The sequence below is a fragment of the Neofelis nebulosa genome, chromosome 7 (assembly GCF_028018385.1).
Source record: "Neofelis nebulosa isolate mNeoNeb1 chromosome 7, mNeoNeb1.pri, whole genome shotgun sequence".
Classification (NCBI taxonomy): Eukaryota; Metazoa; Chordata; class Mammalia; order Carnivora; family Felidae; genus Neofelis; species Neofelis nebulosa.
Genome location: NC_080788.1, coordinates 23,902,329 through 23,974,417, shown reverse-complemented (window position 1 = coordinate 23,974,417; position 72,089 = coordinate 23,902,329). Strand labels below are relative to the sequence as shown.

Genomic DNA, 72,089 nt, shown 5'->3' with positions numbered 1-72,089 from the left:
AAGACATTATGTAGAATTTTATTTGGGAAGGTTTTATAAAATGTCAGAGGCTTAAGGTTTTCACTAAATACAATGTCATAAACTCTCAGTACTGTTATTTAGCATAGTGTTGGAAGGCTCAGCCTCAGAAATCAGACAACACAGAGAAATAAAAGGATATCCAAATTGGCAAGGAGGAAGTTAAAGTTTCATTCTTCACAGACAACATGATACTCTATGTGGAAAGCCCAAAGACTCCACCAAAAAAAACTCCTGGAACTGATACATGAATTCAGCAAATTCTCGGGACATAAAATCAATGTACAGAAATTTGTTGCATTTCTGTACACCAATAATGAAGCAGCAGAAAGAGAAATAAAGGAATTAATTGCATTCACAATTCCACCAAAACCCATAAAATACCTTTAAATAAACCTAGCCAAAGAGGTGAAAAGTCTATATACTGAAAACTATAGAAAACTTATGAAAGAAATTGAAGAAGACACAAAGAAATAAAAAATAATTCCATGCTCATGGATTGGAAGAATGGATGTTGCTAAAATGCTGATACTACCCAAAGAAATCTTCATATTCAATGCAATCCCTATCAAAAATAACACCAACATTCTTCACAGAGCTAGAACAAAAATCCTGAAATTTGTATGAACCACAAAAGACCCCTAATAGCCAAAGCAATCCCAAAAAAGAAAACCAAATCTGAGGCATCACAGTTCCATACTTCAAGCTGTACAAAGCTGTAATCATCAAGACAGTAGGATACTGGCACAAAAAAGACACGTAGACAAATGGAACAGAATAGAGAACCCAGAAAAGGACCCACAAATGTATGGCCAACTCATCTTTGACGAAGCAGGAAAGAATATCCAATGGAAGAAAGACAGTCTCTTCAGCAAGTGGTGTTGGGCAAACTGGACAGCGACATGCAGAAAAATGAACCTGGACCACTTTCTTACACCATACACAAAAATAACTCAAAATGGATGAAAGACCTAAATGCGAGACAGAAAACCATCAAAAACCCTAGAGGAGAAAGCAGGCAGCAACCTCTTTGGACTCAGCCACAGCACCTTCCTACTTGACATGTTTCCAGATGCAAGGGAAACAAAAGCAAAAATGAACTATTGGGACCTCATCAAGATGAAAACCTTATGCACAGTGAAGGAAACAATCAGCAAAACTAAAAGGCAACTGATAGAATGGGAAAAGATATCTGCAAATGACATATCAGATAGAAGGTTAGTATCCAGAATCTATAAAGAACTTATCAAACTCAATACCTAAAAAACAAATAATTCAGTGAAGAAATGGGCAAAGTCATGACTTTTCCAAAGAAGACATCCAGGTGGTTAACAGACACATGAAAAAATGTTCATCACTCCTCATTAGGGATAAATACAAATCAAAACCACAATGAGATACCACCTCACACCTGTCAGAATGGCTACAATTAACAACTCAGGCAGCAAAAGATGTTGGCAAGGATGAGGAGAAAGGGGAACCCTTTTGCAATGCTGTTGGGAATCCAAACTGGTGCAGTCACTCTGGAAAATAGTATGGAAGTTTCTTAAAAAATAAAAATATAACTACTCAACAACTCAGCAATTGCACTACTAGGTATTTATCCAAAAGATACAAGAGTGCTGTTTCAAAGCGACACATGCACCCCAATGTTTATAGCAGCACTATCTACAATAGCCAAATTATGGAAAGAGGTCAAATGTCCATTGACTCATGAATTAAGAAGATGTGGTATATATATTCAATGAAATGTTACTTGGTGATCAAAAAGAATGAAATCTTGCCATTTGCAATAATGTGGATCGAACTAGAGTGCATTATGCTAAGCAAAATAAGTCGGTCAGAGAAAGAAAAATATCATATGATTTTACTTATATATGGAATTGAAGATACAAAACAGATAAACATAGGGAAGGAAAACAAAAATAATATAAAAACAGAGAGGGAGACAAACGCTTAAATACAGAGAACAAACCAGGGTTGCTGGTAAAGTGTTGGGTGTGGGGGAGGGCTAAAGGCATGAGGGGCATTAAGGAGGACATTGGCTGGGATGAGCACTGGGTGTTACATGTAAGTGATGAATCACTAAATTCTATTCCTGAAAAAAAAATGAAAAAAATACAATCCCATAAACAAACCATACATAGTTATCAATTTAACCAAATCAACAATTAAAAGGTTTCAGAAAATCAAATATCTTCTCCCATTCTGTAGGTTGCCTTTTAGTTTTGTTGATTGTTTCCTTTAGTGTGCAGAAGATTTTTACGTTAAGTCCAAAAGCTTATTTCTCCTTTTGTTTCCCTTGCCTCAGAAGACATATGTAGAAAAAAGTTGCTATGGCTGATGTCGAAGAGGTTACTGTCTGTGTTCTCCTCTAGGATGTTTATGATTTCAGGTCTCACTTGAAGTCTTTTATCCATTATGGATTTATTTTTGTGTATGGTATAAGGAAGTGGTCCAGTTTTATTCTTTTGTATGTTGCTGTCTGGTTTTCCCAACACCATTTTTTAAAGACTGTCTTTTTCTCATTGGATATTCTTTCTTGCTTTGTTAAAGAAAATTGACCACATTGTTGTGGGCTTATTTCTGGGTTTTCTATTCTGTTCCATTAAACTATGTGTCAATTTTTGTGCCAGTACCATACTGTTTTCATCACTATAGCCTTGTAATATTACCTGAAGTCCAAAATTGTGATGCTGCCAGCTTTGCTTTGCTTTTAAAGACTGCTTTGGCTATTCACGGTCTTTTGTGGTTCCAAAGTTTAGGATTGTTTATTTTAGCTCTGTAAAAAATGCTGTTGGTTTTTTGATAGGGATTGCATTAAATTTGTATATTTCTTTGGGTAGTATTGATAATTTAACAATATTTGTTCTTCCTATCTATGATCATGGAAAGTATTTCCATTTATTTCTGTCATCTTTAATTTCTTTCATCAGCGTTTTTTGGTTTTTCAGACAATAGGTCTTTCACTTCTTTGGTTAGTTTTATTCCAAGATTTCTTATATTTTTGTGCAATTGTAAATGGAACTGATTCCTTAATTTCTCTTTCTGCTTCTCCATTATTGGTGTAGAGAAATGAAACTGGTTTTTGTACGTTTATTTTGTATACTGTGACTGTATTGAATTTGTGAATCAGTTCTAGGAGTTTTTGGGTGAAATCTTTTGGGTTTTCTATAAAGAATCATGTCATCTGCAAATAGTGAAGATTTTACTTCTTGCTTGCCAATTTGAATGCCTTTTGTTGTTTGATTGCTGTAAGTAGGACTTCCAGCACTGTGTTAAATAATAATGCTGAGAGTGGATATCTCTGTCTTGTTTCTGACCATAGAGGAAAAGCTCTCAGTCTTTAGATAGTTTTTAATATTGAGCTCTTTTAATATTGAAAGGACTTGGTTTTCTTATGTAATTTATCATTGCATAAAGAGAACATATGAAGCACAGGAGTGAGCCTATTTTAAGGCTCAACATCTTGTTTTCTCAGGCATAATAATTTTAAAATGGATTTTTTAAAAATAAATTCTTTAGAGTATACCAATAATCTAAGAAAACTTTGTTTTTGTAGTAAAGAAGGAGAATCAAATTCTAATTGTGCACATTTTACTTTTCTAAGTCTAATCTGAAAAATCTTATACATAAATTCATCCCAATTTTAGGAAGCTTTGTCCACACAAAGTAAGATTTCTTTTATACAATCCTTGTCCACAGTTCTTATACAATTTTTTTTCTTATATCCATTTCTTTTTTAAAGTGTTTACTTATTTATTTTGAGAGAGAGAGAGAAATAGAAAGACAGAGAGAATTCCAAGCAGGCTCCATGCTGTCAGCAAAGAGCCCAATATAGGGCTCAATTTCATGAACTATTGACATTATGACCTGAGCCAAAACCAAGAATCTAACACTTAACCAACTGAGCCACCAGTGCACCCCACCATTCAGTTTTGTCTTACTCATCCTCTTTCTCACTCCAGAACAATGACTCATTTTACGTTTAGGACAAAATTACACCTTTTCCCTTAAAATACATTATTCAGACATTCCTTATCAAAAATATACCTTAATTTTCCCAGATGAGATTTATTTTCTTCCATTCTCTTATTCACTTGGGTGTGTGTGTGTGTGTGTGTGTGTGTGTGTATGTGTGTATCAGAATTTTAGTCAAAAGTCTATTTTATTTTACAGAGAAAAATAGGAAATGAGCACATGTTAACACTCTGGCACATACCATCATTCTGTAGCAAATTTATAAATACATCTTATGTTTTCTAAAAGTATGTGCCTTTTTCATGGTAGAATTTATCATGTGTAAAAACAGACCCAAATATATCTAGCTTCTGTATACCACAAAAAAACTAGATGGCAAAGTAAACTTACATTCAGCAATTAATGTCTCAATATTTTATTTGGAAATGATCTTGAAATACAATGTTTATCCATTCTTTCCCTGAACAGTATAGCTTCAAGGTTTCAAGTTTCCAAAAAAATGTTTGTGAAACTATTTTTAAGCATACATATAATAAAACATATTATAAAATACATAAAACATTATGAAATATAATTATTTTAAAATTTATTTATAAATTTATGAGTTGACTTGAGCATTAAGACCTGAAACTATAAAACTTCCTGTAGGGTAAGTTTCTGATAAGTTTTTTGTTTGTTTGTTCATTTGTTTGTTTGTTTGTTTGTTTTAAGGCAAGTGCCTGACCTAAGGTTTTCATTGTTGAGGCATCCACTTTATGGTTTTCTTGAATAAACACATTGCCAGCTAAATTACTAGATATAGAGATACCCACTCAAAAGTGTTTTCTTAGTTTTAGAGATATCTGGTTGGCTAGATAACTGATAATTAGGCTGTTTTTCCCTGTATGCCTTTTGATTCCCACTCTTATGTTTTAAATTCACCAATAAAGAGTAAACCCATGAAACACTAGCTCCCCACCCTTAAGCCCATTCAAAGAAAAACCCCAGGTGACACTTTCTATTTATGACCTAGCTACACAGTCCCAGGCATGCTATGTACCTCTTAGAACTTGTAAGTAATAAATCTTGTCTTTCAAAGATTCCTGATGGTTATTGCTGAACATTCTTGCCAGCAACAAGAACCACAAGGGCCATTCCAACCACGACATTGATTATTGACATACTGAGATAGGCACAAAATATTTGCTGTAGTCAGTGTGATTGCATAATTTTCCTTGCAATTAACTGAGGGGAATTCCCTTTATCTGCTACTGGCTTACTAACACCGTTTGGGAAATCAACACTGCTTACTGCAGGTCTATCACACTGTTGTTTGCTTTGGTATATTGTCTTTGTCATGTGTTGCCTGTAGTATATCCATCCCAAAATGTCACTGTTGCCATAAGTCAATAATCCCTCCAGCATAGGATGATCAAGGCCATAATATATAGACAATTAGACCACAGATTACAAGATAATACCTTAATTAACAATTACATGAGGATTCTCCACATGAGGCTAAGCAAAGCAAAGAAGAGTAAATTGCAAGGCTATTGTCCTTGCTCAAGGAAATGCTCTGGTCTAAAGTCAGGAGGAAAGGACATCTCTATATGTAAGAACAAAAGACCTCCATATGTGACCAGTGAGTTGGTGGCTCATGTCTGAACTACATGTCCTAACCTGGATGGGTGAAATAGCTTTACAACAGAAAACCAAGGGCACTATAAAAGGGAAATACAACAGAGGACTCTGGTCTCTGTGTCACTTCTCTACTCACTAGTGCCTCTCTTTATCTTCCGACCTGTAGTAATATTATGGATGCAAAACATGGCACAACATTACTAAGAAAAATACTGAAAAAAGATGTCTTGCACACATGTTCCAGTAAATCTTAAGAAACCTGAGGAGGCACACCAGCATTTTGGTATCTGCAAAACACTTACAGAAGTTTCCAGGGTGTTGTTAGTGTCACAACATACCAACATGCAAAGATTCTGGAATTATTCTCCAGAGGGTCAGGGGCTTTCCCCAAAGATGCTGTGTGTATTGCACTAGTAGGAACATACTCCAATTCTGAAAAGATTGATTGAATTATGTTGGAAATAAAGCTGTCACCTACAAAGAGGACTTACAGGAATGCCATCAAAAATATTTCTGGTAACAATACATAAGATTAGGGTAGCAGGATAAAATAAGAAAGTAGAAACTGAGATCAGAAAGTATACCTTAATTGAAATTCAGACCTTTTAAAAATATTTTGTGCAGCAGAATGGAGAGAAGAGAGTTGATTGGTTATTGTGGTTTGTTTTGTGTGTGTGTGTGTGTGTGTGTGTTTTGGTTTTTGTTTTGCTTTTTATTCAGTATAATTAACAGACAATGTTATATTATTTTAAGGTGTACAATATAATGATTCCACTATTCTATACATTTCTGACTGCTCATGAAAATAAGTGTGTTCTTAATTCCCTTTATTTCACCCATTCCCCCCCACATCCCTTCTGACAAACACTGGTTTGTTCTCTGTATTTGTGAGTCTTAAAAAAAATATTCTCTTTTCTTTGTTTGCTTTTTAAAAAAAAATTCTCCTATAAGTGAAATCATATGGTATTTGTCTTTCTCTGAGTGATTTATTTCACTTAACATTATAACCTCTGTGACTATACTTGATGCTGCAAATGGCAGGATTCGTTTTTTATGACTGAGCAATATTCTAAGGCATATGTATTCCATGTATTCATTATCCATTCATCTATCAGGAGACACTTGGGCTGCTAATATATGGTGGCTATTATAAACAATGCTGCAATAAACATAGGGGCATATATGTCTTTTGAACTAGTGTTTTCATTTTATTTGTGTAAATACCCAGCTGTGGAATTACTGGATATTTTTAATTCTTTTTAGGAAACGTCCATACTGTTTTCCACAGTGGCTGTGCATTCCCACAAACACTGTACAGGTTTATTTTTCTCCCCTCCACATTTTCACCAAACTTTGTTATTTCTTGCGGTTTTTATTTTAGCTATTCTGACAGGTGTCAAGTGATATCTAATTGTGATTTTGATTTGCATGTACCTGATATTAGTAAGCTTGAGGATTTTTTCATGTGACTATTGGCCCTCTGTATATCTTTTTTTTTTCAATATATGAAATTTATTGTCAAATTGGTTTCCATACAACACCCAGTGCTCATCCCAAAAGGTGCCCTCCTCAATACACATCACCCACCCTCCCCTCCCTCCCACCCCCCATCAACCCTCAGTTTGTTCTCAGTTTTTAACAGTCTCTTATGCTTTGGCTCTCTCCCACTCTAACCTCTTTTTTTTTTCTTCCCCTCCCCCATGGGTTTCTGTTAAGTTTCTCAGGATCCACATAAGAGTGAAACCATATGGTATCTGTCTTTCTCTGTATGGCTTATTTCACTCAGCATCACACTCTCCAGTTCCATCCACGTTGCTACAAAAGGCCATATTTCATTTTTTCTCATTGCCACGTAGTATTCCATTGTGTATATAAACCACAATTTCTTTATCCATTCATCAGTTGATGGACATTTAGGCTCTTTCCATAATTTGGCTATTGTTGAGAGTGCTGCTATAAACATTGGGGTACAAGTGCCCCTATGCATCAGTACTCCTGTATCCCTTGGGTAAATTCCTAGCAGTGCTATTGCTGGGTCATATGGTAGGTCTATTTTTAATTTTCTGAGGAACCTCCACACTGCTTTCCAGAGCGGCTGCACCAATTTGCATTCCCACCAACAGTGCAAGAGGGTTCCCATTTCTCCACATCCTCTCCAGCATCTATAGTCTCCTGATTTCTTCATGTTGGCCACTCTGACTGGCGTGAGGTGATATCTGAGTGTGGTTTTGATTTGTATTTCCCTGATAAGGAGCGACGTTGAACATCTTTTCATGTGCCTGTTGGCCATCTGGATGTCTTCTTTAGAGAAGAGTCAGATCTGCTGCTGGAGGTTTGGCTCCACAGAAGCACAGAGTTGGGTGTTTGCCCGGAGCAAGCAAGTTCCCTGGCAGGAACTGGTTCCCTTTGGGATTTTGGCTGGGGTATGGGCGAGGGAGATGGCGCTGGCGAGAGCCTTTGTTCCCCGCCAAGCTGAGCTCTGTCGTTTGGTGGCTCAGCAACTCTCCCTCCCTTTGTCTTCTAGCCTTCCCGCTTTCCGAGCAGAGCTGTTAACTTATGACCTCCCAAACGCTAAGTCGTGCTTGCTGTTGGAACACACTCCGTCCGGCCCCTCCGTTTTTGCCAGCCAGACTCGGGGGCTCTGCTTGGCCGGCAGGCTGCCCCTCCGCCCCGGCTCCCTCCTGCCAGTCCGTGGAGTGCGCACCACCTCAACGCCCTTCCTACCCTCTTCCATGGGCCTCTCATCTGCGCTTGGCTCTGGAGACTCCGTTCTGCTAATCCTCTGGCGGTTTTCTGGGTTATTTAGGCAGGTGTAGGTGGAATCTAAGTGATCAGCAGGACGCCTGGTGAGCCCAACGTCCTCCTACCCCACCATCTTCCTCTGTATATCTTCTTTGGAAAAATGTATATTTTAGGTCTTCCCATCTTTTAATTGAAATATTTGTATTTTTTTCAGTGTTGAATTGTATAAATTCTTTATATTTTTTGGATATTAACCCCTGTTAAGTCCCAAGTTTTAATTTTGCTTTTGGTACCCTTAACAGAGGAAATATGTTAGAAATATATTTCTACAGCTAATGTTAAAGAGATGGTTCTCTTCCAGGTATTTTATGCTTACATACTCACACATAGGTTTTTAACCCATTTTTAGTTGATTATTGTGTATGGTGTAAGAAAGTGGGACCATTCATTCTTTTGCATGTAGTGGTCCACTTTTCCCATGAATATTTGTTAAGGAGATGGTCTTTTCCACATTGTATATTATTGCCTCCTTTGTCATAAATTATTTGACTATATAAGCATGTGATTATTTATGGCCTCTCAAGTCTGTTCTATTTATCTATGTGTCTATTTTTGAGCTAGTACCATACTGTTTGGATTACTATAGCTTTGTAGTATACCTTGACATTTGGAATTGTGATACATCCAGCTTTGTTCTTTTTTCATTGTTTTGACTATTTGTGGTCTATGGCTGTTCCATACAAATTTTAAAATTATTTGTTCTAGTTCTGGTAAAAATGCTGTTGGTATCTTGACACGGATTACATTGAATCTGTAGATTGTTTTGGGTTGTATGGACATTTTAACAATTTTGGTTCTTTGAATCCATGAGCATGGAATATCTTTCTATTTGTTTGTGTCATCTTCAATTTTTTTATCAGTATTATATATTTTCTTTTTTTTTTTTTTTTTAATTTTTTTTTTCAACGTTTTTTATTTATTTTTGGGACAGAGAGAGACAGAGCATGAACGGGGGACGGGCAGAGAGAGGGGGAGACACAGAATCGGAAACAGGCTCCAGGCTCCGAGCCATCAGCCCAGAGCCTGACGCGGGGCTCGAACTCACGGACCGCGAGATCGTGACCTGGCTGAAGTCGGACGCTTAACCGACTGCGCCACCCAGGCGCCCCTATATATTTTCAAGAGTACAGGCCAAGCACTTCATTGATTAGATTTATTCTTAGGTACTTTATTATTTTTGGTGCAATTGTAAGTGGAATTGTTTTCTTAATTTATCTGTTTTGTTATTAGTGTATATAAATGCAACCATTTTCTCTATATAAATTTTGTATCCTGTGACTTCACCAAACTCATATATTAGTTCTAGCAGTTTTTTGTTGGAGTGATTAGAGTTATCTGTATACAATATCATGTCATCTTCATATAGTGAAAGTTTAACTCTTTCTTTACCAATTTGGATGCATTTTATTTCTTTTTCTTGTTTGATTTCTATGGCCAGGACTACCAGTACTATGTTGAATAGATGTGGTAACAGTGGACATCTGTGTCTTGTGACTGATCTTAAAGGAAAAGCTCTCTGTTTTTTCACCATTGGCTATGATGTTAGCTGTGGGTTTTTCATATATGGCCCTTAATATGTTGAGGTATGTTCCCTCTAACCTTACTTTGTTGAGAGTTTTTACAATGAATAAATATACTTTGCCAAAGGCTTTTTCTACATCCGTTGAGATTATCATGTCGTTTTTATCCTTTCTTTTGTTAATGTGATGTATCATATTGATTGATTTGCAAATGTGGGAACACTCTTGCATTCCTGGATTAAATCTTGATTCTGGTGAATGATTTTTTTTTCAGTGTACTATTGAATATGGTTTGCTATTATTTTGTTAAAGATTTTTGCATCTATGGTCATCAGAGGTATTGGCTTGCCTTGTTTTGTTTATTTTTTAATGGATTTGTAGTAACTTTATCTGGCTTTCTATCAGGGTGAATAAAGTTTGAATGCTTTCCTTCCCCATCAGTTTTTTGGAATAGTTTAAGAAGAATTCACCTGTGAACCATCTGGCCATGGACTTTTGGTTTTTTGGGGGAGATTTTTTTTATTATGGATTCCATTTCATTGCTAGTAGCCAATCTGTTTTGATTTTTTTATTCCTGACTCAGTTTGGGAATGTCCTATGTTTCTAGGAATTTATCTACTTCTATATTGCCCCACTTGTTGGCATATAATTTTTCATAATATTCTCTTATAATCCTTTGTATTTCCGTGGTGGAGGTGGTTATTTCTCCTCTTTCATTTCTGATTCTATTCATTTGATTCTTCTTTCTTTTTCTGATGAGTCTGTCTAAAGGTTTATAATTTTTGTTGATCTTTTCAAAGAATTATTTCCTTCTTTTTTCTTTTCTTTTTTAGTCTCTATTTCATTTATTTTTGTTCTAATATTTATTATTTCCTTTCTTCTATTGGCCTTGAGCTTTGTATTCCATTTCCAGTTCCTTTAAGTTAACTTTAAGTGGTTAATTTGAGGTTTTTCTTGTTTCATGAGGCAGGCCCATATTGTTATGATCTTCCCTCTTAGAACAACTTTTTTTGGATTCTAAAGACTGGACTATAGTGTTTTAATTTTCATTTGTCTCCATGTATTTTTTAATTTCATCTTTGATATCTGACTCATTCATTGTTTAGTAGCATGTTATTTAACATTCATTTATTTGTGTTCTTTCTCGACATTTTCTTGTGTTTGAGTTTTAGTTTCATAGTGTGTCAGTTTGAAAAAATGCATGGTATGATTTCAATTTTTTTTTTTAATTTGTTGAGACTTGTTTTGTGGCCTAATATACAATCTATTGTGGAGATTGTTCTTTGTGCACTTGACAAAAACATGTATTCTGTTGATTTAGGATAGAACATTCTGAATATATCTGATAAATCCACATGGTCCAGTGTGTCATTCAAAGCCATTGTTTCCTTGATGATTCTCTATTTGGATGATCTGCCCATTGGTGTAGGTAGGGTGTTAAAGTTACTTACTATTATTGTATTATCATCAATTAGTTCCTTTATGTTTATAATTAATTTAATATTAAACTAATATCATTAATTGTTTATTATTAACTATTTTATGTCTTTGTGTGCTCCCATACTGGGTGCATTAATATTAATATTGTTATATCTTCTTTATTATATAGTCTCCTTATTTCTTTCTTGTCCCAGGCTTTGTTTTCTTTAAAAGAAAAATTAAATGTTTATTTATTTTTGAGAGAGAGACACACACAGAATGTGCGTGGGGGAGGGACAGAGAGAGAGAGGGAGACACAGAATCTGAAGTAGGCTTCAGGCTCTGAGCTGTCAACACAGAGCCTAATGTGGGGCTCAAACCCATGAACAATGAGATCATGACCTGAGCTGAGGTCGGATGCTTCACCGACTGAGATACCCAGGCACCCCCAAGGCTTTGTTTTAAAGTCTATTTTACCTGATATAAGTATTGCTACCGTAGAGGCTCTCTTTTGACATCCATTTACATGATAAATGTTTCTACATTTCCTCACTGTCAGTATACAGGTGACTTTAAGTCTGAAATAAGTGTCTTATAGGTAACACATAGATTGGTCTCGTGTTTTTCGCCAGCTTGTTTTCCTTTATATTTTGATTGGAACATTTAGTCCATTTACATACAAAGTAATTATGATTAATTTTTTATAATTTATTGTCAAGTGAGCTAACATACAGTGAATGCAGTGTGCTCTTGGCAGGAGTAGATTCCCATGGTTCATCGCTTACACACAACACCCAGTGTTCATCCCAACAAGTGTCCTTCTCAGTGCCCATCACCCATTTCCCCCTCTTCCTTACCCCCCTCCATTAACCCTCAGCTTGTTCTCTGTATTTAAGAATCTTTTATGGTTTGCCTCCCTGTCTGTAACTATTTTTTCCCCTTCCCTTCTCCCAGGTCTTCTATTAAGTCTCTCAAATTCCACCTATGAGTGAAAATATATGATATATGTCTTTCTCTGACTGACTTATTTCACTTAGCATAATACCTTTCAGTTCCATCCATGTTGTTGCAAATGGCAAGATTTCATTCTTTCTCATTACCAAGTAGTATCCTTTGTATATATAAACCACATTTTCTTTATCCATTTATCAGCTGTTGGATATTTGGGCTCTTTCCATGGTTTGGCTATTGTTGAAACACTGGGGGTACATGTACCCCTAAGAATCAGCACTCCTGTATCCTTTGGATAAATTCCTAGTAGTGTTATTGCTGGGTCATATGGTAGTTTTATTTTTAATTTTTTGAGGAACCTCCACACTGTTTTCCAGGGAAGCTGCACCAGTTTGCATTCCCACCAACAGTGCAAGACGGTATTTCTCCATATCCTTGCCAGCATCTGTTATTGCCTGAGTTGTTAATTTTAGCCACTCTGACTGGTATGAGGTGGTATCCAGTGTGGTTTTGTGAGTGCTTTTTAACATCTTTTTATGTGTCTGTTAGCCATCTGGATGTCTTCTTAGGAAAAATGTCTATTCATGTCCTCTGCCCATTTCTTAACTAGATTGCTTGTTTTTTGGGTGTTGAGTTTAATAAGTTCCTTATAGATTTTTTATACTAACCCTTTATCCAATGTGTCATTTGCAAATATCTTCTCCCATTCTGAAAGTTGCCTATTAATTTTGTTGTTTCCTTTGCTATGCAAAAGTTTTATTATTATTATTTTTTAATATTGATAAGGGCCCCAGAAGTTCATTTTTGCTTTTTTTCCCCTTGCCTCCAGACACATGTCTAGCAAGAAGTTGCTGTGGTAGAGGTCACCCAATGTTTTTGAATGCCTTCCTCCACATTAAATTGAAGTAGACCTGGCATTTCCATTTTGTTCAAAGTGAACCATCTTTTAACCCATGTTTCTGCCAACCATCACAACAAACTGATTGAGCCCCTTCATAACTCCTCACACTGCAACATAAAATTAGAATCTGCCTCAAAAAAAGGAAAAATAAAAAAATAGTATCTGTCCCATAATTTATGTCCCCAATATTCATAAATTAAGCTGATCAAACTTTATGTACCTTTCATTGACATCCCACACTTTTAATATCCATTCCTACACATATTCTCCAGATTCTGGTTGTGTAAATTAGAAAACATAAGTAGATCTTTTAGAATACAGCACACCTTCTAATGAGTTACACTTTGTGCCTTACCTTTATTTTTTTTTTTAATTTTAAAACATTTAAAATTTTTATTTATTTATTTATCTTGAGAGAGAGCAGGGGAGGGACAGAGAGAAAGGGGAGAGAGAGAGAGAGAGAGAGAGAGAGAGAGAGAGAATCCCAAGCAGGTTCCACATTGTCAGAGCAGAGCCCAAGGTGGGACTTGAACTCATGAACTGTGAGATCATGACCTGTGCTCAAGCCAAGAGTCAGACACTTAACTGACTGAGCCACCCAGGCACCCTGTACTTCATTTTTAGATGCCTGTTGGGATTTGAGTCTAATCATAGATAGCTTCAGGGGACACCATTAGTATTTTCTCAGGCAATGATGGTAATACTTTCAGACAGAGGTAAAAATGCTGATATCACCCTGAGTAGGGAGGTTACCATTGGAAAAAGGACGCTGCCGCCAATTTTGTAGACACAATCACTTCCACTGGAGGTTGCAAGACCACTTCCACTAGCAAAGCAGACTTATGACATTTCAGGGGCTTGATATCCCTTCCTTCATCAAGTTCTGCTCATATATCTCATCCTAATTTATAGGATGCTACTCCTTTACAACTTTGACAATGCTTTAACAGTAGACATCATAAGAGTCAGTTGTACATATTTTGAAATTAATCTCATCATACTTTGATTTTTTTTTTCAGTTTCAGCCCTGATAGGTGATTCACCTCTTCCTCAGGGCACCCCATAAAGTTCTTAGTCATTGACACAATGCTTGGTCTGAGAATTCAAATTCTTGAGCTCATCCTTTCTCCCACCACCTTGCCCGGTAACATTAGGAGAAACCAACCAATGTCATTATTTTCTCAAGTTTTCCAAAAATGTTTAAAAGGATTATAACATAGTTACTTAACTCTTTGCTTCATCCAAATAGTGATAATAAATATTTAAGGCAGGTATTTTTCATATTTATAACAGTTCATACCTTGTATGAATAGTGCTCCATTTACTAATGGAAACGGAGTCCTTAGCATCTTTAAATTTAAAAAGCAATTCCAGAAACCCCAGAACCAAATCTATGTTAGTCTTAGTTATCCTGAAAAATAGAACTCATAGAACATAGATAAATAAGTGATGATAGATACTAGGTAGATAGATATATAGATTATAGATAGATAGTAGGTAGATACATAATGAGATATAGAGATATACAGAGAGATATGGAGATATATTAAAGTAATTGAATCAATGACATAAGCCCTATCCTTTATGACCTGCCAATTATAGAATTAGGAAAATCGGTGATATAATTCAGTCTGAGTCTGAAAGCATAAGAACCATGGGGGTCTATGGGTCATCTCCTAGTCCCCAGATAAAGCTTTGAGAATGAGAGAATCTTGGTGTAAAAACCAGAGTTCAAAGGCCCCAAAACCAGGTGCTCTGATGTCCAAGGCAGTAAAAAATGGACATCATAGTTCCATGGCAGAATAATGAATTTTTCCTTTCTTTGCCTTTTTGTTACCTTTGTGGACATCTATTCCAATTGGGTGCTACCTGCTTACATGGATGAGGATAAACGTCTACACAGTCTATTAAACTATATGTTAATCTTTTCTAGACACATCCTCATAAGAACACTAAGAAATGTTTTAGCAAATATTTGGACTTAACCTTAACCCAATCAAGTTGACACATAGAATTAATCATCACAACGCCAAACCTCATCACCTTGACACCTATACTCATTGCCTTAAACCATAATCTTCAAATAAAGACAAGAATGAATTCATAATTCCACCTAACATGATAGAAATTTCTTGCATACTACTGAAAACAATTCCCTCTCTTCCCCAGAAGAATAAGTTAAGTCCTTGAGTGATGTTTATTATTCTTTTAGATACTCTTATTTTTTTTTAATGTTTATTTATTTTTGAGACAGAGAGAGACAGAGCATGAACGGGGGAGGAGAAGAGAGAGAGGGAGACACAGAATCGGAAGCAGGCTCCAGGCTCTGAGCCATCAGCCCAGAGCCCGACGCGGGACTCAAACTCAGGGACCGCGAGATCGTGACCTGGGCTGAAGTCGGACGCCTAACCGACTGAGCCACCCAGGCGCCCCTAAATACTCTTAAATACTTAGATAATATTAGATACCATTAAAGTAGTATGATGTAAAATTAACAATGTTTAAATACAATTATATAAATTCAGGATATCTTGTGTCATATGATAAAAGAATAAGAGATGATACAAAACAAAGACATTTGTTTAATATATGTGTATATACACACAAACATATTCATAACAAAAGGTAGATGATATCTGTTACCACCATCTGCTACTACCCATTCTGTATTCCATTTGTCTAAGCAAGCAACATTTTCATATTTCTTCTTCACCTGGTGAGGTAACCCAAACATTCATTACTGAAGAGTCTGGGACATTGCTAGTCCTACTTGGATTTGGTAGTTATATTTTCCCATTGACCTTTATCATGACACATAGTAATACTAAAAGACACCTTAAAGGACATTCTATATTCCACACATAATCTTCCTTACCTCCATTTTTGGAGCAGTTGTCCAACTTCCCCTTGGTCATGATATAGATAGATAGATAGATAGATAGATAGATAGATGATAGATAGATAGATAGATATTGATAGATCCACTAAACTCTATCAGGCCACCTTGCTTGTTCCTGATGTATTCAGAACTGAACTACAGTTCAGTACTGTTACTACACTGTACTACACTGTTTCTACAGTACTATTCATAACTGTTTCTATGCTGAGACATACTTTCCCTTACTGCAATAGTCCTGAATAAAATCTCTTTTGACTTCTTATACTGTTTGTTTGCAGTTACAATGCTACAACTCAAATAGATCAGATTCACTATTTGAATCCTTCACCCAGGACCCTAAGTGTGCACCTTCAAAGGCTTTGTCTCCACTCATTTCTTACTATCAGGGATCCATTGGTGGGCCCATCTTCTAAACCACGGGTACAGAAAAATGTCTCTTGAATCTGTTAGGGGAAGATATAGATTTGAATATACTCTAGAGGATAGGTTAGAGTCCCAGTAAAAGAGAGTCTGGGTTAGAGTGCAAGAGTTTTTTGTAAAAAGCTGAGTTGGAGTCCTAAGCAAGCAGAAGCCAAGAGTCCCATAATTCTCCGTTCACAACTATAAAGATTCTATAAACTAGGTAGCATATCAGTGGACTGAAACCTCCTTCTTGAACCCCTGCTGAATCTGTGCTCCAGCACTTCTGTTTGCTTCTTTTTTGTTGGCATGATTTTATGAAAGATAATTGGGAACATCAGTGGCCTCTTTGGGAAACATAAGATATTCTCAAAAAGGCTATTTGAAAGCCTCTTTTTTTCCCCCACCACTTTTGCTGATCCTTCTTCCTCTTACTTCCTTGGTATTTCCTTTCGGTTCCCTTGAATCTTTTGATATATCCCTTTCTAAACCTTACCTACTCTATCCATCTGCCCATCCTGCAGATTTTTCACTTCCCAGTGTAGCCCCTCAGTTCTTTATAGTCAATTGAACATTATCCCTCTTACCCTTTATTGATGGTTTTCAAGGGACTATAAGATCCCAAAAACAACCATCCCAGCCTCCACCAGATTACATGTTAGGGCAGAAGAAAAGGTTAACAGTCTCTTACAAATACTGGTAAACAGGTAACCCTAACTTGTTCCATTGGACAAAAATACAATTCAGATAAAAATAAAAAGTGGAGATATACTAGTGAGACTGTATTACTATGTTTTACTGAATCAAAGCTAAAATTTTGCCATGGAAGCTATGTCTATTTTCTATGTCTGTATGTATGTATTGTATACTTGTATGTTATGTATATGTTACATTATCTACCTGCAGATGACAAAGTTTCCTTTACATGAGGAAATCTTTGTTGTAAATAAAGCTAATTTTTAAACTGTTGGGAAGTAAAAATAGGCATGACATCAGAATTGCCAGCATTAAATATAATGCACACAATTTTTTTCTGACTAGTTTTAAAACTCAAATTTGTTATCTCTACTAGATGTTTAAGACTACGAAACTAAAAATCCAACATATGGACAAAATGTACACTCTAAAATGAGCTGCTTAACACATGTCAAGCACAATAGTAAATTACAAAAAAAAGAGAAGAAAAATGGTAAGAATCATATAATTTATTTAAGTCCTTTGCTACTGTAAATTTTTTATTATAGCTAAATATGTCAACAAGAAAATAAGATTATGATTATATTTGGATTATCATAATCAATTTGAACATAATTGTTTAAGAATAAGTGAATTTAATATGTACAAGTGGGATGAAATTTTATAAATAAAAATTTCAACATTGATTATGCTTTATAAATATGTATACTTGAAAACAGTCCCATAAATAATTTTATCAACTTTAAGCTTTAAAGTCTATACTAAGTTAAGATAGATAAGGGATATTAATCAAATATCAATATCATTTCCAAATAAGATAAAGTATTTTAATATCATTGCTGAGTATATTTTATCACTTTTAGCATATTGTTTTTATATGGTATAGTGAAGTTAAATGTATTTGAGTCTTTCTTTAAACATGAGGTATTGTACTATTGGGGTGCCTGGGTGGCTCAGTTGGTTAAGCATCTGACTCTTGATTTTGGCTCAGGTCATGATCTCACAGTTCATGAGATCAAGCCCCATGGAGGGCCCTGTGCTGTCAGTGTGGAGCCTGCTTGGGATCTTCTCTCTTCTCCTCACTCTCTCTCTCTCTCTCTCTCAAAATAGATAAATAAACTTAAAAAAAAAACATGATGTATTGTACTACTAAAAAGGCATAAGGACACCTGGGTGGCTCAGTCAATTGAGTATCCAAATATTGATTTTAGCTCAGGTCATGATCCTGGGGTCATGGATCAAGCCATGCTGAGAATGGACCCTGCTTGGGATTCTCTTTCCCTCTGCTCCTCTTGCCTGCTCACATTCTCTCTCTCAACAAACAAACAAACTCCTAAATCAAAAACAAACAAACAAAAATGCTTCCAGAAAATTACAGAATAACTATTAATAGATTTGTTACAAACCTGATCCCAGGTTTGGGATTGAGCCATGTGTTGGGCTCCATGCTGATGGCACAGAGCCTGTTTGGGATTTTCTCTCTCCTTCTCTGCCCGTCCCTCACTCATGTGCTCTCTTTTTTTTCCTCTCTAAAACAAAATAAATCTTAAAAACAATTAATAATTTGTGTGCTTCATGTTGCTTTTATCAGGTCTTTGTTTACTTCAAAATACAGAGTATTGTCAATAGAAAATAACTAGATTTTTTACAAGTGTGTAAATTCCTATCTGTATCTGTAATTTTGTTTTTCAACTGGGTAAAATGGTAAGTACTGTACTACAGTGATCCTATTTGTTAAGTGTTCAAACCATTTAATTTTTTGATAACTTGACAAAATCAAGTTGTAAGAGTCTTTTTGAACTCAATCTAACATTGGGATTGTCCAGAGACTCCCTGGGAAGTGTCAAAAAGTAGGTTTCTCAACTTGTGAAAGGTGATGATAAACTAATTAGATTTGTCTGGAATTTTAAATTACATGGGAAACATTGTCAAATACTAAGTGATGATAAGCCATCATAGGTTATATGTGTGTAGATATATTTCACTAATATAGGTATATGGGAATTATAAGAAGTTCACAGTAATTTATAATTATGTTCATTATCTAGTTATTTTAAAATTGTATATGCTACAAGAATATCTACTTCCTTTACCAAATGACTTCTCATAAGACTTTAACTATGGCCATTTAAAGTCATTTGTCGGGGCGCCTGGGTGGCGCAGTCGGTTAAGCGTCCGACTTCAGCCAGGTCACGATCTCGCGGTCCGTGAGTTCGAGCCCCGCGTCAGGCTCTGGGCTGATGGCTCGGAGCCTGGAGCCTGTTTCCGATTCTGTGTCTCCCTCTCTCTCTGCCCCTCCCCCGTTCATGCTGTGTCTCTCTCTGTCCAAAAATAAATAAAAAACGTTGAAAAAAAATTTAAAAAAATAAAGTCATTTGTAATTCACAGATAGTTATTATTTGACATTGATTCTTTTCTAAATGTGTTTACAATCAGGCATGAATGCTCCATAATGGCATCATTTGAAGAACTTTTAGTATGTCCTTCTTGACGAAGTAAATATATTTTGCCTATAATTTTCCAATTTTTGATTGTAGGAGCATTTTGTAATAGCATATTGGTAAAACAAAGCTATTCCAATATTGAAAATATTTCTAGAAGCAATGCATTTATAGATTCATGAAACTGTTTACTCAATATCAAACAAAAGAAAAAATAAAACCACGTGGCTGAAGAACTGAAGAGAATTATAATTTCTTATTCATTTTTCTTTGAAATGTTGTTTTTAATCTTTTTTTCCCCAGAATTCAAGGAGAGTGTATTTTTTAAGCTAGGTGTAATTTACAGCAATTTGTGAAGTACACTTCAGTGACCTGAGATAGAACAGTTACTATTATCTCTACATGATCACTCCCAAATTAAAAAAAAGAAAAAAAGAAAAGAAAAGAAAAGAACACAATAAACTCTCAAGTATTCCTGTATTTATAATGATTTAGTTATCTTAATAAGTTAGATAAGAAGCTGTGAGAGAAGAATATAAAAAGGGAAAAAGACAATCTCTTCAACAATTGGTGTTGGGAAACTGAATAGTCATAAGCAAAAGAATAAAACTAGACCAATTGCTTTCACCATACACAAAAATAAACTCAAAATGGAATAAAGACAAAAATGTGAGCTCTGAAAAAATAAAAATCCTTAAAGAGAGCACAGACAGTAATGTTTCTGGGATCAGCTGTAGCGACTTTTTTTTTTTTTTTTTAGATATATCTGTGGGAAACAGAACAGCACAATGACCACAGGCGCATATTCATTCAGGCTCCAAGATCCCTGAGAAAACTCGAGATCATAAGGTTAAAAATACCCTGAAAGGATTTGAGTGAACTTGGGAAATGTGGTCTGTTCTTTAGTACACAGATAGGGACGTTTTGCTTAAAGGAAGTCAGCTGTATAAAGCACAGTGCATTCACTCCCTTCTTTGTCTTTGCCTCTATTGTCATGATTCTTATCGGAACATATGTGTCTGCAAGACTGCTCTCCTACACACAACGTACGTAAGATAGCTGAATCAGATGTACATTGTGGACATATTTTGCTAAGTTTCTGTTATTAATCATTGCTGATCTGTGTTTTCCTGAAAACGTATATAAGAAGATGTACAATAAACCTCGGTACCTCGGGCTGTTGGCTCGGGGTCCCCTGTGCCTCGCTATTCTGTCCTTTTTCTCAGTTCCTTCGCCGCCCCGGGTTCACAGCCCATTGAAGTGGGAAAGTGGTGCCCGAACAGGGACCTGAAGCCCCCTCTGAGTAGTGATAGGCAAGCGTTTGGAACTCTACAGAAGGCGGTAAGTAGGAAACTTGTTTACAGGGTAATGGTGCAATCACAGCCAAAATTTTCCAGTTTTACTGCTCTAATATATAATTTTCTAAAAGAATATGGAGCAAAAGTCACTAAGCATAGCATTGAAAAATGTTTAGGAACTGATAAAATACAATCCTTCGTTCTCCGAAGAGGGTTCTTTGCATAAAGTCACGTGGATTTGGGTTAAGAATGTTATGAAAGCCATGCGGCAAGCGGAGACTATCTCCCTTGACTTCTGGCCTATACGGGCTCTAATAAGAGTTGTTATTAATACTATGGACACTGGGGATAAACCTTCTCCTGCTGAGATTGCTAAAGAAACGGCTGTCTGTCTCCATACTTATGAGTTAGATGATGAAACCTGACAAAAGTTTAAAACCGAAAGTAAAAGAATTTTTGTCGCGGCTCAATCCTGACCTTTATCCATGGCTCCGCCACCACAAAATGAGTCAGAGGAGGATTATCCCCCTCCCTGAATACCGGAGCTATCTTCATCTAGGCATTCACGACTCCCTATTTCTTCCATGGAGAGGGAACTCTGGTGTCAAGGAGGGAGTGACTTGTTTATGGTTTTCCCTATAAACAACTCAAGCCGCTGGGCCAGACAATGAAGGCTTAGACTTAAATACTTTAAGATAGTTAAAAAAGGCATGCCATTTGTACGGACCTACTGCTTCCCTATACGATAGAAATTCTGAAGGCATGGGTGGCTTCAGGAGAATGGATACCTTATGATTGGTATGTGGTGCCATGAGCATGTCTTAAACCCCAAGATCTTTTACAATGGAAAATGTGGCTGACAGATGCAGCATACTTGAAATCTTCAGCTAATAGAGCCAATCCCCCTATGCAACATATTTCTTTTGAAATACTCACGGGAACTGGTATTTTCTCAGGTGTATGAGAACAGTTGGTGAATACACCGCCAGGCGCTATTCCTCAAATTTCTAAAATCTCTTTAGCGGCTTGGGAAAAATTAACCCCTTCAGGAGAAGTAGGACAAAGCTATATAAAAATTATACAGGGACTCACAGAGTCTTACACTGAATTTATTTCTAGGCTTAAGCAGACTATTGAACGACAGGTTGGCAGTAAAACTGCTAGAGAGAATTTACGGAAACAACTTGCCTTTGAAAATGCTAATGAAGATTGTCAAGCTGCTATCAGACCACATAGGGAATCCTTAAATTTACTTGATTATCTCTGGCTTTGTAGGAACATTGGCATGCTTACCCATTAAGCTCCAATTACTTCATTACAACTGATGGCTTTGCAAAAACAGAAAGTAAATGTTAGAACTGTGGGAAATTAGATCATGTAAGAAAGGAATGCCACAAGGTTCCACCACAGAAAATGATTACTCCTATTGCTTCTGCTCCTAGCCTCTGTCCTTGTTGTGGCAAGGGCAAACATTGGGCTAAAGAATATAAATCTAAATTTGATAAACAAGGTAACCCACTGTCCCCTCAGTCGGGAAACGGGATATGCCACTCCCCGCCCCCCACCCTGAACAACAAGGGGGGGATCAGCTTCCTGCTGCCCACACAAACCCTCCATGTTATCACTCAGTCCACGCCACTTGGGGAAGTGCCACTGTAGATTTGACCACTCCACTTACTGTAAATTTACATCCTGGCCTTGGGCCACAAAAAATCCCTACCAGTAACTATGATCCACTCCCGCAAGGGACAGTAGTACTCATCTTGGGTAGACCAAGCCTAAATCTTGAGGGAATTCAAATGTTAACAGGAATAATTTATTCCGATTATGAAGGAGAAATAATGGTTGTTGTTCAAACCCGTGTGCCTTGGACCTTTAAGAGCGGTGATAGAATTGCCCAGTTTTTGTTACCTTATATTCCAGTTGGAGCTTCACAAGAAATCAGGAAAGGTGGGTTTGGGAGTCCTGACCCCTCATGGTGAAATGGGCCTCATTATTAACTGAGACTGACTGCCTCTCCATGACTCTTAAAATTCAAGGCAAATCATTCTCTAGGTTAGTAGACTCTGGAGCTGATATTTTGGTAATCTCCTCTTGATACTGGCCTACACAGGCTACCATCCTAGCCTACACAGGCTACCACTGGTTCTGTAAAAGGAATAGGCTTTGTAACAGCAGAAGAAATCCGTCAAAGTAGTCTTCTCCTTAAATTGGAAGGTGTTATTCAACAATTTATTTTTTATTTTATTTTATTTTATTTTATTTATTATTTTTTTTAAATTTACATCCAAATTAGCATATAGTTCAACAATGATTTCAGGAGTAGATTCCTTAGTGCCCCTTACCCATTTAGCCCATGCCCCCTCCCACACCTGCTCCACTAACCCTCTGTTTGTTCTCCATATTTATGAGTCTCTTATGTTTTGTCCCCCAACCTGTTTTTATATTACTTTTGTTTCCCTTCCCTTATGTTCATCTGTTTTGTCTCTTAAAGTTTTCATATGAGTGAGGTCATATGATTTTGTCTTTCTCTGACTGACTAATTTCACTTAGCATAATACCCTCCAGTTCCATCCACATAGTTGCAAATGGAAAAAATTCATTATTTTTGATTAATGAGTAATATCCCATTGTATATACATACCACATCTTCTTTATCCATTCATCCCTCAATGGACATTTGGGCTCTTTCCATACTTTGGCTATTGTGGATAGTGTTGCTATAAACATTGGGGTGCATGTGTCCCTTCGAAACAGCATATCTATATCCCTTGGATAAATACCTAGCAGTGCAATTGCTGGGTATTTTTAGTTTTTTGAGGAACCTCCATACTGTTTTCCAGAATGGCTGCACCAGCTTGCATTCCCACCAACAATGCAAAAGAGATCCTCTTTGTCCGCATCCTAGCCAACATCTGTTGTTGCCTGTGTTGTTCATGTTAGCCATTCTGAAAGGTGCCAGGTGGTATCTCATTGTGGTTTTGATTTGTATTTCCCTGGTGATGAGTGATGTGGAGCATTTTTTCATGTGTCAGTTGGCTATCTGGATGTCTTCTTTGGAGAAATGTCTGTTAATGTCGTCTGCCCATTTCTTCACTGTATTATTTGTTTTTTGGGTGTTGAGTTTGATAAGTTCTTTATAGATTTTGGATACTAACCCTTTATCTGATATGTCGTTTGCACATATCTTCTCCCATTCTGTCAGTTGCCTTTTAGTTTGGCTGATTGTTTCCTTCACTGTGTAGAAGCTTTTTATTTTGATAAGGTCAAAGTAGTTCATTTTTGTTTTTGTTTTCCTTGCTTCTGGAGACATGTTGACTAAGTTGCCGTGGTCAAGATCAAAGAAGTTTTTGCCTTTCTCCTCGAGGATTTTGATGGCTTCCTGTCTTACATTTAGGTTTTTCATCCATTTTGAGTTTATTTTTGTGTATGGCTTAATAAAGTGGTCCAAGTTCATTCTTCTGCATATCTCTGTCCAGTTTTCCCAGCACCATTTGCTGAAGAGACTGTCTTAATTCCATTGTCAAAGATTAGTTGGGCATACATTTGTGGGTCCATTTCTGGGTTCTCTATTCTGTTCCATTGTTCTGAGTGTCTGTTCTTGTGCCAGTACCATACTGTGTTGATGATTATAGCTTTGTAGTATAGCTGGAAGTCTGGGATTGTGATGTCTCCTGCTTTGGTTTTCTTTTTCAGGATTGCTTTGGTTATTCAGGGTCTTTTCTGGTTCCATACAAATTTTAGGATTATTTGTTCTAACTCTGTGAAGAATGCTGGTGTTACTTTGATAGGGATCGCGTTGAATGTGTAGATTGGTTTGGGTAGTATCTATGTTTTGACAATATTTGTTCTTCCTATCCAGGATCATGGAATCTTTTCCCATTTTTTTGTGTCTTCTTCAACTTATTTCATAAGCTTTCTATAGTTTTCAGTGTATAGATTTTTAAAAATTCTTTGGGTAGATTTATTTCTAGGTATCTTATGGTTTTTGGTGCAATTGTAAATGGGATCTATTCCTTGATTTCTCTTTCTGTTGCTTCATTGTTTGTGTATAGGAATGCAACCAATTTCTGTGCATTGATTTTATATTCTGCAACTTTGCTGAATTTGTGAATAAGTTCTAGCAGTTTTTTGGTGGAATCTTTTGGGTTTCCATATAGAGTATCATGTCATCTGCAAAGAGTGAATGTTTGACCTCCTCCTGGCCAATTTGGATGTGTTTTTTTTTTTTATTTCTTTGTGTTGTCTGATTGCAGAGGCTAAGACTTCCAATACTATGTTGAATAACAGTGGCAAGAGTGGACATCCCTGTCTTGTTCCTGACCTTAAGGGGAAAGCTCTGTTTTTTCCCATTGAGGATGATATTAGTGATGGGTCATTCATATATGGCTTTTATGATCTCAAGGTATGCTCCTTCTATCCCTATTTTCTTGAGGGTTTTTATCAAGAAAGGGTGCTGTATTTTGTCAAATGCTTTCTCTGCATCTATTGAGAGGATCATATGGTTCTTGTCCTTTCTTTTATTGATGTGATGAATCACATTAATTGTTTTGTGGATATTGAACCAGCCCTGCATCCCAAGTATTATTCCCACTTGGTCGTGGTGAATAATTTTTTTAATGTATTGTTGGAGCTGGTTGGCTAATATCTTGCTGAGGATTTTTGCATCCATGTTCATCAAGGTAATTGGTCTATAGTTCTTTCTAGTGGGGTCTCTGTCTGGTTTTGGAATCAAGGTAACACTGGCTTCATAGAAAGAGTTTGGAAGTTTTCCTTCCATTTCTATTTTTTGGTACAGCTTCAAGAGAATAGGTGTTAACTCTTCCTTAAATGTTTGGTAGAATTCCCCTGGAAAGCCATCTGGCCCTGGACTCTTGTTTTTTTGAGAGATTTTTGATTACTAATTCAATTTCCTTACTGGCTATGGGTCTGTTCAAATTTTCTATTTCTTCCTGTTTCAGTTTTGGTAGTGTAAATGTTTCTAGGAATTTGTCCATTTCTTCCAGATTGCCCATTTTATTGACATATAATTGCTCATAATATTCTCTTATTATTGTTTTTATTTCTGCCGTGTTGGTTGTGATCTCTCCTCTTTCATTCTTGATTTTATTTATTTGGGTACTTTCCTTTTGCTTTTTGATCAACCTGGCTAGCAGTTTATCAATTTTGTTAATTCTTTCAAAGAACCAGCTTCTGGTTTCTTTGATCTGTTCTACTGTGTTTTTTGGTTTTGATAGCATTAATTTCTGCTCTAATTTTTATTCTTTCATGCCTTCTGCTGGTTTTTGGGTTTCATTTGCTGTTCTTTTTCCAGCTCTTTAAGGCATAAGGTTAGGTTGTGTATTTGAGATCTTTCTTCATTCTTTAGGAAGGCCTGGATTGCTATATACTTTCCTCTTATCACCACCTTTGCTGCATCCCAGAGGTTCTGGGTTGTGGTGTTACCATTTTCATTGGCTTCCATACACTTTTTAATTTCCTCTTTAACTTCTTGGTTAGCCCATTCATTCTTTAGTAGGATGTTCTTCAGTTTCCAAGTAATTGTTATCTTTCCAAATTTCTTCTTGCAATTGATTTCGAGTTTCATAACAGTGTGGTCTGAAAATATGCACGGTATGATATTGATGTTTTTGTACTTGTTGAGGGCTGATTTGTGTCCTAGTATGTGTTCTATTCTGGAGAACATTCCATGTGCACTGGAGAAGAATGTATATTCTACTGCTTTAGGATGAAATGTTCTGAATATATCTGTTAAGTCCATCTGGTCCAGTGTGGTCAAAGCCATTGTTTCCTTGTTGATTTTTTTATTAGATGATCTGTCCATTGCTGTCAGTGAGGTGTTGAAGTCTCCTACTATTATGGTATTACTATCGATGAGTTTCTTTATGTTTGTGATTAATTGATTTATATATTTGGGCATTTCCACGTTTGGCACATAAATGTTTCAAATTATTAGGTCTTTGTGGATAGACCCCTTGATTATGATATAATGCCCTTCTGCATCTCTTGATACAGTCTTTATTTTAAAGTCTAGATTGTCTGATATAAGTATGGCTACTCCAGCTTTCTTTTGTTGACGATTAGAATGATAGATGCTTCTCCATCCCCTTACGTTCAATCTGAAGGTGTCTTTAGGTCTAAAGTGGGTCTCTTGTAAGCAGTATATAGATGGATCTTGTTTTCTTATCCATTCTGTTATGCTGTGTCTTTTGATTGGAGGATTGAGTCCATTGACATTTAGAGTGAGTACTGAAAGATATGAATTTAGTGCCATTATGTTGCTTGTAGTGTTGGTGTTTTTTGGTGGTGTTCTCTGGTCCCTTCTAATCTTTGTTGTCTTTGGTATTTGTTTGTTTATTTATTTATTTATTTATTTATTTTCATCTTTTCTCCCCTCAGAGTCTTCCTTAAAATTTCTTGCAGGGCTGGTTTAGTGGTCACTATCTCCTTTACTGTTTGTTTGTCTGGGAAACCTTTTATCTCTCCTATTTTGAATGACAACCTTGCTGGATAAAGAATTTCTGGCTGCATATTTTTCTTATTGAGCACATTTAATATATCCTGCCACTCCTTTCTGGTCTGCCAAGTTTCTGTGGATAGGTCTGTTGCAAACGTGATGTGTCTTCCCTTGTAGGTTAAGGACTTTTTTTTTCTCTTGCTGCTTTCATGATTCTCTCCTTGGCTGAGTATTTTGTGAATTTTCCTTGTTGATGGTTGGTTTTTGCTGAATCTACTGGGAGTCCTCTGTGCTTCCTGGATTTTGATGCCTGTGTCTTTCCCCAGGTTAGGAAAGTTTTCCACTATGATTTGCTCACATAACCCTTCTATCCCTATCTCTCTCTCTTCCTCTTCTGGGATCCCTATGATTCTGATGTTGTTCATTTTTAATGAGTCACTGATTTCTCTAATTCTTAAATTGTGCTCTTTTGCCTTAATCTCCTTTTTTTTTCTGCTTCATCACTCTCCAGAAGTTTGTCCTCTATATCACTGATTCTCTGTTCTGCTTCATCCATCCTTGCCACTGCGGCATCCATCCATGATTGCAGCTCAGTTATAGCATTTTTTTATTTCATCTTGACTAGTTCTTCTTTTATCTCTGCAGAAAGGGATTCTAATCGATTTTCAGCTCCAGCTAGTATTCTTATTATTGTGATTCTTAATTCTGTGTCAGACATCTTCATTCTATCTGTGTTGGTTAAGTCCCTAGCTGTTGTTACTTCCTGCTCTTTCTTTTGGGGTGAATTCCTTCATTTTGTCATTTTGAAGGGAGAAGAGTAATTAATAAGTTAGAAAAAATTAAAATGAAAAAAAATATTAAAATTAAAAAATTAAACACATACACACAAATCGAATAAATGATGTTATATCCTAGGTGGGTTTTGGTTTGGGTGTTGAAAGTGGTTTGATAGATTAGAGAAAAAAAGGGGGGAAAAAGGAAATTGTTTAAGAATTTGAAAAAATTAATATACTGAAGTAGACTAAAATTAAATGATGGAAGTAAAATGGAATTTGAAAAAAAATACACAAAAGTAAAGAACATAGTAGATAAAAATGAAAGAAAAATATTTTAATAAAAATTAAATATAAAAATGAATTTTTCTCTTTCTGTATTCAGGAAAAAGAAAAGAAGTGAAAAAGAGAGAAAAAAAGAAAGAAAGAAAGAAAATTGAATAGTTGGACCTGCTAACAGATTGAAATACACTGAAATTACTTCATTTTCCCCTAGAAGTCAGACTATGAAGTGCTTTATAGTCCATAAACTAAGCAGATGGTGAGACTTGTGTTCTTGAAAAGCGAGGTTGGCCCAGTTGGGTGGGGCTTCGTGTAATGGCTCTGTTCCCCACTAGATGGCACTGCTAGCCTATTGGGGTGGAGTGTTGTGGCACTCGTAGGTGCATATGACCATGCACGACAGCGGTGAAAAATGGCATCACCCAGCTACCCAGTCTCTAGTATCAGAACTCTGTTCTCCCTGATCAGCAATTGCACACCTGCCCTTTGTCTTCAGCTTTTGTCTGCTCCCTGCTTTTTCACTGTCTGTGACCAAGCCCCAGTAGTACTTCTCTCCAGAGTTTTGTCTCAGATGTGGCTGTTTTCCCCAGCCCATTGCTTCTGAGGGACTGCAGCTTTGACCCATTCTGACCCTCTGCGGATGGTTTCACCAAGCAATGGCCAAATGCTGGCTGCACCCAGGTAAGTTTGCAGGACCATACTGCTGCCATATTGCTGCCAAAGCCCAGAGACTGTGGCTGGGTGCCAGCGTGGCCCAGAAACAGTTCGCAAGATAGTGTAGCAGCAGCATTTCAGGAATTATGGAAAATCACAACACACATCTGGCACCAAGCTTCACCCTTAATGACCTTGTTCTAGCACCAGCAAATGTGGCCATTCTCTGGGGTCTGTTGGGACCAGGTGGCCTCAACAGGCTGTACCAAATGTCCTCCCAGCAGTGGAACCACTTTTCCCCAGGTGGCCCAAGAACCTCCTGGACCCCACTCTGCTCCTGGGGATTTGCCCTTCCCACCAGAGCACTGACAGGTATTGAGCTGCAGAGTTGCAACCTCTGCATTCCCCTTGTTTACAGTCTTAATGGAATTTTAACCCTCTGCTTTCTCCTTTCTCCCTTTTTAGTTTAGTCCTTGTAGCTGTTTCCAATTTTCCACTTTCTCTCCAGCTACTTTTGGGGAGTGGTGCTTTTCCCGTATTTCTCCCCCCACCCCATCTCTGTCCTCTCTCTGCTCACAAAAGCAGCTCCCTGTCCACCATGGCTTCTCTCTCCCCAAGTTCACCTCTCCACTCCATGTACCTTCTTAGTTCTGTGGTTCAGGTTGTGCAGATTGTTGTGTTAATCCTCAGATCAGTTTTCTAGGTGTGCAGGATGATTTAATGTTGGTCTGGCTGTATTTCATGGATGCGAGACACCAAAAAAAACCTTCCATGCTGTTCCGCCATCTTGGCGCCCTTCTCAACCTTTTATTTTAAACACCCCATCAACCTCTGGGGGAGAGACTTGTTACAACAATCGGGAGCAGAATTGGTTATCCCTCCCAGTGGCTCTGCCAAACATATCATGACCAAAATGGGTTACAGGGAGGGACAAAGCCTAGGTAAACACCATCAAGGCATTAGAGAGGCAATTGTTGCGCAGGGCCAACTTCACAGAGCAGGACTAGGATATCCTTTCCCTTAGGGGCCATTGAGGAGTATAAGCCTGCTCCCATTAAAATTACATGGAAAACAACTAGTCCTCTATGGAATCCTCAATGGCCCCTTTAATCTGAAAAAATTGAGGTCTTAAAACAAATAATTCAAGAACAGTTGTTGGCAGGACATATGGAGCCTTCCCAGTCCCCCTGGAATTCTCCTGTATTTGTCATTAAGAAAAAAAAATCAGGAAAATGGAGCCTTTTCACAGATCTCAGAAATGTTAACACCATCATGGAACCTTTAGGTGCCTTGCCATCAGGCTTGCCCATGCCCATGGTGATTCCAAAACAATGGCCTCTAATAATTATTGATTTAAAGGATTGTTTTTATACTATTGCAATACATCCTTATGATAAGGAAAACTTTGTGTTCTCCATTCCCAGTCCAAATAATAAAGAACCCATGAGATGATATCATTGGACAGTCCTCCACCAAGGTATGATTAATTCTCCTACTATGTGTCAATACTTCGTTGGCCAGGTTCTGCAACCAGTGATATCTTCAGGCTTACATAATTCGTTATATGGATGGTATATTAATAGCCACACAAACTGAAGAGGAATTACAAGTGCTTTACAATGAAACCTCTTCTCACCTCATTGCTTCTGGGCTTATTATTGCCCTGGAAAAAATTCAGACCACCACCCCGGCCTCCTATTTAGGTACCATAGTTGACTGGACCACTGTGAAGCCACAAAGTATGCAGATCCACAAAGATAATCTTAACACACTTAATGATTTTCAAAAACTCCTTGGGGATATCAATTGGATACACCCTTTGTTAGGCATTCCTACTTACCAATTACAAAATTTATTTAATGCTTACAAGGTGATACTGCTCTGGACAGTCCACATCACTTGTCACCAGAAGCAGAAAATGAACTCCAGTTCATTGAAGAATGCTTAAAAACCTCTTTTGCTTACAGATATGATGCTTCACTGCCTTTGCTCCTCCTCATTTTCCCTACCTCTCACTCTCCTACAGGAATTTTGGCACAAGAAGATAGACCCTTGGAATGGATGACTCTTCACATAAAGACATCTCACACTGTAACCCCCTATATTTCCCTTATAGCTTCACTTGTTATTCAAGGATAAAAAAAAGCTATCCAAATCCTGGGATTCGATTCAACTTTAATTGTTTTACCACTTGCCTCAGCTACCGTTAAGGACATTTTCCCTTTTTCCTCCCTCTTTACAGTTTGCCTTTGCTGATTATACAGGACACATTGGATGTCATTATCCCTCAGGAAAATTATGGGACTTTTTGAAATGAACCCCCTGGATCATCAACACTGTTGTTTGCGATTCTCCCATTCTTTCTGCACCTACCTATCTCATTGATGGCTCCTCTTCTGGCAGAGCTGGTGTCTTTACAAAATCTATACAGACCTCTTATACATCTGCTCAGCAAGTTGAATTAGCTACTATTTTCTACCTCCTCCAATCTATCCCAGGACCTCTTAATGTGGTTTCTGATATAGTAGATCTGGTGACCCCCTTTGGAGACTGCTCTTATCTCCACTACTCATGCTATCATTAACCCTCTACTTCAAGACTTACAGCTTGAGATTCAGTCTCTGATGCATCCCCTATATATAACACATCTGTTCTCACTCAAATCTCCCTGGACCTTTGGCTTTAGGAAACCAATCCGCTGATTTACTCACCTCATCTATTTTTGTCACTGCACATGAGGAACACTCACATTTATCATGCTAATTGCCTTCATGTACACTATAAGATTCCCATGTGCCTTGCCAGACAGTTTCCCATTGTCCCATTTGTAGACCTCTGCGTTTAACTGAGCATGCATCAGGAGTTAACCCTCGAGATACTATTCCAAATTGTATTTGGAAAATGAATGTTACACATTTTCCAGCTTTTGGGAGCCTCTCTTACATTCATGTTACTATTGATACCTTTTCTGAATTTTCTCTATGCCTCCCCTCTCTTGGGGGAAGAAAACAGGGCATGTTATTTCTCATTTACTTGTCTTTTTTTTTTTTTTTTGGTTATGAGATTGCCCACTAGCATTAAAACTGATAATGGACCCGCTTATGTAACCAGATGTCTACATGACTTTCTACTGGATTAGTAGATCCAACATGTCACAGGTATCCCTTACAATCCTCAGGAACAGGCTATAGTAGAATGTGCACATGCAACCCTTAGAAGACAATTACTCAAACTTCTAACTAAAAAGAAAGGGGGACCCTCTCCCAGAGATATTATGGCCCAAGCACTATTTACTTAATTTTTTAAAATTTATTGCAGGGTGAGACATACACACGTGCGTATAAACACTTTACTCCAACAGATTCACACACACACACACACACACACACACACACACACACAAACCCTATCTGGTTAAAAAATGAAGATAATCACTGGAAGCTCAGGAACCTTATTATCCGAGGCTCTGGTTATGCTTGTGTCCTTCCAGATGGATCCCGTCAACAAATATGGATACCTCTTTGGAAAGTCCAGCCCAGGATTAGACATCAGCAAAATGAAGGAGACTTCTCAGCCACTATAAGGCCTGAGGACCCAATCCCTGGTGAAGGAGATGGCGGCACTGACCCTGAAGAGATCCCAAAAATGGAAGATGGCTCCAATCCCTTCTCCCACATGGGGACAACTGAAGAATCTCACACAATGTGTAGAATGAGTCCTGGAAACAACTAAATCCAGCAAAACTCCTAAACACTTGTTCTCAGCCATGCTGGCAGTTGTGACTTGCACCTTGGGACACGTATAGGCGTTTGGCTCCCGGTAAATTTGATTAGAGGCTGTGAATAAAACCCTGTAGAGGGTCTTACATCGAAGGATACTGCACCCGTAGAAGGTGAAGGAATGCACAGAGCTTTCATCATAAGATGCTTACTACAGCTGCGGCTTTGAAAGGGAAGGGGGTACTGTGGGAAACAGAACACCACAATGACCACAGGTGCATATTCATTCAGGCTCCAAGATCCCTGAGAAAACTTGAGATCATAAAGTTAAAAATAACTTGAAAGGACTTGAGTGAATTGCTCTTGGGAAATGTGGTCTGTTCTTTAGTACACAAATAGGGATGTTTTGCTTAAAGGAAGTCAGCTGTATATAGCACAGTGCATTCACTCCCTTCTTTGTCTTTGCCTCTATCATAAAGATTCTTATGGGAACATATGTGTCTGCAAGACTGCTCTCCTACACAACATACGTAAGACAGCTGAATCAGATGTATATTGTTGACATGCTTTGCTAAGCTTCTGTTGTTAATCATTGCTGATCTGTTTTTTTTTTTTCCTGAAAACATATATAAGAAGATGTACAATAAACCTTGGTACCTCGGGCTGTTGGCTTGGGGCATCCTGTGCCTTGCTATACTGTCCTCTTTTTTCCTCAGTTCCTTTGCCGCCCCAGGTCCACGGCCCAGTGAGGTCAACATATATCCCCTTAGGCAGGGAAATAATGGCAAAAATAAACTATTGGTACTTCATCAAAATAATAAGTTTCTACAGAGTGAAGGTAGCAAACAACAAACGAAATGTTCCCTATATAATGGGAGAAGTTATTTGCAAATGACATATCCAATGAAGGGTTAGTATCCAAAATATATAAATAACTGACACAACTCAATTTAAACAACAACAATAATCCAGTTAAAGAATGGGCAGAACACATTAACAGGTGTTTATCCAAAAGAAGACATTCAGATGGCCACAAGACATATAAAAATATGCTCAACATCACTGATCATCAGGGAAATACAAATCAAGACTAAAACGCAGCAACACCTCACACCTGTCAGAATGGCTAAAATAAAAAACACAAGAGGGGTGCCTGGGTGGCTCAGTCGGTTGAGCGTCCGACTTCAGCTCAGGTCATGATCTCGCAGTCCGTGAGTTCGAGCCCCGCGTCGGGCTCTGGGCTGATGGCTCAGAGCCTGGAGCCTGCTTCTGATTCTGTGTCTCCCTCTCTTTCTGCCCCTCCCCCGTTCATGCTCTGTCTCTCTCTGTCTCAAAAATAAATGTAAAAAAAAATTAAAAAAAAATAAAAAAAATAAAAAACACAAGAAAAAATAAGTGTTGGTGAGGATATGGAGAAAAATGAACCCTCTTGCAAATGACTGTCGGTGGGAGTATAAACTGGTGCAGCCACTATTGAAAACAGTATGGAGTTTCCTTAAAAATTAAAAGTACAACTACCCTAGAATCCAGTAATTTCACTAATGGGTTTACCTCCCCAATTACAAAAACACTAATTCAAAGGTATGCATGCATGCCAATGTTTGTTGCGGCATTATTTACAATAGCCAAACTATCGAAGCAGCCCATGTCCACTGATGGATGTATGAACAAAGAAAATGTGGTATATATGTGTACACACACACACACACACACACACACACACCACTGGAATATTATTCATCCATAAAAAAGAATGAAATCTTGCCATTTGCAACAGTATGGATAGAGCTAGAGAGATGCAAAATTAGAATGCAAAATGAAATAAGTCATTCAGAGAAAGACAAATACCACATGATTACACTCATATGTGGAATAAGAAACAAACAAAAAAAATGAACAAAGGAAAAAAAAGAGAAACCAAGAAATAGACTTTTAACTGTAGAGAACAAACTATTGGAGGTGAGTAAGGGGATGGCAGAAATAGGGGATGGGGATTGAAGAGTACACTTATGATTAAAAACAATCTGGGACATAATTTTTATTGGATTTTTTTTTTTTACAAAAAAACACGTTTATGTATTTCAAAAGAGAGAGAGACAGAGATGCAGAAAGAATCCTAAGCAGGCTCTGTGCTGTCACCACAGAGACTGACATGGGCCTTGGTTACACAAACTGTGAGATTATGACCTGAGCCAAAATACAGAGTTGGACACTTAAACAACTGAGCCCCCAGATGTCCCCCCACCCGCTCCCCAAGGACACAACTTGATGCACTGGGTATATTACCAAGGTTCTGAGTAGAATGTTATACTAGAGAATGATATTCATGGAATTATATATGATCAGTTAGTTTTAAGGAACTAAGGTTGACTTTAGGAAGCAAATGCCCATATATCCCCCATTAGAAAAACTGGCCTATAAAAGTCATATAGATTTTCTTGCCATGCACTGAGAAAGGATACTTCTAAAAAGTCCCCAGGAAACTTTGAGGACCCTGAGAAGAGTGGAATTCTCCCAAATCTGTGGGTATTGTAGGCAAAATCTGGTGGCAAGATATTGGCTTATCTTCCTAACCTTGAGAGGCTTTGCAAATCCAATCAGAATTCTGAAAATTTCAGCAAGGCGAACTCAAGGGACATATGTAGTCTATCACTAATAAAGCTGAAATTATGTAAATATTCAGGCTAAGTTAAATAAGACTACACACAAATAAGACTAAAATTAAATTTGTTTTATAAACAAATTAGTCTGGCATTGATTATGTCTGACTGAAGTGGTTGCGAAGACCTCACAAAGAAAATTTGTATCACAATGGACAGCTATGGTGTACCCTTGTGGCTTCCTTCTTACACATTTTGAGAGCCTTTGGAAAATCCTCAGTTCTCCCCAAATCCTCTATAACCTCGTTAAACTATTCTTCCCTCTGATTTAGAATTACTGAGATTTAAAATGGACATTTTCCAAAAAACCCTGCAAGCTTTAGATGTGTGAGTTTATATGAATGTCAAGGACGTCACCAAAAAAGATAGTGTATGGGAAAACTTCCTCTTGGCCACTGTGTGAGCCACAGAAAGTTTACCAGAACATCTGATGCCATCATCACAGAAATTCAAACGTGAAATCAGAAATCAGAAAATTCATTGGATATCACTGTTTTCTTCACTTTAACATTTAAATATGCATTGAGTATAACATCTAGATAAAACCTGCACTGTCTGGGATACAAAACTGAGTTAACTTTTTTTTTAAATTTTGTCATAAAACTCCTCCCCACTTATTTTTTTTTTTAATTTTTTTTTCAACGTTTTTTATTTATTTTTGGGACAGAGAGAGACAGAGCATGAACGGGGGAGGGGCAGAGAGAGAGGGAGACACAGAATCGGAAACAGGCTCCAGGCTCCGAGCCATCAGCCCAGAGCCTGACGCGGGGCTCGAACTCACGGACTGCGAGATCGTGACCTGGCTGAAGTCGGACGCTTAACCGACTGCGCCACCCAGGCGCCCCTCCTCCCCACTTATTAATGCCTGAGAATTAGCACCATTCAAAATAAAGCTTCTACTACCTGGTCTCAACAGACAATTCACATTTTTTGTTTCAAATTTTTATTTAAATTCTAGTTAGTTAACATATACAGTAATATTGGCTTCAGGCATAGAATTTAGTGATTCATCACTGAAATATAACACCCAGTGCTCGTCACCCATTTAGCTTTCCCCCAACGTCCTTCCATCAACCGTGTTTGTTCTCTATAGTTAAGGTGTCTTATGGTTTGCTTCCCTCTCTCTTTTTTTTCTTCCCATATGGTCATCTGTTTTGTTTCTTAAATTCCATATATGAGTAAAACCATATTGTATTTGTCTTTCTCTGACTGACTTATTTCTCTTACCATAATACTCTCTAGCTCCATCCATGTTTTTGCAAAAGGCAAGATTTCATTTGTTTTGATGGGTAATATTCAGATATATCTATATCTGTATCTATATCTATATCTATATCTATATCTATATCTATATCTATATTTATCTATATATCTATCATTAGAGTAGATGACATTTGGGCTCTTTACATAGCTGGGCTATTGTTGATAATGCCTCTGTAAACATCAGGGTACATGTGCCCTTCAAATCAGTATTTTTGTATGCTTTTGGTAAATACCTAGTGCAGTTATGGGATCATAGGGTAGTCCTATTATGAAATTTTTGAGGAATCTCCATAACTGTTTTCCAGAGTGGTTGCAGGAGTTTCCATTCCACCAACAGTGCAAGGGGGTTCTCCTTTCTCTACATATTCGCCAACATCTGTTTTTGTTTTTTTTTCTTGTGTTGTTAATTTTAACCACTGGGAAAGTGTGAGGTGATATTGTAGTTTTGATTTTTATTTCCTTGGTGATCAGTGATGTGGAGCATCTTTTCATGTGTCTGTTGCCCATATGGATATCTTCTGTAGAAAAATGTCTATTCATGTTTTCTTACCATTAATTCAATTATTCATTTTTGGAGTGTAGCGTTCTGTAAGTTTATATATTTTGAATACTAACACTTTATCATATATGTCATTTGCAAATATATTCTCCAATTCCATAGGTTGCCTTTTAGTTTCCTTGATTATTTCTTTCACTGTGCAGAAGCTTTTTATTTTGATGAAGTCCTAGTAGTTTATTTTTGCTTTTATTTCCCATGCCTCAGGAGACATATATAGAAAGAAGTTGCCACAGTTGATGTCAAAAAGGTTACTGCTTCTGTTTTCCTCTCCTCTTTGCTGTTTCACATTTAGTTCTTTCATCCGTTTTGAATTTGTTTTTGTGTATGGCATAAGAAAGTTGTCCAGTTTCTTTCTTTTGAATGGTGCTGTCTTGTTTTCCCAACGCCATTTGTTGAAGAGATTGTCCTTTCCCATTCAATATTCTTTCCTGCCTTTTTGAAGAAAGTTGACCATATAGTTGTGAGTTTGTTTATCGATTTTCTATTTTGTTCCATTTTTTATACTTTATTTTTTAAGAGAGAGAGAGAGAGCAGGGGAGGGGCAGAGATAAAGAGAGAGAGAGAGAGAATCCCCAGCAAGCTCCATGGTGTCAGCGAGGAGTCCAATGTGGGGCTTAAACTCACAAACCATGAGATCATGAACTGAGCCAAAATCAAGAGTTAGACGCTTAACTGACTGAGCCACCCAGGCGACCCTCTATTTTGTTCCATTGATCAATATGTCTATTTTCTTTCCAGTACCATACTGTTTTGGTGGCTACATCTTTGTAACATAACTTGAAGTCTGGAATTGTGATGCCTCCAGCTTGTTTTGTTTTTTTCAAGATTGCTTTGGCTTTCAGGGTATTTTGTGGTTCCATACAAATTTTAGAATTATTTTTTTCTAAATCTGTGAAAAATGCTGGTGGTATTTGAATAGGAATTACATTAAGTGTGTAAATTGCCTTGAGTAATATAAACACTTAAAAAATGTTTGTTCTTCCAATCCATGAAAATGGCAGGTTTTTCAATTTCTTTGTGTCATCTTCAATTTTTTCCCATCAGTTTCATGATTTTCAGATTACAGGTCTTTAGCCTCTTTGCTTAGGTTTATTCCTTGGTATTTTATTGTTTTTGGTACAATTGTAAATGGAAATGACTCCATTATTTATCTTCCTGCTGCTTTGTTATTGATATATAGAAATGCTACATATTTCTGTACATTGATTTCATATCCTGAAAATATACTGAATTCCTTGATCATTTCTAGCAGTATTTGGGTGGAGTCTTTCAGGTTTTCTATATAGAGTATCATATCATCTGCAAATAGTGAAAGTTTAACTTTTTCCTTGCTGATTTGAATACATTTTCGTCTATTGTCTGATTACTGTGGCTAGGACATCCAGTACTATGTTAAATAACAGTGGCAAGAAAGGTTTGAAAGAATTCTGTCTTCATTTTCACGTGTTTCATTTCTTCATTTATTTCCTGGATCCCATTCATTGTTTAGTAGCATGTTGTTAAACCTCCATGTATGTGTGGTCTTTCCAATTTTTTCTTGTAGTTAACTTCTAGTTTCATAGTATAGTGGTCAGAAAAGATGCATGGTATAATTTCAATATTTTTCTATTTGCAGCCTAATGTGTGACCTAATATGTGATCTATTCTGGAGAATATCCTGTGTGTACTTTAATAGAATGTGTATTATTTTGGTTTATGATGAAATGATCTGAATATATCTGTTAAGTCCACCTTGTCCCATGTGTCATTTAAAGCCATTGTGTCTTAATGGATTTTCTGTTTAGATAATGTGTTCTATGATGTAACTGGGGTATTAAAGTCCCCTGCCATTATTGTATACTAAACATTTAATTCATTTTATTTGTTATTAATTGTTTCATATATGTGTTTCCATGTGGGCTGCACAAATATTTACAATTGTTATATCTTGTTGGATTATCCTTTTATTATGATACAATGTGTTTATTTGTCTCTTGTTACACTCTGTTTTTAAAGTCTAGATTTATCTAATATAGATGTTGGTAATCCAGTTTTCTTTTGATACTCATTTGTGTGATGATTTTTTTCTCCATCCCCTCACTTTCAATCTGCAGGTGACTTTAGGTCTAAAATGAGTCTCTTGTTGGCAGCATATAGATAGGTCTTGTTTTATTTTCTTTATTTTTTAATCCATTCAGACACCCTATGTCTTTGATTGGAGCATTGAGTCCATTTACATTCAAATTAATTACTGATAGATATGTATTTAGTACCATTTTATTACCTCTACTGTCATTGTTTTTGGAGATCTTATCTGACCCTTTTTTGTGTTTGTCACTTTTAATTTCTCCCTTCCACTTAGAGTCCCCTTTAATATTTCTTGAGGGGATGGTTTAGTGGTCACAAACTCCTTTAGTTTTTGTCTAGGAAAATCTATTTCTCCTTTTCTTTTGAATGATAGTCTTGTTGGATAAAGTATTCTTGGCTGCAGAATTTTCCCATTTGACACTTTGAATATATCATGCAGCTCCTTTCTAGCTTGCTAAGTTTCTGTGGAGAAATCTGCAGCTAGCCTTATGCATCTTCCCTTTTAAGTTAAGGAGTTATTTTGTCTTTTAAGATATTTTATTTATATTTTTTTGAATTTAAATTAAAGACAGTCTGTCTTGGTGTTGGCCTACTTTTGTTGGTTTTGATGGGAGTTTTCTGTACTTGCTGGATCTGGGTATCTATTTTCTTCCCCTGATTAAGGAAGTTTTCAGTTATTATTTCCTCGAATAAATTTTCTCTCTCTTCTTCTGGGATTCCTGTAAAATGAATGTTATTACACTTGTGGATTCATTGAGTTCCTTAAGGCTATTCTCTTGTTTTAAAATTCTTCTCTCTGTCTTTTGTTCAGATTCATTATTTTGTCTTCTAGGTAATTAATTAATTCCTGTTTTTTTCTGCCTGCTGTTCATTGCATCAAGCCTGTTTCCCATCTTTTTTATTGCATTTTACATATCTGGTTAATTCTTTTTAAATTATTTTATCTCTGTGGTAAGACTCTCACTTTTGACTTCTATTCTTTTCTCAAGCCCAGTCAGTACCCTTATGATTGTTGCTTTACCTTTTTACTTATTTATTTTTGAGAGAGAGAGAAAGAGAGAGAGAGAGAATGAGCAGAGGAAGGGCACAGAGAGAGAGAGAGAGGGAGAAAGAGAATCCCAATAAAGCTCTACACCATCAGCACAGATCCTGTAACAGTGCTAGAACTAACAAACAATGAGATCATGACCTCAGCCAAAATCAAGAATTGGACACTTAACTGACTGAGCCATGTAGCCATCCCAAGACTGTTGCTTTAAGTGCCCCATCAGGCATATTACGTTTCTGTTTTGCTTAGACCTCTGGCCTTGGCCTTATCTTGTTCTTTAATTAGGGATAAATTCTGTCTTGGCATTTTATCAAAGTCTGTACCATATTGTATGTGTTAGAAAAGCCAGTTATGTCTCCTGCTCCTGAAAGTAATGTCCTTATGAAGGGATCATATAGTTCCCAGGTCCTGGGGCTTCAGGCTATATCTCCAGTGTGTGGTAGGTTTGCTGTGTATGTGTTTTGGATCTTCTATCCTTCAGGCTAGTCATCTTGCAGAGGTTCTTGCCCACTGTGGGCAGTGTTTCATCCCTGGCCTGAATGTCTTGAGTTTTAATGAGTGTGCTCTGGTCCACTTGTGAAATGAGTCCTGACACCACTTCCACCAAAACTGTGGTGCTGCATATCTCTCTGGTTGAGAGATATAGTGTGGGCAGGAGTTTTTGCTGATCTTCTCAGAGGAGGGACCCATCTCTCTGGGACTGATGCAACCTTGATGCTCTGGAAGTCAAGTCAGAGTGCTGGGAGGCAGTGAGCCTTGGTGTAAGCTCATGAGGAAGCCAGTGTGTTGCCGCACTGCTTCTTGTAGGTGGGCTGTTTTTGCTGAGATGCATAGGAGGGATATGATGCTAGCCAGCTCATTTGTTCCCAGAGAGGCATCTCCATGAATGCTGTCTCTCAGGTACATGCTCTGATAAGAGTGAATAGTCACTCCACCGCACGCCCAAAACAGTGCCCCAGGCATTTTTCAGATCGCTGTTTCCAACCTATCTTCCCTTGGTCTGTCTGCCTGCCTTCTCCCCAGGAAGAGTGCAGTGTCTGGCTCTATCCCAGCCAAGCCCACTTACCTTGAAAACTCCAGGCTTTAATTCCCACTGGTAACAAGAATTCTCAATATTCAGCCCCTCTCATTTCCAAACCAATGGCTTTGGGGAAACATTTTCCTATGTGCTCCTCTCTCTCTAGACCTTCTCTGTGACCATATCTCCCTCTCTTCCACAGCACCTGTGATCTATTCCTCCCCTAAACTATGTCTCTGCACTTCTTACCTTTGTTGATGTTGCCTCTTGTCTCCTTTAGTTGTGGAATTTGTTCTGTCATTCTTTAGGTCAATTTCTAGGGTTTAGGATGATTTGATAGTTGTTTAGTTGTGTTCATGGGATGAGGCCAGCTGAGGGTCCTCTTACTCCACCACCAACTTTCAAAGTCTCTTTCAACTGGTTCCTAATGAACAAAGGATGACCAAAGATGAAATGGACCTAGGTTGTTCAAATAAAGGAAGAATAACTCTTATTTTATTGAACAATTGATGAGTTTGACAAATATTCTTCACTTGGTGAAAACTTAGTCAGGCTCCTGAAATTTCTAATAGGCTATATGTGTATTTCTTTATAAATCCTTAGTAAGAAACATGTAAAGTCAATTTGACAAGCATTCCTAATTGAACATGTTTGATCACCCTTGACACACACACACACACACACACACACACACACACACACACAATTTTCTCATCCTTTGCCATTTGCCAGGTGACTGACAGATGGTAACTGATAAACCTGGCTTGGATTCCCTGTTAGGTCATTTAACCCAGATATCCCCTTACCCTTGCTCTTACCTACTATAAATTTTCTAAGCCTTGACTGCCACTAGGCTCCTTGGCTATAAATTCCTACTTACTCATGCTGTATATAGGTTTTAACAAGATTCTTTACTGAAGTCCTTGTTTCTTTATTACAATATTCCTGAACAAATATGCTTTCACTGCTTTAACTGATGTCCAGCTGTGAGTTCTTTCACCTTATATTCAATCATCCAAGTAAATTTCAACCAGCCAAGTAAATTTCTTTCTTACCTATGGATTCAGAGGCATGGGAAGCTTAATGTGACCATGTAGCAGTTTTAAATTCCATTTAGGGGAATAATTATTTTGTATCTTATTGGAAGCATATTTTACTCTGGAACTAAGAATTCTTTGTCAGAAGAGTATAATATTATAGAAACAGGAAGCAAAACTGTTGGTAGTAGGCACTACTGGTAATAGTGAGTGGTGCCTTTTCTCATTTCCATCCATCAATTCCTGAACCCATGAATCCTAACTATTAGAGAAACAATACCATATACTAAATGCTGATTAAGGGCATATACAGCCTCGTGGAAAACTGCCACAGTGCTGCAACATATTGCCACCTGGCTGGCATTTTACCTGAGTCTTCAAATGTCCTCACATCATTCTATGAAGCCATCTGCTTCAGGATGCCAGGTAAGACTACGAATTCTATGAGCATGGTCCCATTGACAAATTTCTTCTGTTGTGAAGAAAGTTCCTTTATCTGAAGTTTAGTGAAATATTCTGACAGTGGTTTAGGCATCCTTAAACTCCATGAATGATAGTTATGGCAGTAGCATTGCATGGAAGCAGGACAAATCCATATCAAATTTAAGAATCTATTCTAGTTAAGACAAAAGACAGTCCCTTCCATTTTAAAAGGAATCCACTACAGTTAATTTGCTACCCAGTAGCTAGATGGACATCCTGTGGAATGTTGCCATATAAGGGACTCAGTGTTACTGTCAGCTGCTGTTAGATTAGGCACACAGCCTTCATGAGTGAAATTCATTGTTGATGACCTATGTATAACATCCATCTCTGCCACCATGGCTACTTTGTTCATAAGTCCATTGGGTTATAATAGGAGTGACTGTGAAAGGAAGATGACTGGTATCCACAGCATTTATGATTTAACTATTAAAGCCCCCCTCTACTAAGGTCACCCTTTTGTTGGCATTCACATGAGATGCAAATATCTTCAAATTTTGGCCTACTGAGAGGGGGTTGCCCACATACTTTTTCCAATATTTTATTGTCACCAATTTTTCAATCGTGTTACCTTCAAGTCCCTTACTGTAACCAAAATATTGGCCACAGCGAATTAAACAATACATAATCCCACATCTAGCCATTTATCCTTCTAAACTAAGTTAACAGCCAGGTGCACTGTCAAAAATACAAAAACTTTTTAGTTAAATTTTGTCCACTTGATAATTTTTGCTTTTGTTGCCTTTGTTTTGCCATCAAAAAAAAAGTCATTAAGACTGATGTGTATGTCTTTTCTTTTTCTAGGAGTTTTGTATTTTCAGGTCTTTCATTTAAATCTTTAGTCAGTCTTGAGATGACTTTTGTGTATGGTGTAACATAGTGGTCCAGTTTCATTCTTTTCCATGTGGTCTTACAATTTTTCCAACAACACTTATTGAAGAAACCTCCTTTTCACATTGTATATTTTTGTTTCCTTTATCATCAATTAACAACATATGGATGCTTATTACTGTTCTCTCTTTTCTGTTCCATTGATTTTTGTGTCTGTTTTTATGCAAATACCATCAAATTTTGACAATTATAACTTTACAATATAGTTTAAAATCAGAAAGTGTGACACTGACAACTTATTCTTTCTCAACTGTTTTGAATATTTGGGGTCTTCTTTGCTCCCTTACAAAATATAGTATTATTTTTCTACTTCTGTGAAAAATGCTATTGAAATTTTGAATGGGATTGTACTGAATCCGTAGATAGCTTTGGGTAATACAGATATTTTAACAGTAAAAATTCTTCTAGTACATGATGAGCACATTAGGTCTTTCCATTTATTTGTGTCTTATTAAGATCTGTACATCAATGTCTTACAGTTTTTATTGTACAGGTTTTTAACCTCTGGTTAAATTTATTTCAGGATATTTTATTCTTTCTGATGAAATTGTAAATGAGATTATTTTCTTATTTCCTTTTTCTGATTGGTCATTATTACTGTACAGAAACACAACTGATTTTTGTATCTTGATTTCATTTACTGCAACTTTACCAAATTTGTTTAGTAGTTTTAAGTGTCTTTTGGTGGAGACTTTAGGGTTTTCTGTACATAAAATTATGTATCTGTATATAGTGACAGTTTTACTTTTACCTTCATATTTGAATGGCTTTTATTTCTTTTTTCTGCTTAATTATTCTGGCTAAGATTTCAAATATTATGTTGAACAAAAATGTAAGAGTGGGAACCCAAGTCTTGTTCCTTATTTTAGAGAAAAAATTCAGTTTTCACAATTTAGTATAATGTTTGCTGTGGGCTTGTGATATATTGCCTCTGTTATGTTGAGATAGATTTCCTCCATACCCACTTTCTTGAGAGTTTTTTTTAATTATACATAGATGTTAAATTTTATCAATGTTTATGCATATAATGAGGAAATCCTATATTTTTATATTTTACTTAGTTAATGTGGTATATCACATCAATTCATTTGTATGTGTTGAAACATGCTTGCATCTCTGGAATGAATCCCACTTGACATGGGTCAGTAGTTTTATGTATCAATCCCTTTCTTCAATGGTTCATAAAATTCTTAATCAGTCCAGAGGCATAGGCTGAAAATTATTTAAATATTATCACCATAAAGTATTCTTGTCTGTAGCTAATTGCAAATAAGAACCAATGAGTGAGAAATGGCTTTAAAAGGCTATGGTTAAATTTCTGAGGATCATTCACTTGATAAGGAAAATGAGTTATTTCTGTGACACACAACATTTAAACATAATAACTTGACAATGAAGTTATTAAACTTCTGTAAACGTCACACAATTTGTGGAATAAATGAATTAGTAACATATACCCATACACATATAACCTAAGTTTTATATCTTATTTGATAATGCTTCTCCCAAAGTTTAAATAATCAAATAAGCCTGAAAAAAATAGTGTCATTAGTTTACAAGAAGAGGAAAATACTTTTCTAGGGGCTCCATGATAGTCTAAAATTTAATTTAGATTTTTTAACTAATTTAAGGTCAGATTACTCCAAGTATAACTTTATTTTGGGAAGCTGTCCTCATGTCAAGAGATTTGATGACTTGTCTAAATAGGATCACAAAAAAATGTGAAACTTTATTTGGGTATACATTTAACCAAAGAAAATTAAGAGATTTCAAAGAACATGCTACTAAATAATGAATGGGTCAGACAAGAAATCAAACAAGAAATAAAAAATACATGGAGACAAATTAAAATGAATTAAAATTGGTCCAAAATTATTTGAGTGCAGCAAAAGCATTTCTAAGAGAGAATATTATAGCAATACAGGCCTGCTTCAAGAAACAAGAAAAATCTCAACAGGTGGAATTTAAGAAATGAAACAAATGAGCAAAGGACAAAAAAAAAGAGGGAGAGGAAAACCAAAAACAGACTCTTAACTATAGAAAACAAACTGGTGGTTATCAGAGGGGAGGTGGGCAGGGTATGGGTGAAACAGGTGTTGGAGATGAAGGATTGCATTGTCCTAATGAGCCCTGATTGATATATATAACTTTTGAATCAGTATATTGTACATCTGAAACTAATATAATGTATGTTAATCGTACTAGAATTAAAATTAAATAAAGTTCATTGTAAAAAAGATTTCAAAGGTAAATACAGAAAGTTTAACAGTTCTGAAATTTTCATTCTTCTATTATTGAAAAGACTCAGTTTTCCGATTGAAAACATGATAAAGACAACATGAAGCACAGGAAACTATTACTTTTTCATTAATTTTTAAATTTAAATTCCTGTTAGTTAACATACAGTGTAATATTAGCTATAGTAGTATAATTTTGTCATTCATCACTTGCATAGAATACACAGTGCTCATCACAAGTGCCCTCCTTAATATTCATCAAGCATGTAATTCATCTTCATGCCCACCTCACCTCCAACAGTCCTCAGTTTGTTCTCTATAGTTAAGAGTCCATTTTATAGTTTGCCTGTCTCATTTCCCCCCATATTCATCTGTTTTGTTTCTTAAGTTCCATTTATGAGTGAATTCATGTAGCATTTGTCTTTCTCTGACTTATTTCACTTATCATGATACACTCTAGCTCCATCCATATCATTGCAAATAGCAGGATTGTAGTCTTTTTAAGGATTAGTAATATTCCATTGTGTGTGTATATATAATATATATATTGTATAAAATATAAATATATTTTATATTTATAGTATACAAAATATATTTTATGCATAATTATATAAATATAATATATACTATATAATATATAGTATATTATATATATACTATATAATATATAGTATACAAATATATATAATAATTCATTATCCCAGTAATATTCCATATACATATATGGACTATATAATCAATAATATATTATCTATCTTTCTAATATATATATATATATATATATATATATATATATAATCAACAATAGCCAAACTATGGAATGAGTCCAAATGTCCATGGACATTTCTCCTCAATTTGACTCATTTGGACTCATTCCATAGTTTGGCTATTATTGATAATGCTGTTATAATCATTGGGGTGTATGTGTCCTTTCAAATCAGTATTTTTTTTTAATTTTTTTTCAACGTTTTTTATTTATTTTTGGGACAGAGAGAGACAGAGCATGAACGGGGGAGGGGCAGAGAGAGAGGGAGACACAGAATCGGAACCAGGCTCCAGGCTCCGAGCCATCAGCCCAGAGCCTGACGCAGGGCTCGAACTCACGGACTGCGAGATCGTGACCTGGCTGAAGTTGGACGCTTAACCGACTGCGCCACCCAGGCGCCCCACAAATCAGTATTTTTGCATACTGTGGGTGAATACCTAACGGTACAATTACTGAATCATACTGTCTTGATCACTACAGTGATATAATATAACTTGAAAGCTATAATTGGGATGCCTCCAGTTTTGCTCTTTGTTTTCAAGATTGCTTTGGATATTTGGGGTCTTTTGTGGGTCCATAAAAAATTTCAGGATTGTCCTAGCTCTCTGAAAAGTGCTGGTGGTATTTTTTTAAATATTTATTTAGTTTTGAGAGAGAAAGAGCACATGAATAAGAGAAGAGAAGAGACAGGGAGACAGAGGATCCAAAGCAGGCTCCATACTGTCAGTGCAGAGACCAGTGTAGGACTCTAACCCATGAACTATGAGATTCTGACCTGAGCCGAAATCAAGAGTCAGGTGCTTAACTACCCAACCCATCCAGGTGCCTGTGCTGGTGGCATTTTGATAGGGATTGAATTAAATGTGTAGATCGCTTTGGGTAGTATATACATTTTAACAATAGTTATTATTCCAATCCATGAGCATGGAATGTTTTTTTTTTCCATTTCTTTGTGTCACCTGCAATTTCTTTCATAAATACTATATAGTTTTCAGAGTACAGATCTTTTACATCTTTGGTTAGGTTTCTTAGTAGTTATCTTATGTTTTTTGGTGCAATTATAAGTGGGATTGATTCCTTGATTTCACTTTCTGCTCCTTAATTAATTTGTGTATAGAAATGCTATGGATTTCTATACATTGATTTTGCATCCTGCTGATATACTGAATTCATGTATCAGTTCTACATTTTTTTGTGGTTTCTTTTGTGTTTTCTACATAGAGTCTCAAGTTGTCTGTGAACAGTGAAAGTTTGACTTCTTCCTTGCCAATTTGGATGCCTCTTATTTCTTTTTGTTTTATAAGTGCTGAGACTAGGTCTTCCAGTAATGTGTTAAATAACAATGGTAAGGGTGGAAGTACTTGTCTTGTTCCTGACCACAGAGGAAAATTCTGTTTTCCCCCATTAAGGATCATACTAGCTGTAGGTGTTTCATATACGGGCTTTATGATGTTGAGGTAGGTTCACTTTATCCCTACTTTTTTATGATTTTTATCCTGAATGTATGCTATAATTTGTCAAATGAGTTCTCTGTATCTACTGACAGGATCATATATTTTTTTTATTTCTTTATTAAGGTGGTATATTTATGAATACTGAACCACCCTTGCAGCCCAGGAGTAAGTCCCATTTGGTAATGAGGAATGAGTCTTTTAATATACTGTTGGATATGATTTGCTAGTGCTCAACAAAAGTTGAGAGTTTTTGCATCTAATTTCCTCAGCAATATTGACTTGTAATTCTCTTTTTTTTTTTTTTATTTTTTTTTTAAATTTTTTTTTTCAACGTTTTTTATTTATTTTTGGGACAGAGAGAGACAGAGCATGAACGGGGGAGGGGCAGAGAGAGAGGGAGACACAGAATCGGAAACAGGCTCCAGGCTCCGAGCCATCAGCCCAGAGCCCGACGCGGGGCTCGAACTCACGGACCGCGAGATCGTGACCTGGCTGAAGTCGGACGCTTAACCGACTGCGCCACCCAGGCGCCCCTGTAATTCTCTTTTTTAGTGGGCTCTATGTCTAGTTTTGGAGTCAAGTTAATGTTGGCTTCCTACAAAGAGTTCGTAAATGTTCCTTCCATTACTATTTTTTGGAATATTTTGAGAAGAATAATTATTAACCTTTTAAATGTTTGATATAATTCCCCTAGGAAGCCATCAGGCTATGGACTTTGGTTTGTTGAGAGATTTTTTATTACTGATACAGTTTTTTTTTTTTTTTTGCTGTTTATCAGTCTGTTCAAGTTTTCTATTTCTTCCTGTTTCAGTTTTTGTAGTCTATTTGTTTCTAGCAATTTATCCATTTTTTCCAGATTGCCCAATTTGCTGCATATAATTTTTCATAATATTCTCTTATAATCATTTGCATTTATGTGGTGTTGGTGATTTCTCTCCCTCACTTGTGATTTTATTTATTTAATTCCTTCCTCTTTTCTTTTTGATAAATATGAGTCAGTGTTTATCAATTTTATTAATTCCTTCAAAGAACCATCTCCTTGTTTCATTGATCTATTCTACACTTGTTTTTATGTATCATTTATTTCTGCTCTAATCTTTATTATTTCCCTTGTTCTTCTAGCTTAAAGATTCATTTGTTGTCCTTTTTTTAGCTCCTTTAGATGTAAAGTTAGGTTTTGTATTTGAGATTTTTTTTGCTTCTGAAGATAAGCCTGTATTGGTATATAATTCCCTCTTCTGACTGCTTTTGCTGCATTGCAAAGGTTTTGGACCATAATGTTTTAATCATCTTTTGTTTTCACCTATTTTTCTTCTTCTTTTATTTCCTGGTTAACCCATTGATTCCTTAGTAGGATGTTCTTTAACCTTCATGTATTTGAGGGCTTTCCAAAGTTTTTTCTTGTGGTTAGCTTCAAGTATCATAATGTTGTATTTGGAAAATATGCATGGTACAATTTCAATCTTTTTGTACTTGATGAGGGTTGATTTTTGACCTAGTATGTGATCCATTGTGAAGAATGTCTCAATGTGCACTTGAGAATAATATGTATTCTGCTGCTTTATGATGAAATATTCTGCCTATATCTAAGTCCTTCAGATCCAGTGTGTCCTTCAAAGCCATTGTTTCCTTGTTGATTTTCTCTTTAGATAATGTGTCCATTGCTGTGAGATGTTAAAGTCTCCTACTATTATTACATTATTATCAATGAGTTTCTGTATATTTGTTACTATTGTTTTATATTTGGGTATTTCATGTTGGGGGTATAAATATTTACAATTGTTATATCTTCTTATTAGATTTACCCTTCTGTTATGATATAGTTCCCTTCTTCATCTCCTGTTATTTTCTTTGGTTTAATATCTATTTTTTCTTATATAATTATGGCTACTTTGGCTTTCTTTTGGCATCCATGAGTGTGATTGATGGTTTTCCATCCCCTCATTCCCTCATTATGCTGGTGTCTTTAGGTCGAAAATGAGCCTCTTGTAGGCAGCATATAGATGATTTTTTTCTCCATTCTGATACCCTGTGTCTTTTAATTGGAGCATTTAGCCCATTTACATTGACAGTGAGTATTGACAGATATGAATTTGTGTCATAGTGTTACCTTTTAAGTTGGCATTTCTGTTGTTGTTGTCTGTTCCTGTCCAGTCTTTGTTGCTTTTGGTATTTCTTTCCCACTCAGAGTTGCCTTTAATGTTACTTGCAGGGCTGGTTTAGTGGTCATGAACGCCTTTTGTTTTTGTTTGTTAGGAAATTCTTTGTCTCTTCTTCTATTCTGAATGACAATTTTACTAGATTATTTTTGGATGCATATTTTTCCCCTTCAGCATGTGGAGTATATCATGTCACTCCCTTCTGCCTTGTTAAATTTCTGTGGAGAGATCTGCTGCTAATCTAATTGTCTTCCCTTGTACATTAGGGATTTCTTTTTATCTTGTTGCTTTTAGGATTTTTTCTTTATGTCTATATTTTTTAAATTTTAACTATGCTATGTCTTGGTGTTGGCCTGCTTTTGTTGATTGTGATGGGAGTTTTCTGTGGCTCCTGGATTTGGATGCCTGTTTCCTTCCCCATATTATGGAATTTTTCAGCTATAATTGCTCAAGTAAACCTTCTGCCCCCGTTTTTCCCTCTCATCTTTTTTCTGGGAATCCTATGACATAAATGTTATGCTTTACAAAGTTACTAAGTTCTCTAAATCTACCTTTGTGATCCAATATTTCTTTTCTCTCTTCTTTCCAGCTTCATTATTTTCCATAATTTTATCTTCTGTATAACTTATTCATATCTCTGAGTCTTCTATCCTTGTGGTCATTACATCCAGTCAGTTTTTGTCTCTCAGTTATAGCTTTTTTTTTTAAATTTCAGCCTAACTAGTTTTAGGTCTTTTATCTCTGTGTTAAGGGACTCCTGGTGTCTTCTATACTTTTGCCAAGCCCAGCTAGTATCCTTATGATTGTTGTTTTAAATTTTGGATTAATCTTTTTTTTTTCTTTCTTTTAGAATGAATTCCTTTGTCTTGGCTTTTTTCTAGGTCTATTTCTTCTCTGTTAAGAAAGCTTGTTATGTTACCTGTTTCTGAGAGTAATGGCTTTATAAAAAGATATATACGGTGTCCAAGGCCTAGTGCTTCAGCAACTATTTCTGGTGTATGCTGTCTGCACTCTGCTCCTATGTTTTGGCTGATCTTTCTCTCAGGTCAGTCCTCTGAAGAGTTTTTCCTTGCCTGCAGTGAGGAGTTTTTCGACCATGACCAGAGTGTGGCAAGTTTTAGTAGATGTGCTCTGGTCTGCCTGCTAAGAGACCTGATGCTATTTCCACTAGAGCTTAAGGTTTGCAGAACTGTATGGTCAGTAGACGTGGTGCATGCTGCAGGGTGGGGTGTGATGATCTTTTAGGGAAGGGGCCCATTATATTGTTTGTAGGCACAATTGTCCTAGAAAAGCAGCACCAACAGAGCACAGGGGTGTAGGGCTTGATGTAAGGGGTTTAGACCACCAGTGTTGGTGCTGCGCTGCTTACTGAAATTAGTTTATGCTGAGGGGCAGAGCAGAGAAATAGTGTCCACTGGCTTCTTTGTCCCTGTAGAGCCAATGCTACCTCAGATATACTCCAGGAAGGGGGAACCTTCTCTTCCAGTGTGTCCCAGGGATCCTCTGATTATGCCATATGCCCCCCTGGGTTATCTGTCTGCTTTCTCCACATTAACACTGCAGTGCCTGCTGGGTCCACACCTGCCACACCACAGACCTCTAAAACTCCAGTCTTTGAGCCCCATGGTTTTAAAAACACATAAAATTCACCCCCTCTTGTTTTCTTAGTCAATGGATTTAGGGAAGTGTTTTTATTGTGTATGTCTTGTACACTCACTCTCTCTCACCTTTCTCCCTCTGATCCCTGGCATCCACGATCCATTTATCCCCCAAATCACATCTCTGCACCTCCTACCTTCCATCATGTTGCCTCTTCTCTCCTTCTAGTTGTGCACATTTTTCTTTCAGTTCTTATATTGAATTCTTGGGTATTGAGAATGATTTGATGTTTATCTATATGAGTTCTAGGGACCAGGCAAGTGTAGGGTCCTTCACTTACTCTGCTATCTTAGCTCCTCCCCAAACCAGGACATTATTGTAACTCATAAAATCTTAGTTTCCTGGAAGAATACATAGTACATACATAAAAACTTTTTAAAAAATCTTATTAAGTGCAAATCAATAATCTACAAATACTCTGTTTATATAGCAGAGGAGAGAACCAAATTCTAATTTTTCAACAGTGTACTACTAATTTTGAAGCTACTTAAAAATATAAATGATTATATCCTGATATGTGCCAAATTTAACCACACATGGTAAGCTTCCTTTTAAATATTTCTTTAGCAGGCAGTTCAAGACAGTGACATAGAAAGATCTTGAACTCAACTCCTTCCATGTACACATGAAATCTACTTCTACATATAGAAACCTCCCTCTGGAAAATAAAAACCTGAAAACTAGCTAAACAGATATTTCACATCTGTAACAAAAAAAGGCCAGATTGAGGTGGTTAGGTGAGAATGAGGCACAGTATTGACATTAACCCCCAACACAGTGTGGCAATCCACAATCCAGAGGGAACTCACAAACCCGTGGTTTCTCCCTTAGGAGCAAAAAGTTTGTACCTCACATAAGTCACCTTAACTTTTAAGACCTACACCTGAGACATAAGTCCCTAAGATATCTCATTGAAAACCAATTGGCTTACATCCATGAGACCAAAGGGGCTATAACAAACTGAGAATGACTGTTAAATAGCTCATGTGCATACTCAGGGCTCAGTGCAGAAGAAACTGTTTGAAAGTATACAGAAAATATGTGAAATAGATTCATTTGTTAATCTTAAAGTATTGATCAGAAAGTCAGAGACCTGTTGGCATACTCTTCACGGATGGAGGCACTTATATGTGCCATTTTTGTGATCTCAACTTTAGATGTTTGGTGCCATTTTAAAATTATACACTTTTATTTTAAATCTCAGCAGGGACTATCTTTCTGCTCTCACACTGAATTGCTATAGTTGGCAGGTGCCATCTTTTTTGTTTGTTTGTTATCCTCAGCAGGTGCCATAGCATCCATATCTCCCATAGGGGAGCTTGTAAACATGTATGATGCACCAGGTTTAATGTCTGATAACCTAGTATGGTCTAGCATGTCGTATGTTTCAATCCCACATAATTGTGTATATTTGCATACTTTATTTATTTCTTTTTATTTTCTCAGTCCCTAAATACTAACTTTTATTTTTTTTAATTTTTTTAATTTTTTCAATATATGAAATTTGTCAAATTGGTTTCCATACAACACCCAGTGATCATCCCAAAAGATGCCCTCCTCAATACCCACACCCACCCTCCCCTCCTCCCACCCCCATCAACCCTCAGTTCTAGTTTTTAAGAGTCTCTTATGCATTGGCTCTCTCCCTCTCTAATCTCTTTTTTTTTCCTTCCCCTCCCCCATGGGTTTCTGTTAAGTTTCTCAAGATCCACATAAGAGTGAAACCATATGGTATCTGTCTTTCTCTGTATGGCTTATTTCACTTAGCATCACACGCTCCAGTTCCATCCACGTTGCTACAAAGGGCCATATTTCATTCTTTCTCATTGCCACGTAGTACTCCATTGTGTATATAAACCACAATTTCTTTATCCATTCATCAGTTGATGGACATTTAGGCTCTTTCCATAATTTGGCTATTGTTGAAAGTGCTGCTATAAACATTGGGGTACAAGTGCCCTTATGCATCAGTACTCCTGTATCCCTTGGATAAATTCCTGGCAGTTCTACTGCTGGGTCATAGGGTAGGTCTCTTTTTAATTTTTTGAGGGACCTCCTCCACACTGTTTTCCAGAGTGGCTGCACCAATTTCCATTCCCACCAACAGTGCAAGAGGGTTCCTGTTTCTCCACATCTTCTCCAGCATCTATAGTCTCCTGATGTTTATTTTGGCCACTCTGACTGGCGTGAGGTGATATCTGAGTGTGGTTTTGATTTGTATTTCCCTGATGAGGGGCGACGTTTGCCTGCTGGCCATCTGAATGTCTTCTATACAGAAGTGTCTATTCATGTTTTCTGCCCATTTCTTCACTGGATTATTTGTTTTTCGGGTGTGCAGTTTGGTGAGTTCTTTACAGGTTTTGGATACTAGCCCTTTGTCTGATATGTCATTTGCAAATACCTTTTCCCATTCTGTTGTTTGCCTTTTAGTTTTGTTGATTGTTTCCTTTGCTGTGCAGAAGCTTTTTATCTTCATGACGTCTCAATAGTTCATTTTTGTTTTTAATTCCCTTGCCTTTGGGGATGTATTAAGTAAGAAATTGCTACGGCTGAGGTCAGAGAGGTCTTTTCCCGCTTTCTCCTCTAGTGTTTTGATGGTTTCCTGTCTCACATTCAGGCCCTTTATCCATTTTGAGTTTATTTTTGTGAATGGTGTGAGAAAGTGTTCTAGTTTCAATCTTCTGCATGTTGCTGTCCAGTTCTCCCAGCACCATTTGTTAAAGAGACTGTCTTTTTTCCATTAGATATTCTTTCCTGCTTTGTCAAAGATAAGTTGGCCATACGTTTGTGGGTCTAGTTCTGGGGTTTCTATTCTATTCCATTGGTCTATGTCTGTTTTGTGCCAATACCATGCTGTCTTGATGATTACAACTTTGTAGTAGAGGCTAAAGTCTGGGATTGTGATGCCTCCTGCTTTGGTCTTCTTCTTCAAAATTACTTTGGCTATTCGGGGCCTTTTGTGGTTCCATATGAATTTTGGGATTGCTTGTTCTAGCTTCGAGAAGAATGCTGGTGCAATTTTGATTGGTATTGTATTGAATGTGTAGATAGCTTTGGGTAGTATTGACATTTTCACAATATTTATTCTTCCAATCCGTGAGCATGGAATTATTTTTTTCCATTTCTTTATATCTTCTTCAATTACCTTCATAAGCTTTCTATAGTTTTCAGCATATAGATATTTTACATCTTTGGTTAGATTTATCCCTAGGCATTTTATGCTTCTTGGTGCAATTGTGAATGGGATCAGTTTCTTTATTTGTCTTTCTGTTGTTTCATTATTTGTGTATAAGAATGCAACTGATTTCTGTACATTAACTTTGATTTCTGTGAGTTTGCTGAATTTATGTATCAGTTCTAGCAGACTTTTGATGGAGTCTATTGGATTTTCCATGTATAGTATCATGTCATTTGCAAAAAGTGAAAGCTTAACTTCATCTTTGCCAATCTTGATGCCTTTGATTTCCTTTTGTTGTCTGATTGCTGATGCTAGAACGTCCAACACTATGTTAAACAACAGCAGTGAGAGTGGACATCCCTGTCGTGTTCCTGATCTCAGGGAAAAAGCTCTCAGTTTTTCCCCACTGAGGATGATGTTAGCTGTGGGGTTTTCAAAAATGGCTTTTATGATGTTTAAGTATGCTCTTTCTATCCCGACTTTCTCGAGAGTTTTTATTAAGAAAAGATGCGGAATTTTGCCAACTGCTTTTTCTGCATCACTTGACAGGATCATATGGTTCTTTTCTTTTCTTTTATTCATGTGATGTATCACGTTGATTGATTTGCGAATGTTGAACCAGCCCTGCATCCCAGGAATGAATCACACTTGATCATGGTGAATAATTCTTTTTATATGCTGTTGAATTCGATTTGCTATTATCTTATTGAGAATTTTTGCATCCATATTCATCAGGGATATTGGCCTGCAGTTCTCTTTTTTACTGGGTCTCCATCTGGTTTAGGAATCAAAGTAATACTGGCTTCAATGAATGAGTCTGGAAGTTTTCCTTCCCTTTCTATTTTTTGGAATAGCTTGAGAAGGATAGGTATTATCTCTGCTTTGAATGTCTGGTAGAACTCCCCTGGGAAGCCATTTGGTCCTGGACTCTTATGTGTTGGGAGATTTTTTATAACTGATTCAATTTCCTCGCTGGTTATGGGTCTGTTCAAGCCTTCTATTTCCTCCTGATTGAGTTTTGGAAGAGTGTGGGTGTTTAGGAATTTGTCCATTTCTTCCAGGTTGTTCATTTTGTTGGCATATAATTTTCATAGTATTCCCTGATAATTGCTTGTATTTCTGAGGGATTGGTTGTAATAATTCCATTTCCATTCATGATTTTATCTATTTGGGTCATCTCCCTTTTCTTTTTGAGAAGCGTGGCTAGAGGTTTATCAATTTTGTTTATTTTTTCAAAAAACCAACTCTTGGTTTCGTTGATCTGCTCTACAGTTTTTTTAGATTCTATATTGTTTATTTATGCTCTGATCTTTATTATTTCTCTTCTTCTGCTTGGTTTAGGCAGTCTTCGATATTCTGCTTCTGTTTCCTTTAGGTGTGCTGTTAAATTTTGTGTTTTATTGTTTCTTGCGATAGGCCTGAATTGCAATGTATTTTCCTCTCAGGACTGCCTTCGCTGCATCCCAAAGCGTTTGGATTGTTGTATTTTCATTTTCATTTGTTTCCATATATTTTTTAATTTCTTCTCTAATTGCCTGGTTGACCCATTCATTCTTTCGTCAGGTGTTCTTTAACCTCCATGCTTTTGGAGGTTTTCCAGACTTTTTCCTGTCGTTGATTTCAAGCTTCATAGCGTTGTGGTCTGAAAGTATGCATGGTGTAATTCAATTCTTGTATACTTTTGAAGGGCTGTTTTGTGACCCAGTATGTGATCTATCTTGGAGAATGTTCCATGTGCCCTCGAGAAGAAAGTATATTCTGTTGCTTTGGGATGCAGGGTTCTAAATATATCTGTCAAGTCCATCTGATCCAATGTATCATTCAGGGCCCTTGTTTCTTTTTTGATCCTGTATCTAGATGATCTATCCATTGTTGTAAGTGGGGTATTATATTCCCCTGCAATTACTACATTCTTATCAATAAGTTTCCTTATGTTTGTGAGTAATTTTTTATATATGGGGGCTCCCGTATTTGGTGCATGGACATTTATAATTGTTAGCTCTTCCTGGTGGATAGACCCTGTAATATTATATAATGCCCTTCTTCAACTCTTGTTACAGCCTTTTATTTAAAGTCTAGTTTGTCTGATATAAGTATGGCTACTCCAGCTTTCTTTTCACTTCCAGTGGCATGATACATAGTGCTCCATCCCCTCACTTTCAATCTGGAGGTGTCCTCAGGTCTAAAATGAGTCTCTTGTAGACAGCAAATAGATGGGTCTTGTTTTCTTATCCATTCTGATACCCTATGTCTTTTGGTTGGCACATTTAGTCCATTTATGTCCATTGTTATTATAGAAAGATATGGGTTGAGAGTCATTGTCATGTCTGTAGGTTTCATGCTTGTAGCGATGTCTCTGGTACTTTGTCTCACCGGATCCTCCTTAAAATCTCTTGTAGGGCTGGTTTAGTGGTGATGAATTCCTTCAGTTTTTGATTGTTTGGGAAGACCTTTATCTCTCCTTCTATTCTAAATGACAGACTTGCTGGATAAAGGATTCTTGGCTGCATATTTTTTCTGTTCATCACATTGAAGATTTCCTGCCATTCCTTTCTGGCCCGCCAAGTTTCAGTAGAGAGATCCGTCACAAGTCTTATCAGTCTCCCTTTATATGTTAGAGCCTGTTTATCCCAGTCTGCTTTCAGAATTTTCTCTTTATCCTTGTATTTTGCCAGTTTCACTATGATATGTCATGCAGAACATCGATTCAAGTTATGTCTGAAGGGAGTTCTCTGGGTCTCTTGGATATCAGTGCCTTTTTCCTTCCCCAGATCAGGGAAGTTCTCAGCTATGATTTCTTCAAATACACCTTCAGCACCTTTCCCTCTCTCTTCCTCCTCTGGAATACCAATTATGTGTAGATTATTTCTCTTTAGTGCATCACTTAGTTCTCTAATTTTCCCCTCATACTCCTGGATTTTTTTAATCTTTTTTTCAGCTTCTTCTTTTTCCATAATTTTATCTTCTAATTAACCTATTCTCTCCTCTGCCTCTTCAATCCGAGCCGTGGTTGTCTCCATTTTATTTTGCAGCTCATTAATCGCATTTTTCAGCTCCTCCTGGCTGTTCCTTAGTCCCTTGATCTCTGTGGCAATAGATTCTCTGCTGTCCTGTGTACTGTTTTCAAGCCCAGCGATTAATTTTATGACTATTGTTCTAAATTTACTTTCTGTTATATTGTTTAAGTCCTTTTTGATCCGTTCATTAGCTGTCGTTATTTCCTGGAGATTCTTTTGAGGGGAATTCTTCTGTTTCATCATGGTGTGGAAGTGCAGGGCACTTCCCCTGTGCTGTCTTGAATAACTTGCTTTGGTGGGCGGGGCCGCAGTCAGACCTGATGTCTGCCCACAGCCCACTGCTGGGGCCACAGTCAGACTGGTGTGTACCTTCTCTTCCCCTTTCCTAGGGGCAGGATTCACTGTGGGGTGGCGTGGCTTGTCTAGGCTGCTTGCACACTGCCAGGCTTGTGGTGCTGGGGATATGGTGTATTAGCTGGGTTGGATGGGCAAGGTGCACGAGGCAGGAGGGGCAGGCTCAGCTCACTTATTCTTCAGTGATCTGCTTCAGGAGGGGTCCTGCAGCACTGGGAAGGAGTCAGACCCTCCGTCCCAGAGGGATGGATATGCAGAAGCACAGTGTTGGGTGTTTGCGAGGTGCAAGCAAGTTCCCTCACAGGAACTGGTTCCCTTTGGGATTTTGGCTTGGGCATGGGCGAGGGAGATGGAGCTGGGGAGCGCCTTTGCTCCCCGCCAAGCTGAGCTCTGTCGTCCGGGGCTCATAACTCTCCCTCCTGTTTTCCTCCAGCCTTCTAGCTCTGCGAGCAGAGCTGTTAACCTATAACCTCCCAGATGTTAAGTCCCACCTGCTGTCCGAACACACTCTGTCCGACCTCTCCGCTTTTGCAAGCCAGACTTGGGGCCTCTGCTTGGCCAGTGGGCTGCCCCTCTGCCCCGGCTCCCTCCCACCAGTCCGTGTAGCACGCATCATCTCTCCACCTTTCCTACCCTCTTCCATGGGCCTCTCGTCTGTGCTTGGCTCTAGAGAATCCATTCTGCTAGTCTTCTGGAGGTTTTCTGGGTTATTTAGGCAGGTGTAGGTGGAATCTAAGTGATCAGCAGGTCGCGGTGAGCTCAGCGTCCTCCTACACTGCCATCTTCCCAGAAGACCTATATTTGCACACTTTAAAAGCTGTTTTCCAAGAGCTTAGCATTCAATCAGCCTAAATTTATGTGATGACTGAGATCCCTCTTTGGGGGTACTGATATGTTTGGCACACTCTGAACAACTGGTTGCTATTACAAATAAAATAGGTAGCTTGGGCAGTCAGAAAGATTCAAGACATAACAAATAACTAGGATAGGTTGTACAATAACTGACAAGAAAGAACCTCAGGGGGGAAAACATTCATGAAACAAAGATAAGTAATTGTGAAAATTAATACAGGAATACCTCACTAAAGTGGATTTATGGTACTAGAATGCAAGGCTTCAAGGGGGTGGGAGTGTCAGTACCACTTAATGTCAATCTTATGATGAATTGTCAATAACACACTTTAACAAGAAAGAATAATAAATTCTAAGTCCCCAAAAGAAAAGATGTACATTGCATCCCCTATAAGGAATTGACTACCCCTAACTCAGTCAATAAGGAAACAACATCACTCTGAACTTTTGCTTTTCCCCTTGGACTTTCATTCAGAAACCTACCCACCCCCCCCCCCCCCACCCCCGCCCCGGCCAACTTCTTTTTTCTCAAAAAGCAACGCTAATTTCCTTTGTTTGTTTCATTATGGTTTTGCCAGAGCTTGTAATTGTCCCAAACTACAATTTTCTATTTCTGAATGAACTGATTTTTACTAGCAATGTAATTAACTGGTTTATATCTAACATTATTTGGTGATTGGAAGTGTGATCTAGAGAAGATCCATGACAGCTCTGAGGATGGTGAAAATAGATGTTGATGCCCACAAAGCCAGTTGAGCTCATTGTTTTCTTGCCAACTCTAGAGTTTGATGGTAAGTTCTCTTGGATTTCTATCTTTGTTCTCTTGTGTTTGATCTCAGGTTTTACTTGTGATATGTTTTAAGGATTTGTATTTCTGAGAGTACTTTTTGGCCTTTGCTCTGATGGCTTTTCAGAATGGGAGTCTTTCTATTGGAACTGTGTTGGCCTATGGTCTGACTCCTTTTTGTTGGAACTGTGCCTGTTTGACAACTGTGTTAGCCTTTGTTCCAAATTCGTTTTGGAACTGGACTGTTCTTACTGGAGGTGTACTTTCTTGTTCAGTCTTTTAGAAATGGTTTATTCATATTGGCATTGTGCTGGCTGTTATTCTGATTCCTTTTGGAGCCGGGATGTTCCTGTTGAAACTGTACTGTTTAGGAATTTTTATGTATTACTTTAGAGAAAAACCTTTACGAAATGGGATTCTAGTCATCATAAGGCTTTGAGGGAGTCCTTACTTCTGGTACCCTGATTGGCTTTTTGTTTAAAACCTGCAGTCTTTCCTCATGGGTATGGCTAACTGAATGGACCAATTTAACCAAAAATAACTTAGAAATCCAGTGACTATTATGGGGTACTTTTGAAAACCCCAAGGTTTTCTCAAAACTGAATTAGACATCCATGGCTCTAAAATTGTCAGAAGTGAATGAGATGCCTCTTTTGATTAGTATTATGAAGCTTATATAATATATAAAATATATTTTATAGGAATATAAAATTTCCTCTTCTAGACTGAGGGAAGGAGAGTGGGAGGGAGGAAGGAAGGAAGGAAGGAAGGAAATAAAGAAAAGGCTTCTGAGGTCTCTTTTTTCTCCTTTGTTATCTTCTTTGAAGATGCATGGCAGCTGTCTTGTGCTCAGGCAGGCCCTACCTTCAGTATGATTTTCCTCTACTTTCTTTGCACCATCCACATGTCCTCAATCCCCCCCTCTTCCATTCTATGTTTAAACTTTTAAAAAGTTTATTGATTTATCTTGATAGAGAGAGAGAGGAGGGGGTAGGGACAGAGAGAAGGGGAGAGAGAGAGAATCTGTGCTAACAGCATGGATCCTGTTGTGGGGCTCAAACCCGCAAACCATGAGATCATGACCTGTGCCAAAATCAAGAGTTGGATGCTCAACTGACTGAGCCACCCAGGCACTCCTTCTTTCATTTTAATTCTTTTTCTGAATTTCCCTTTTCCTCCAAACTTCTCCCTACTCCTTCTTCTCTTGAACTATTAAAACCTGTGTCTTTAAAGTTAAATCTTATGAGAATCCAAATAATCCCACAAATTTCTTATATTCCTTAGACTAAATCCGAGTTACGAATCATGTTAAAGAGTCACCTGAAGTGACTGAAAACTCCAAGGGTTGCTGAAGAATTTAACATGGTTAATTCAAATTTACTAACCTGGTTTATCAGATTTACATTAATTAGTCCACATGCTTATTGGTGAGGGCCATGGCAAACATTGGATAAAATTAGCCTAATGGGAATACCCTGAAAAAAGAAATAAAGAAACAGACCCCCTAGCGAGAATGTTTGACAAGAACATTTACCAGGAATCTTCACTGAGCAATTGCAGTGGCTTTACCTAAGCCTGTTGACTGGAACAAAATTCAGGCTTACACACAAAAGCTTGGTAAACCTGTTCATGACTATTACAAAAGACTGCAAATTGTCTTTAAAGAAAATTCTCATCTTCATTTAGACGCTGAATTCAACCAGGCAACATTTAACTCAATGTTTATTGAACAGAACCGTGACCTTTCTCATTTTGTTTAAAGAACAGAATGGAATGGGAAACTACATCCACACCATATTTAGTTAACTTGGCAAACCAGCTCACTCATACCATAGATAATTTACCTAAAATAAGTACTACTAAAAGTATTAACTTTCAGCTCTAGAAAATGACCTCAAAAACCCCAAAGCACCCTGGTTTCTGCTATTATTGCAAAGGAACTGGAAAAGATTGTTAGAAACTTAAGTTCTTCAGGCACCTTCAGCCCTTTATCCAGACTTTCTAATACTCTCCTAATTCCTAATGATGATGCTCCAGGAAACTACAGAGGCTCCTCCCAATCTTTCCTCATATTTACCTTGGAAATACCACACTCGAGATTGGAAATGAATATTTCTCCGTCCTTATGGACACTGGAGCTACATTTCTGGTGCTCAATTCCACTGCTATAAAGTAACTCCTGCCTTAGAGTACTAAACCAGTTTAAACAGTGTTTTTTTTTTTTAAATAAACATCAACAGATTCCTGTCTCAGAAGTCGTTCACATTTGTTTAGGCCCTTTGAAAGATACTCATCATTTTCTCCTTAGTTCCCCACTCCTTTTAATTTACTGGGGTGAAATTTCTTGGAAAAAAGTATTATGCCAGGAGAAAAGGGGTAAATACTTTTAGAATTTTACAGTAGTGATACAAATAACCAGTTAGGTGAATTAAATGATAATTTGACATCTTTTATTTGCATAATCATTGACTGCACTATAGCTGAGTCTGGAGACACTGATTATTTGGCTTTATTAGATCAGCTATCATCCTCTTTATGGGTCAAATCTTCAACTTTAATTGGCGGAATCCAAAGTACACCTCCTATCAAGATTCAAATAGATCCCTCAAAATCTCCCCTCAGAATTATTTACAAGTGAAGCAGCCTTTGCGGCATCCATCCCATTATAGAGGATTACAAGGTTCAAGGCCTCATTGTCCCCTGAACTAGTCCCTGCAACACTCCCATTTAACCCGTGAGAAAACCCAATGGCCAAGTTTGGAAGTTTTCCCAGGACTTCCAGGCAATAAATAACATTGTTATCCTTGACATTATTTTGTTCTCAACCACAATATTCTGACATCCATTTTCAATAAAAGCAACTTTTTCACTGTAATTGATATATGCAGTGCATTTTTAGTATTCCAGTTGACATGGATAACCAATACATATTTGTTTTCACTTGGGAAGAATCATAATATACCTGGAGAGTAATGTTCCAAGGTTACAGAGACAGTTCTTTTTACTTTTCGCAAGTCTTAAAAACTGATTGTTATCATCTGTAGGCTCTACGTTGTTAGAATATACAGATGATTTGATTTTCTGCTCCCTTCTCAAATCTCTTGACAAGAAGACAGAATCCACCCATAGGGTATTATAGCCAACAGATAGAACCTGTAGCATGGGGATGTCCCTCTTGCCTGACAGCCATTCCTGCCAGTGCCATTTCAGTTAAAGCAACTGGAGAAATAATCATGGGATCCTTTTTAATTGTCTATGTGTCCCATGCAGTTAAAACTTTTTGTCTTAAATGGACACAAAACTTCCAAAGAAAAAAAATTGCAGTTTGCTTAGATACTTAGTGAAACTAATCTCAGAACAGGGGCTGCATTTGAATCTAGGTAGGCTTCACAGCATCCTGAACTTCACCAAACCTAAAACTAAACACCAACTATGAAAATTTCTTGGACTGGCTAGCTACTGTCAAAAGTGAATTCCATTTTTTTTTCTCTATGGCTCAAACCCCATATGTTTTACTAAAAAATGATAAACCTTACTCTACTGTGTGGAAAGATTAGGAAGATGTAGTATTTGAGACTTAAAATTAAAGACTAATAAAGCTGCACTGGGGTAAAGGACTCAGAGGAAGCATTCCTGGATGATCACTGGGACTTGACTTTCTCTTACTTTGGTTAAGAAAACCACTCGGTAAAAAAAAAAGGACCAATATAAGACCCAGCCAGGGGGTTCTGATTTCTCTCTCCTAGTGTGAATCTTCCCTCTTAGTCACCATTAAATAGCCTCCATTCCCAGGTCCTTTATTTTGAAAATTAGGTCTTTGCTCCTGTAATGGTATAGAGACCTTGACTTTATGAAAAACCTGACGTACCAGATTCACTGAACTTGTTCATAAAGTTCAAATATGGAAGTGTAGATGCTGATCCCACATACTTTGGCCACCCTAGCATTCCCTGCAAGATTAATTACATACATATGTACTCAGGTGCCTTTCTCCAGCTCTTCTCTAGCCTCCTGGTCCTGCTAAATCTCCTTAGTAAAACCAAACGTTTTTGAGCACCTTACCTGCAGGTCTGGAAAATCATTTCCCACTCAGTCTTGGTGGCTCTGCTCCCTAATCCTGGCCCTGTCTTGAAGGTGAAGCTGGAGTATGGGTGAGACCATGAGGAGCCCTGAGTCTGTGATAAGAATCTTTACCGAGTGATGGTTTTGTTTTGTTTTGTTTTGTATGGAGACCGAAGATCTTAAAATATTCAGAGAAGTTAAAGTAGCAGAGAAGTAAGGGAACTGGGGTTTCTCTTGTTTCTCAAACACAGCTGTATTGATCACTTAGAACACCCAGGATATCAATCTGTGGAGTGGCAGAAGGATCTCCACAGGTGGAAGACAATAGCATGGCAGGATCAAGGTGTGTGTATGTGAATTGTAGAAGATAAAACAGTGTAGGCACAGAGGGGAGGAAACCCCTCCTGTGGAGAGATAAAAGGGAGAGAAAGAGGGAGGGTTTCAGTATCTATTTAGCACAAGAGGAAAACCTGTCTGGATCACAGACTGGGGAATGAGAAACATGAAAAATTCCAGTTTCTATTTTGCAAACAGCCTTAGGAGCTGAAGCTCAGAGGTTTCAAAAGTGTGCAACTTTCTCTGGACCAGAGCCAGCTGTGTATGCATGCCTGGGGGTGGGTGGGTGGGTGGGTGGGATGAGGAGCTGTCTCTGGGGCACTGAAGCAATCTCACAGTGCACTGGGAGAGAACAATTCCCTCCCTAAGTACTGTGGGAAGAGGGTATATTGCCTATGCAAGGGCTAAAGACCCTGTAGGTGCTAGCTAAAGGCTTTTAATCGGTAGGGCTGAAGAGGAGCTCTACCAGAACAGGACCTACAAAGTGCAGGGCCCTATAAAACATCAGGTTTTTAATCCCAGCCAAGCGCCTAGAAGCCACCAGAGAACTATGGAGCAGGGCAAGCGGATCACCAATGCTAATTTGTGATGGGTGCCTGAATAGAGTGTTTTGAGACACCTAGACCAGGGAGGAGAGATTTGTGTGTCTCAATTTTTCTCTCCATCACCAACACAGTGGAACTTCATAGAAAGCACAGTGGCCCCCAGTGGAAGTGCACCATTTATACCAAACCCCACCCCTCTGTGACTAGCAACAGCTTATCTACTAGAGGAAGAATGACACTGAGCCAACCAGACAGCCTCTCCTCCAGACCAGCATAGCCACAGGTCCCAGGCACCAACAGACAATGGCTTTTTGTTTTTGACTGTTTGTCTTCCCATTTGTCAGTTTGCTCTGTTCCTCTCTTCTTTAATCTTCTCTTCAATTTTCTTTTTGTTTCTACCCTCTTCTTTTTTATTTTTTCTCTTGGCATCAGGTTCATAGTTTCTGATTTCTTTTTATATTTCTTATTTCTATATATCTATATTTATATCTATATCTATACATATGCAATTCTCTCTGGTTGGTTTGTTTGTTTAAACAGGCATTTTTACTGTTTTGCTCTTTTTTCTATTTTTTTCTTTATTTTCCTTCCTCTCTCTCTAGATTAATACCTTATAGTTCTTTTGATTCTCTGCTTGGTCTTCTTTTCTACACTTTCACCCCCCTCATTTTTTTCCCACAGTTACTTCAGTGAATGAATCAAAGCACACCTGGTTGAGGGTACAAACACTTCACCACTACAAGCAAGGAGACGCTTCGAAGAGGACTGACAGTGGGATATAGAAGTCAAAACGCAACAACAGGTGCACACAACACACTCCAAAAACACTACCTGAAGTGCCATGCCTTCAGTGTATGACGCCTTTTTAATATATTAGTAGTCACACATGCAGGACATATAACAAGCTATTAAAACACGCAAAAGACATAAACTGAACCAAAATTATGAGATGGAATTCGTCTCCTCAAAGAAAATTCAGGAAAAAAAGACAGCCAGAGAATTACTCAAAACAGATGTAAACAATATATTTGAACAATAATTTAAAATAACAGTCATAATACTAATATCTGGGCTTGAAAGAAGCATAGAAGACACCAGAGAAATCATGGTGGCAGAGATAAAATATATAAAACTAGTCAGGATGAATTAAGAAATATAATAAATGACATGCAAAACAAACTAGACACAGTGACAGTGAGGGTGAAGAAGCAGAGGAGAGAATAGGGGAAATAGAAGGTAAAATTATGCAAAATAATAAAGCTGAAAAAAAGAGAGAAAGGAAATCACTAGAACATCATGGAAGAATTAGAGAGCTAAGTGATTCCATAAGACTAAACAATATACATACTATAGAAGTACCAGAAAAGAAGAGTGAGAGAAAGAGTTGTAAAGTTTATTTTAATAAATTATAGCTGAAAACTTTCCTAATATAGGGAAGGAAACAGGCATCCAAGCCCAAGAGGCAAAGAGAACACCCTTCAAAATGAATGAAAACAGGTCAATGCCATGACATGTGAGAGCAAAACTTGCAAAATACAAGATAAAGAGTGTGGAGTTATTTCTAAAGAGTGTATTGTAAGTCCTGGAGGGTGAATGGGGTCAGCAATGTTTTGGTCTCAAGACTGTCAAACATGATAGCGGTAGGAGATACAGAGCCCCACAGTCCCCCAAAGGACAGTTTATATACAACACACTGTAACTCCCTGACATTCCTTGAAACCACAAACACTCCCTTCGTGCCTTCACATAGCCATCAGACATATATATGACTAATGTTTAAACATCCTTTGTGCTCTCTTTCCTTGCTTTGATATTATTTGATACTTCTATCTAATGAAATAATGAAATAAGGGCTATCTGCAGTTTGCTGCTAGTGCTGTTTTGCTGGCAGAGGCAGCTCTGCACATCTGCTCAAAGTGTATGAGAACTTTTCCTTCTGCGCACAGCTACAAAAGAGAGAATTCTAAAAGCAGCTAGGACAAACGGGCTTTAACCTACAAGGGTAGACACATAAGGGTAGTAGTAGTCCTGTCCACTGAAACTTGATAGGCTATAAGGGAGTGGCAGGAAATATTCAATGTGCTGAATTGGAAAAATATACACCCAAGAATCCTTTATCCAGCAAGGCTGTCATTCAGAATTGAAGGAGAGATAAAGGCTTCCCTAGACAAACAAAACCTAAAGGAGTTCATGACCACTAAACTATCCCTGAAAGAGATCCTAAGGGGAGGTCTGTTAGTGGAAGGCAGCAAAGACTACAAAGTACTAGAGACATCACCACAAACACAAAACCTCCAGGTAACACAGTGGCACTGAATCCATATCTTTCAGTAATCATTCTAAATGTAAATGGACTAAATACCCAATCAAAAGACATAGGGTATTAGAATGAATAAAAAAAACAAGAACCATCAATATTATGCATACAGGAGAGTCATTTTAGAAATAAGGAAGGACACCTGCAGATTGCAAGTGAAGAGATGGAGAATAAATTATGATAATGAATGTCAAGAGAAAGCCAGAGTAGTCACACTTATATAAGACAAACTAGGTTTTAAAACTAAGACTGTAACAAGGGATTAAGAAGGGCATTATATCATAATTAAGGGGACTATCCATCAAGAAGAGCTAACTATAGTAAATGTTTATGTCTCCAACGTGGGAGTATGAAATACATAAACAAATAAATAAATCAAAAACAAACAAATGTTTAAATAATAATACTGTAATTGTATAGGAATTTAAAAATCCACTTACAGCAATGAACAGATCATATAGACAGAAACCCATTAAGGAACCAATGGCTCTGAGTGATGCATTGGACCAGATGCACTTAAGAGATATATTTAGAACTTTTCATCTTAAGGCAGGAGAATACACATTCTTCCCAAGTACATATGGAACATTTTACAAAATACATCACATACTGGGTCAAAAAACAGCCCTCACCAAGTATAAAAAGATTGATATCATACCATGCATATTTTCATATCACAATTCTGTGAAACTTGAAATCAACCACAAGAAAAAAATTGGAAAGCCTTCAAAAACAGAGAGGTTAAAGAACATCCTACTAAAGAATGAATAGGTAAACCAGGAAATTAAAGAAGAAATTTAAAAAATATATGGAAATGAATAAAAATAAAAACTCAACAGTCCAAACCCTTAGGGAAGCAGCAAAGGCAGTCCTAAGAGGAAAATACATTGCAATTCAGGCCTATCGCAAGAAGCAGGAAAGGCCCAAAATAAACAACCTAACCTTACACCTAAAGAAGAAAGCCCAAGGCCAGCAGAAGAGAAATAATAAATATTAGAGCAAAAACAAACAATATAGAACCCCAGAAAACAGTGCAACAGATCAATTAATCTAAGACCTGAGTTTTTGAAAGAATAAATAAAATTGATAAACCCCAAGACAGATTTCTCAAAAAGAAAAGAGAGAAGAACTGAACAGATAAAATCACAGATGAAAGAGGAGAGATCACAACCAACATCACAGAAATTCAAAGAGTTATTAGACAATATTATGAAAAATATTGTCAACAAAGTGGGCAATATGGAGAAATGGGCAAATTCCTAGAAACTCACACACTACCAATACTCAAACGGGAAGAAATAGAAAATTTGAACAGACCCATAATCAACAAAGAAATTGAAGCAATAATCAAAAATCTCCTAACAAACAAAAGTCCTGGGCTAGATGGCTTTCCAGGGAATTCTATCAGAAATTTAATGCAGAATTATTACCTACTCTTCTTAAACTGTTTCAAAAAATAGAAATGAAATTAAAACTCCAGGCCCATTCTAGGAATTCAGCATTACCTTGATTCCCAAATCTGACAAAACCCAACTAAAAAGGAATATTACAGGTCAATATTCCTAATGGAACCATATGCAAAAATTCTCAATATGGTACTAGCAAATAAAATTCAACAAAACGTTAAAAGAATTATTCATCATGATCAAGTGTGATTCATTCCTGGGCTGAAGAACTGATTCAATATTTGCAAATTAGATAACATGATACATCCCATTAATAAAAGAAAAGAACCATATTATCCTATCAATAGATGCAGAAAAAGCATTTGGCCTAGTGCAGCATCCTTTCTTAATAAAAACCCTCAAGAAAGTTGGGATAGAAGAAACATATCTTAACATGACAATAGCCATATATGAAAAACCTACAGCTAATATCAATCTCAAAGGGGAAAAACTGAGAGGTTTTCCCGCTGAGATCAGGAACACAACGGGGAGGTCCACTCTCACCACTGTTGTTTAACATAGTGTTGGAAGTCCTAGCATTAGCAATCAGACAACAACAAGAAAGAAAAGGCATTCAAATTAACAAAGAAGAAGTCATATTTTCACTCTTCAAATATGACATGATACTCTATATGGGACACCTGAAAGAAAGACTCTACACTACATGGAAGTAGAAAACCTGAAAGACTCCATGAAAAAACTCCTAGAGGTGATAGAGGAATTCAGTAAAGTCACAGGATATAAAATCAATGTATAGAAATTGGTCACATTTCTATACACCAATAATGAAGCAACAGAAAGAGAAATCAGGGAATTGATTCCATTTACAATTACACCAAAACAATAAACTATCTAGGAATAAACCTAACCAAAGAGGTACAAGATCTGTATGTCAAAAACTATAGAAAACTATGAAAGAAATTGAAGAAGACAAAAAAATAGAAAAACATTCCATGCTCATGGATTGGGAAAACAAATATTATTAAAATTCGATAATACCCAAAGTAATCTACATTCACTGCAATCCCAATTGATAAAATACCAGCATTCTTCACAGAGCTAGAAGAAATAATCCTAAAATTTGAATGGAAACACAAAAGACCGCAAATAGTCAAAATAATGTTGAAAAAGAAAAACAAAGTTGGAGACATCACAATGCCAGTCTTTAACCTGTATTATAAAGCTGTAATCAAGACAGCATGGTATTGGCACAAAAAGAGACACATAGACCAATGGAATAGAATAGAGACTCCGGAATTGGACCCACAAATGCATGGCCAACTAATCTTTGACAAAGAAGGAAAGAGTATCCAATAGAAAAAAGATAGTCTCTTTATCAAATGGTGCTGGGGGTACTGGACAGCAACTTGCAGACGAATGAAGCTGGACCACTTTCTTACCCCATACACAAAAATAAACTCAAAATAGATGAAAAACCTAAATGTGAGACAGGAAACCATCAAAATCCCACAGAAGAAACCAGGCAGCAATCTCTTTGACCTCAGCCACAGCAACTTCTTACTTGACATGTTTCTGAAGGCAAGGGAAATAAAAGCAAAAATGAACTATTGTTACCTGATTAAGATAAAAAGTTTTTGTACAGCAAAGGAAAAAAAAAATCAACCAAACTAAAACGCAACTGATGGAATGGGAAAAGACATTTGCAAATGACACATCTGACAAAGGGTTAATATCAACAATCTATAAAAAAAAACAAAACTTACCAACCTCAACTCCAAAAAAACAAATAATCCAGTGAAGAAATGGACAGAAGACATGAATAGACAATTTTCCAAAGAAGACATCCTGATGGCCAACAGACACATGAAAAAATACTCATTATCACTCATCATCAGGGAAATACAAATCAAAACCACGATGAGATATCACCTCACACCTGTCAGAATGGCTACAATTAACAACTCATGCAACAACAGATGTTGGCAAGGATGTGGAGAAAGAGGAACCCTCTTGCACTGTTCGTGGGAATGCAAACTGGTACAGCAACTCTGGAAAACACTATAGAAGTTCCTCAAAAAACTAAAAATAGAACTACTCTATGACCCAGCAATTACACTACTATTTATCCAAAGGATGCAGAAGTGCTGTTTCAAAGGGGCACATGCACCCCAATGTTTATAGCAGCACTATCAGCAGTAGCCAATTATGGAAAGATCCCAAATGTCTATCAACTTATGAATGGATAAAGAAGATGTCACACACACACACACACACACACACACACACACACGAATATTACTTGGGAATGAAAAAGAATGAGATCTTGCCATTTGCAACAATGTGGATGGAATCAGAGGGTATTATGCTAAATTAGTCAGTAAGAGAATGACAGATATATTTTCACTCATATGAAGAATTTGAGAAACTTAACAGATGATCATGGTGGAAAGGAAGAAAAAATAAGATAGGAACAAAGAGGGAGGCAAACCATAAGATAACAAATTGAGGGGTGATGGGGTGGGGAAAATGGTTATTGGGCATTAAGGAGGGAACTTGTTGGAATGAGCACTGGGTGTTATAAGTGATGAATCAGTGGGTTCTACTCCTGAAGCCAAGACTACACTGTATGTGATCTAATTTGAGAATAAATAAAAATAAATATAAAAAAATAAAATATTGAGAGATGATAAATATTAGTCTTAAGAGCAATGGCCCACTTACAAACACATATGTCATACACTGCAAAGATTAAAGGATGCCTGAAGAGAAATATGGAGACATGGTCAATGCCTAGTTTGCTGATAGAGTCCACACCATCCCTGTGTGCAATGAAGGCATTGGAGGCCACACAGAATCTTGATTTTGCCCCTCACATCAGAATCCCTGTGCAAATACTGCCCATGGAACAGCAAACAGGAAAAACTCTGCCTCTTAATATGCCTCCTAGACTCCTTGTTGTCAAGGATTCTGAGGGAACTGTGAACTTCCATTCTGACTCAGAAAAGAGTGGGTGATGGGCATTAAGGAGGGCACCTATGGGATGAGCACTGGGTGTTGTATGGAAACCAATTTGACAATAAATTTCATATTAAAAAAAAAGAAAA

At 37.2% G+C, this 72,089-nt stretch overlaps 1 long non-coding RNA gene across 1 annotated transcript; it reads left to right on the top strand.

Annotated features, from left to right (window-relative positions):
* Positions 1-20,536: 20,536 nt before the first annotated feature.
* Positions 20,537-33,522, top strand: LOC131516179 (uncharacterized). Its single transcript, XR_009263925.1, has 3 exons — positions 20,537-20,988; positions 28,561-29,138; positions 32,602-33,522. It is a non-coding gene; the product is annotated as an uncharacterized LOC131516179 (long non-coding RNA).
* The last annotated feature ends 38,567 nt before the right edge of the window (positions 33,523-72,089 follow it).